Source organism: Muntiacus reevesi, chromosome 2 (assembly GCF_963930625.1).
Source record: "Muntiacus reevesi chromosome 2, mMunRee1.1, whole genome shotgun sequence".
NCBI lineage: Eukaryota > Metazoa > Chordata > Mammalia > Artiodactyla > Cervidae > Muntiacus > Muntiacus reevesi.
Genome location: NC_089250.1, coordinates 251,931,003 through 251,992,812, shown reverse-complemented (window position 1 = coordinate 251,992,812; position 61,810 = coordinate 251,931,003). Strand labels below are relative to the sequence as shown.

The 61,810-nt window shown below is 48.2% G+C and overlaps 1 protein-coding gene across 1 annotated transcript; it reads left to right on the top strand.

Moving 5' to 3' along the window:
* Window positions 1-24,435: 24,435 nt before the first annotated feature.
* CALB2 (calbindin 2) lies at window positions 24,436-53,053 on the top strand. The gene is made up of 11 exons (XM_065920549.1): window positions 24,436-24,585; window positions 35,343-35,419; window positions 38,218-38,307; window positions 40,963-41,043; window positions 46,184-46,240; window positions 46,831-46,908; window positions 47,406-47,461; window positions 47,773-47,812; window positions 47,957-48,010; window positions 48,761-48,832; window positions 52,461-53,053. The coding sequence occupies exons 1-11, from the start codon at window positions 24,492-24,494 to the stop codon at window positions 52,575-52,577; spliced, it is 816 nt and encodes a 271-aa protein (XP_065776621.1). The 5' UTR covers window positions 24,436-24,491; the 3' UTR covers window positions 52,578-53,053.
* The last annotated feature ends 8,757 nt before the right edge of the window (window positions 53,054-61,810 follow it).

Sequence of the window (61,810 nt, the reverse complement as noted above, 5' to 3'; positions counted from 1 at the left end):
AATACAAACAAGGGAACCTGGGTGTGACAGGATCTGTGATATCATTACAATTTTTCTTTATGTCAAAAACTATGCTAATGTCAAAAGTTTATTAAAAATTAAATTCTTCCACAATAAAATACAGTCCTTGCGATCTCAATAAATGGAAACTCCATTCTTTCAGTTTCTCAGGCCAAGAAGCATCGTTGAGCCCATTCACTTCTTCTCACGTGGTACCCAACATCAAAGCGCACCCCCATATCAGAGCATTCTCGGTTGATAATCCCTCCGCCTGCACAGCACTTCCTGGGACCACAAAGCCTCTTCCTCCATATCCTTCAAGTTTCTGCTCAAACATCAACATCATCAGCGAGGTCTTCCCTGAAGAGACTGTATAATAAGAGCAGAGCCCACCGTGGCATGCCCTGCCCCCCTCAGCCTGCCTTACTTTTCTGCACAGCATCCTTTACCAGGAGGAATATGCGTGTGCCGTCATTGCTCCATTCTGCTGATGAAGAAACTGAGTCTCTAAAAGATGAAGTAATTTTCTCAAGGTCACAGCTAACAGGTGACAGAGGCTGGATTTGGACTCAGGTGTGCTGGATGCGGAAACTCACTGTCTCGATCACCATACTACACCCACCAGAGACAAGGAAACCCGCGTGTGACAAGACAAGAGGTCAGGTCCATGCTCAGTGAGGAGAATGTCAGGAGCACCCAGGGGCTGGTTTCTGGAGCTCACACTTCTCGACGCCTGTATAGCTGATGTGAGTTCTCAGAGTGTCCTGCAGAACTTCATGGCTAAGTCATTCATTTAGCATTGTTTGTATTTTCTTTTTTTTCTTTTCATTGTTCATATTTTCATTCATTCAGTGTTTATTCACTGAATGCTGAGGATGTGCTGCCAAATGATTTACAACTGGAAAATGTTCCCAGTAGGTCTGCTTTGCCATAGAGATTCAGGAGTGGACAAGTTGACTATAACATTCCCTTCCAGCTTTGGGTCTGCTGATCCTAGGTGCTCCTGAAACTGATCAGGTGGTCAGTAAAAGCTTCTGAGTGATTGACAGGACAGATAGGCCCCAGGCTGCAAACGCCTGACTGGTCACAGCGCGCAGTCCTTGACTGAGGCTAAGGAGTCTTGAAGGAGTCCTATGGTGCTCCCTGTAGTGTCTCCAGGAAGTTTTATTATGGTCCAGTTGGCGTATTCTATAAAGATCTCTTAAATCCAGGCCTTCATCCTACAGTCATGACTCTGGGACAGCTGCCCCTACTAGACAGTGGGGAAAGATACTGAAGTCACACTATGGCTGGAATCAGTGAAAAAAGCTGTCAGTTGGGCGCTGGCAGAATGATAACTCCATCTGCTGCCTGCTTGTCCTCAGGGGCCAGTGCAGGGGCCATCCTGGAGGGAGTCACGGTGCTGGAGGACAGCAGCGAGTTCAAGAGCTAGTGCACACAGGGCATGGCAGAGAAAGGCTTCTGCGGTTCTAACCAATTTACTCTTATTGATTTTCAGATCAAAGGGGTTTAGCTCACAAATCAGAAGATGCTTCTTGCTTCCTCCTGCTAAGCCTGCAGCTTCTCCTGGAACCTCCCCAGTCCTCCCCTGGCCTTGATTAGCCTGGATGCCTCTAGGTTAGAGTGGCACAGAGCGGGCAGGAGCCTGAGGATGATCTGGGCCACATCGGTCAGCTTGCCAGGGGTGCTGCTCTGCGGTCCTGGGCAACGACGTCAGCAGCTCAGCAGCCAGTGTTGGGAGCCTGGGTCCTGATGGTGTTCCTACTCACTTGGCTTATAATCTTTTCCAAGTCATTTTAACTCTCTCAGGCCCTCTTTTTCCCAAAGAGGAGAAATGAAGTCACTCAGTCATGTCCAACTCTTTGCGACCACATGGACTGTAGCATACCAGGCTCCTCCGTCCATGGGATTTTCCAGGCAAAGGTACTGGAGTGGGTTGCCATTTCCTTCTCCAGAGGATCTTCCCGACGCAGGGATTGAACCCAGGTCTCCCATATTACAGGCAGACGTTTTACCATCTCTATGCATACCAGGGAAACCAAAGGAGGGTAAGAGCCATTCCAGCCTGATAGTTAAGGAACAAGGGCTTCAAAATTAAACAGAACTGGTTCAAATCCCAGTTCCGTCTTCTGTGACATCAGGCAAGTGAACTCAGCTCTCTAAGCCTTCATTTCTTCATGTGAAAAATGGGCTTCCAGCAGCTGGGACCTCTCATAATGCAGCCCCCCAGAAAAAAAAAAGCATTCTTAGCCCTTGACCACCACCATAGACTTTTTCTATGTGAGAGAATGAGCCCTTATGTTTTAATCTGCAGTTTGTTTCCAGCTTTTAGAAGATACGAAGGAGTCATACTGCCTTGATGTGTTTAAAATTCTGCTCAAAGGTCTAGCATCTGTGTAGGTTATCCCCACCCTGCGCCCTGAGACTCATTTCTAATGGCCTTCAAGTCAGCCGGAAACAAGCCTGGGACCAGTTCACCACCCTTATTGGTGTAGTAACTAAGGTTCTACCTGTGTCCTGGAGCTAAGAGGGAATGGGGGCTTCTCCTCCTGAGGCTTCCATGGCCCAGGAAATCTGCAGGAAGAGGACTGCTCTCTCCTGCCTCAGTTGGGAGTGTTTCACAGAGGAGCAGTCAGGCTAGTTCCCAAAGAATGAGTAGAAATTCAACCAGCAAAAAAGGAGAAGGGGCACCAGACAAAGAGAATGAGGTAAGCCAAGGCACAGGCAGATACTCTGGAGAATGATAGAGCAACATGGGTCACAGGCTGCTTTGGAAGTTATACCAGATTATTCAGGCTTTATTGTACAGAAGTGTCCCTCTGAGAAGTTCAGTGATGGATAATTACTTTTTAAAAAACTGCCTTAAGTCAGAATTGTTAAGAGCACAATCATAATTTTGTAAAAACATTCACTATATGTATATGCATGCAACACACAGGTCATATATAATACACATAAGTTTTTAAAAGACTGGAATGAACTAAAAATAGCTAACATATTGAACATTTATTATTGTCTAGATGTTCTTCATGCATTATTTCATTTGATCCCCATGATATCTTACCAAGATAAGTATTGTTGTTATTGTTATTATTCCCCCTTTGCAGAACTTTAATCATTTTCCCAGTTTTTACCTTTAGTATAAGGCAAGGCCAAAATCTGAATCTGGCTGGATCTGTTTAGCTCTCAAGTCCACTTCCTAACTACCAAGGTCAACTCCTTCTAAAATGACTCCCACCAAAATGTCAACCGTAGTTACTTTCAGAAGGAGTGATCATAAGTGGCCTGTCTTTTTCTATTTTGTACTTCTCCCTATTTTCTGAATTTCCTATTGTATATTGTTTTTATATTTACATTGTAAAATACTACACATCTAGAAAGATATAGATTTGCAACTTAATGAAGAGTAGAATAAGCACCCATGTGACTACTCCCTATGTCTGCACCCCAGAAGCCCACCATGTCCTTTCTGATCCCAGCCCCCTCCTTCCTCACTAAAAATAACCACCCCCCTCACCATCTTATTGTTCACACACTTTTTTTTCCTCTAAATCACCACTTGATCACGTATCTCTAAACAACACAGGTTCATTCTTTTTGAATTTTATATAAATGGAATATCTTCTGTATTCTGTTGTGTCTGACTCCTTTTACAAAACATTACGTTTTTTACATAATGTGCTATTTAATAACATATAATATCAAGAAAATGTTATTTTAAAATAGATAATAAGAACACACTGCATCAAAAAGGGAACTCTACTCAATGCTTTCTGGTGACCTGAATGAGAAGGTCTGCTCTCTCCTGCTCTCTCCTGCCTCCCTTCCAAAAGGAAAGGGCTGATTCATTTTGTTGTGCAGTAAACACCAACACAACATTGTAAAACAACTATACTCCAATAAAAATTAATTAAAAAAAAAAGAATATGTTGTTTTTAAAATCTGAAAAAAAAGCAAATTTGCATTACAAAGTATTTTAAAGCTGGAATCACACAGTGTCTCCAGAGCCTGACTCAGGTGAGCCCTTCCCAGTGATATCTTCTAAGTAGGACCATAGTGCCTTAAAAATAGGATTTGTTCTCTTTAAAAGCCGTGACCACGGAGAAGAGGGACCGTGGCCCAGAGCTGGTCCCGCTCCTCAGTTCCCTCTGCTCACACTCCCGGCTGCCCTCCCGCCAGGCCGGCTCAGCCAGCTGCTCTAAATGGATTATCCAACTCACTGCCATGATTTTCAAATCACTGCCTGGGTCACCAGTCGTGTGCCCCCCCGCCCGGCAGGCACTGGGACCTCTGGGCAGAGGGGAGTGCCTGAGCTGTGTGCAGGTGCCTGGATTTCTCTCTTGGAGGACAACCTAAGAATCCTCTGACTTGGGAGATTTGTGGAATCCCCTCTTCTTTCTTCTCCTACTCCTTCTTTTCAATTTAAAGCAATTTTTTGATGGAAATTTTCAAACATATGTGAAAGTACAGAGAACAGTACAGTGAATGCCCGTGTAACTAATGATCAATGCATGTCCAGTCTTCTTTTTTTTCATGCCTTCCCCTAATTTTCCCCCATTCCTACTGAAATATTTTGAAGCAAACCCAAGAGTTGTCTTTTGTGAATACTTCAGTATATACCTTTAAATGATAAAGTCTCTTTTTAAAAGCATAGCCAAAACACAGATACTATCATAATTGACTTAATTTCATCAAATATCAAACAGGTCTTCAAATTTTCCCAATTATTTCAGAAGTGTTTCCTTATAGTTGTTCTGCTCAAACTAGGATCTAAAGTCCCACATGCTGCATTTGGTTGAAATGGCACCCCTTCTATTGTTGAATGGGATTTGGAGACTAAAAAATGAGTCTGAGCCTTGCACTGCTATGGGATTGGTCATTATTCTAGGCTTCTGAGGCTTACAGATGTAAGAAACACAAACAGTGTGCATGTGTGTGTGTGTGTGTATTTTAAGAGAAAATATATCACAAATCTAAAATATTTCCAATTCAAATTTTAAATTACAGAATATTTCCTTGAAGTCTTACACTTACATTTGTCTCTTTTCTCATGCTGAAAATCTTGGTTTCTAACAACATCATTTTATTTATTTTACTCTGTGCATGACAGAAAGTTTAGAACAATAATTATTTCTGATGATATTTCTACTGAAAACAGTGTAAGATCTATTTTTTTAGTTATTTTGTTTTTAGGATATATTCTACTGGGTATGTACAATTATTGTGTTTTTAAAGTCCTGTGAAATAATTTATCTTGGTGCGCCTCCAACTTGGTACACAATCAGATTCCAGTGTTTCATGTTTCTCTCAATATTCAACTACTGTTATTTTCATTTTTCAGTTACTTCGTGGCTTTTTCCCCATTTCTTCAGTTCATTTTGTTCTCTAATCATGTACAACATTTACACTATTTCCAAGTCAAATGCACAGAAAAGGTACATCCTGAAAAGTTCTGCTTCTGACCCTGTCCCCTCCATCTATTTCTTCTCCCTTTATAGGTCACTAGTTTTACTACTATTATCATCATTTTATTACTTCATCTGTTACTATTAAAGAATGAATTTCTAAGTGCCAAAGAGGTAGTGGTAATCATGGAATGCTTTTTTTTTTAATGAACAGCATTGCTATATATTTCTTTTAAGATCTCTTTTCTGAGGATTTCTGAGTGTTCAGAGTCACTCCCAAGAAGAGAGATTTACCCACTTTTATAAATAACAAAACAAGAAAAAGGATAAGAAATTTTTCCAAAAGCACACAGCAAATTCCACAAAGAAAGATTCTCTCTGGTTACTTTTTAGGCACTAATCCAGCCAACAGAATATAAAGACCAGCCCCATCTGAGACAGTCTGCTTCTCTAAACCTAAAAGCACTTGTGTGTTTTTGCAAGCTCCCTAGGTATTTCTAAGAAACAGCCCTGGTGGATAACTACCGACATAAGCCAGTGACAGCCAATCAGGCTTCTTTTCGTGACTCTTGAAGCAATTTGCTGTTGTAGGAACAAGTCTTGTATCCAAGGTTCAGGCCTGACTGCAAGAAACATTACCTCGTTTTTCTTTAATGCAACTTAATCTCTACTTTGACCTCTCATCCCACCTGAGTAGAGATCTTGGCCAAAATGAGAATCCCAATTCCACTTCCCCACAAACTGGCATCTAAGTTCCCAGCAGTGTCAAGGTCTGGGAGTGGAGGAAGGCCTGACTCTGGCTGTTCCCTGTCCACTCAGGTCATCACCCCAGCCACTTTCATCACTGATACATACAGAAGATGGCCCAGAAAACTGACCCGGCCACGGGATCAGTCAGTTTCAACAACTCCTTGACCAGCTCAGATGCTACGCCCAAAGCACTGAAATCATCCCACTGCCCCCACTTTTGAGGGTCCTGCCTGCCTAGAATTACCATGCAGCCCTTTCTTTCCTGGGGCTCCAGAGGGAAATGGAGCACACATCACTGAGGTTCTTCATTCTGCAAACTCACCTGAGGTTCTTGCCACACCCTTCTGCCCTAACTAGGACTTGGCCAGGGAGCTGGGTGAGGGTCCTTTTCCCAGAGAGCCACTAACTTCTATGCACTTGTCTCTTCGGCCTCTGACAGCTGATGGAATCTATCTTTACTTAAACTGAGGCTGAAGAATTCTTGTTGCTAGTTATCCAGCATTCTCTTACCGTTTTTACCTATACTTGGAGTTCATTTTGCTCCCCTAAGGCCAAGGCTTTTGAACGCCAAAGTCCCTGAGGAAGCTCCACTTTCTTTTGCTGTTAAATCCTTTTTAAGGGCTATCGCACTGCGTAATTCAGGGAGCACCATGTGAACTTATGCACAACCTCAACAGCTGTATGCATACCACAGCTGTGCATGTTTCAAAATATTGACCAGTCTGAATGGGGAGGAGAAAAAATGCCACAGGGAAATAACATTAGTTAATGTTTCAAAAATACTGTCCTGCCACTTAAGAAAGCTCCCAAAAGAGGAACCCATGAGCCTAGATTGTTACTGGGAAGTTTGATTGGAACAGAATATGAAAGGTGTGTGTGACGTCATCCCCCTGTTTTACCATATCTCTTCCCCAGTCTTGCCACCTCGGTGTACCAAGGAAAATCTAAGTCTGCCTCGTCTGGGCCCCAAACAACCTGGGATCCAGGAGGTCAAGATGATGAGGCCACAAACAGTGAAAGTCCTTAAAGATCCCTTCCCAAAGTCAGTTCTCACTGGTAAGCGTCCAAACACCAGCACGATTCAAAAAGAGCCCCTTAAAAGTTATCTGATCTCTTGTCTGCTCTAGTCCCCAAGTTCCAAGATTCACCCAGTTACCATGGCAGCTGCTGCCTGATTCAAATGTTCACATTTATAGAAACTGGCTAAAGCATTTGAATCTAATAGGACTCGCACACCAAGCAGAGAATGTCGCTCCTCCAGACACACAAGGATGCTTTATCCATAAACCGTGGAAGTACCAGCCTTGAAACCAAGCTGGACCCTTCAGGATCCTCTCTGGTATACATGCCCTCCAAGTCCCCTGTCTCTTTAAGTAGCCAATTTCTATAAATGTGAAGGCTTTCAGGCTCACCCTGAATCTCATAAGTCTGAATTAATGATTTGGAAAGTGTGAACATGTTGTAACAAGTATAGCTATTGGGCCAGGAAGCTGGTAATAATTTAAACAATAGATCAGCCATATAGCAGTCACACGACCTTTAGTTCCTCCCTGACAGACACAGATAACAACATTTGATTCATATTCCTAGGTTGTTTTACAGAAACCAGACTCCCACCAAGTGAAAACTGCTGACCACAAGCACAGAGGCCACAGACCAGCTGGGACCAGAAAGTTGATGATGCTGATTCCTCAAACATCACCTTTGCTATCTCAGCACCAACCAATCAGAAGAATGTCCATAAGCTGGTCAGACACCCTGAAACCCACACCTCTATGTTGCTTTTAAAAACCCTTCCCTGAAAGCTGCTGGGGAGTCAGGTCTTTTGAGCACTAGCTGCTCATTCTCCTAGCTTGGCACCCTGCAGTAACCACTGTACTTTCTTTCATCACAACTTGGTGTCAGAAGACTGGCTTTGCTTCACATCAGGCAGTAACAGCCTGGGGGAAGAGCCTGAGGCTCCAGGTCCTGGCATCAACTAACCACGTGACATCCCCACCCAAGAGCTGTCCCCTGCTGACACATAATGGTGCCTATTTTATTAGTAACCCACTCACTCAACAGTACTGAACGCCTTCTCTGCGTTGAGCAAGGCACTGAGGGTAAATGGTGAGCTTTGCTGTCCCAATAAGAACACAGTTACAGCGCAGCGCGAGAAAAGCAAGAACAGAAGCGTGGGGGCAGGGAGGCACCAGCCTAGGGGAAGGGGTGCTGGGTACTTTCCAGGCGAAACCTAAGCTGAGTCTCGAAGGGTGGGCAAAAGTTAGCTGTGATGGAGGGAGCAAACGGACAGAATGAATGAGAGGTGCTCCCGGCAGAGTGAGCAGCACATCCAAAAACCCAGGGATGGGAGAGAGCATTCGCGGTGCAGGAAGCAGTTCAGTGCAGCTGTATGTAGCATGGAGAATGAGGGTGAAAGAGAGGAGGAGAAATGTAGCTCAAGAAGAAATCAAGGGACATAAGGGCAAGTCCCTTGGTTCTCCATGGGCTTCCAGCTACTCAACTGCCCCTTAAAACCAAACAGCAAAAGAAGAGATTAGTTGAGAGGTGGCTCTGCATCTGGGCAAGGAGGGCCAGTGTCCCTGAGAAGAAGGGCCCTGACAGGACAGAGCAGGCTAAGATGGTCACACCTTCCAGATGCCCATCACCCCAGCCAGCCCCAACTCCCATTCCACCAAGGGCTGCCTGTCACCAGGATATTCCTCCTCCCTCCTGTCTCCCGTCTCCTCAGAGCATCACCACTGCTTTGATGGCTGGAGCATACCTTTTCAACTTCTCGTCCATTCCATTCAGCTCTCCTAAGAGATAAGTAACAATTTACTGTACATCAGTTTGGGCTTGGCACTGTACTCAGTACTTGAAAATGCAAAATTCAGTCATCCCAAAAATTATGTTTGAGCACCTTCTATAATGTAAACAATGTACTTCAGATACTTGGGACATGGCCATGAACTAAGAAACTCCTAGCCCTCCAGGAACTTATATTCTCAGGATGGGGGAAGAGAGAGACGAAAGAAAATAGACATGTCATATGGCAAGAAGACATAGTGGTCTAAGAAACATACACAGTAAAGCGAGAGAGAGTGATGGACAGTGGATGGTCAGAAGGGAGCATGAAAAAAGAGGAACTGAATCACCTCATTAAAACTGCACTTAGAAAATAAACAGTTCATACTCTTCTCATCTGAACCAAGGCCTGAGAGAACTGAGGCAGTGCGGGGACCAGGCCAGATCAATGAAAGAGAATCCGATCATTGTAACTGTGACACGGAAAAGTCCAGCACTCTTGTTCAAACAATACAGACAGAGAAACTGAGGTTAAGTAATATACACACAGGGTCTCAAACCTTTTCCAGACAGAGCTGGGCATCAAACCCAGCTGTTCAATCTAAAACACAAGCCCCAACTGCTCCCTTAGAATGTCTTGTCAAGAAACTGCAGGTAATTAAGAACAGATTAATAAGACTCCAGCCTCCCCCATGTTACCCAGAGCCCCAGTGATTCCACACCTAAAACTATAAGGGGGTCATCAAAGATGAACAAAGACTTAGCTACTTTATTTATACAAGCAAACTAACTGGAAACAATACCTTTTCCCTAATAAACAGGAGTTGGTAAATAAAGTTAGGATGCATGCACGCAAAGTGTCTCATGCATGGCCATTTTAAAAGACATTGTGGAAGAATGTGCAATGACATGGAAAAATGGTCAGACTATGTCTTTGAAACAAAGCCGTTTGAACAGTAGGATCCCATTTTTGTAATAAATAAATAACGTGTATAAGTATAAGCAAAAGACTGGAAAGAATTAAACCAAAATGTTGATAAATCACTAACCCAGGGGATAGGATTGTGGGTGGTTTCTCTTTTTGTGTAGCAGCATTTACTACAATGAATATAAAATATTCTTGCTCAGGCAAAGTTTACATATACACAAACACACAGAAAGCTGGCCGGAAAGCTTCCTGGGCTGGTCGTCACTGGGTGGGGCCAACCTGGGCTCCTCAAGCCTCCACGCTGCTCCCTGGAGTGTATAGAAAGCAAGAATCTGCCACACCCCCATCAGAATCACATTCAGGTTGGAGGCTCTCATGTGATGCAGCTCCCTGACCTGACTATAAACCTCAGGACACAGTGACAGACTCACATCACTCCCCAACAAAGACTTCAGGATTCAAAGCTGGGGGAGAGCTCCAAGCCCGCAGGCAGACAGTGGTGGCAGCACTCGGGCCAGGGTGCTGGATCGACAGGGTAATTAATACTTCACTTGTCAAAAGACCTGGTGCTATTTTTACAATCTTTCCACCTCCTGGTTTCACGAAGGATTCCATGAGTCGTGCTGAGTGCACCCAGCGCGTTAGGGAGGCAAATGAAACGATTAATGATTTAGTAGAAATCGCCCAGGACTTTACAGCAGACACATCACCCCACCCCCACCCTGGAGATATGTTTGCTACTGCTCCTTCTGGAGATGGAGGGGGTTAAGCGAAACAGAACTTTCTCCCATCCAAGTACTAACCAGGCCCGACCCTGCTTAGCTTCCGAGATCAGACGAGATCGGGCGCGTGCAGGGTGGTATGACTGTAGACAAAACAGAACTTTCTCACCTGCACCCGTCTCCTGCACCCTGGAAGGCACTTGCCTTGCCCCCACCAATCCCCCAGTTTCAGGGAGCAGTTTCGCATACAGGCTTCAGAGCCAGGCTGTGGGTCCTGCCACTCCCCAGCATGTAACCTTGGGCAGGCTACTTAACTTCTCTGCACCTCAGTTTTTTTGTCCATAAAAATGAGGATGTGGGGACTTCCCTGGTGGTCTAGGGCTTAAGACTCTGTGCTTCCAATGCAGGGGGTGTGGGTTTGATCACTGGCCGGGGAACTAAGATTCTACAAGCTGAGCGGCACAGCCAAAAAAATAAAAATAAACTCTCTCTGGGAATAAAAAATGAGGATGTGACAGAGCACCAAGCTTCCAAGGCTGTTGTCTTCAGTCTAAGGTCAGCAAACCATGGCCCCCAGACTAAATACAGCCCACGTGCTATTTCTTTAAATAAAGTTTTATTGGCACACAACCAGCCACATTCATTCACGGAACGCCTATGGGTACTTCTGAACTAGGACGGCAGAGGTGAGTGACTATGACAGGTTATACGGCCCACAAAGTTCAGAACACGTATTATTTATTATCTCACCCTTTATGGAAAAAGTTTTCTGACCCCACCTTACATTAGAATCTCCCAGAAGTGGGACAAAGATTTGGGGGAAGTGATTTATCAAGGGAATGCTGCCAGGAGGAACCAGTACAGAGGTAAGAGGAGCAGGACAGGGAAGGGAAGGAGCCAAGCCAGGGCGTGACTGCAGGTAAAGCCCCAGCCGGGCGTGAGCACTCCCCTTGAACCTGGTGTGGTTCCGTGGTCCCTGAGGAAGGGGGCAGGTGTGAGCTGAAGCAAAGCCCACAGAAGCAGTCCCAGACACAGGGCACTCTTTCAAGCACTCTGGGTACATTTCAATGCTGATGCCTTGCTGCAGTGGTAGGAGGTGTAAATACACGATGCTCATGTCATAGCTGAGAGTTAGATGATGTCATCCATCTGGGATGCTCAGTCCATCACCCGCCACGGAGGGAGCGCTCACCAAGAGGTGCTACTCTATCCCAGGTCTGGTCGTGTGCTGAGTTCTGGGGCCACCGAGATGAACGAAACTAGTCTAGGAGAAACATGATGGGTCGCCAGGGGATCTAGCATATAACTTCCACCAGAGCCCTGCAGACTGGTCCCATCACAGAGGTGGGAGGAGGTGACCCTGGGAAGGACTCTTGAAGGAGAGATGGGAGTTGCCAGGCTGGGGAACAAGCTTCCCGACACAGAACACAACACACGCAAGGGCTTGGCCTACAGGGAACAACACACTGGCAACTGCAAGGACTTTGGTGGGGGAGGATGAAGGCTGAGTTGGGGGCGGTGGAAGATGAGCCTGGGGCCCAGAAGCCACACGGAGAGCAGATCTGAGACAGTGGACAGCCAATGCAGATCTCAAACAGGGAGCTCTGCAGTTCAACTGGGGTGTTGGTTTTGCAGGGATGCCATGAGAAAACCCCACAGAAAACCCACTGTGTCCTCACATGGTCTATCCCCTGAACATCCTCAGTCTTTCTCTCTCTGTCCAAATTTTCTCTTCTTAGAAAGACACCAGGCTAGATTAGAGCCCACTCCAAGGGCCTCGTTTTAACTTAATCACCTCTTCAAAGGTCCTATCCCCACATACAGACCCAGTCTAAGGTGCTGGGGGTTCAAATATCAACATGTGATTTGGAGTGTGGGGACACAACTGAGCCCATAGCAGTAAGCATTTCAGAAATCTCTCCCTGGCTCTGGCAGGAGAAACCAGAGGTGACAGGCTGGGTGAAACCAGCCACTTAGAGCCTGAGTCAGGGTGACTGAGTCCGCAGTCTGCAGGATAGCGGAGCAGCGGTAGCCAAGCTGCACTGACCCTGCCCTCTGCCTGCAACTGACCTTCAGATCCAGGCTGCAGAGAGAAGAGGGGAACAAAAGTATGCATCTGCATAAAGGCAAGCATCTGGTACCCAGGGCACCAGAGCCCGCAGAGCAAGTGTCCAGGCCAACACATGCACAGAGCCAGCTGTCACCTGTCCCCTGGCCACGCCGCAGGGGTCTGACCTCCTGGGCAGCACCTGAGGGGAGGGGGCGCCCCCACTGCCCTGACTTGTTCACAGACTCCCAGTACCACCCGGTCATCAAAGACACCTGGTACCATCTGGGCTGAATGATCACATCAGAAGCATTGCACCTTCTCTAACCCACCCTCAGAAGTTCTGGGGGCTACTAATGGGGGCTCTCACTGCTCATTCCTAGGTGGGTCCTTCCCAAGAAATTTACTGATCTATTATACCCTTATGGGCAGCGTTCTACAGCTGTCATCCTCTGTCATCACTCATCTCTCTCACTCTCCCCCTCTCTCTTACTCTCCCCTCCTCTTTCCCTGACTCCTTCTCTCTCCCCGTCTCTCTCTCTCTCTCTCTCTCTCACACACACACACACACACACACACACACATACACAGGGTCAACAGTTCCCAAATTCTACCACTCAAAGACGCACTCCTTCAGTTCAATCTCCTGGGAGAAGGAGGGTGCAATACATTAAGTCACCAACACCTTAGTGTGAATTTATTAATCAGATTCTTCCTTCTGCCTTAGCTGGGCATTAAGAAAATACCAAGCATTTGAAGGGAAAGGTTATTGAAAAGAGATGGAATCATGGAGGGAAAACAAATGTAAGCAAGAGTGAAGCATCATTCTCTTCTATCCAGCCTGGTGCTCTGAGTCAGAAGTCAGCCAACTTTTTCTGAAAAGGACCAGACAGTAAATGTTTTCAGCTTTTCTGGCCACAGAGTCTCTGCTGTGATCACTGGACTCTGCCATGGCAGCATGAAGGCAGCCACAGACATTATTTAAGTGAGTGCAGTGGCAGGCATGGCTGCGTCCCAGTAAAACCTTACTTACAGACACTGAAATTTGAACTTCCTATCATTTTCATAAAATATTCTTTAACTTTTCCCCATCACTTACAATGTAAAAACCATTCTCAGCCTGCAGGCCAGGCAAACATGGGAGATGGCTGGCTTCTGCCTGAGAGCTGTAGCTCGCTGCCCCGTGTCCTTCGTGGAAGACAGAATTTGCACTTTTTCCATCTTGTCAAACTGTCCTCTCCGCAAGGACGAGCCCGTGGTCATTCTTTGCTGCTTGCCATCTTTGCCTCCCTTCTCCAGCCCTCGAGAAAAAAAAATCAGCTCCTTGTTTGGCATGCTTTGTCTGTGATCCCTGGGGATCTGCTTTCAAGTGTGGAGGGGATGACAGGGTGACAAATGGGCTGGCATGTCGGCAAGCCACCGGCGGCAGGCTGCTGACGAACAGTGGCCTCAGGTTCATGCCAGCTGATGGGGGTGGGCTCCATCTGCCTTTCAGGCCACCTCCGATGTTGTCAAGGCCTGAGGGTTCCATCTGCCACACTATGGGCCACTCTTTAGGTGCCTCTCCCAAACTACCAAAGGTATCTGTCGTTGTTATCGCATCTGACTTTAGACATACCACCCCCATTACTAAAACAGCAATCAATACTCACTGTGTCCTGGGTACTCGGTCTGGGCAGGTGCCATATAAACCTTCTATGGCTAATATTCCCTGGATGGACCAGGCTCTGTTGTAAGTGCTTGGCAAGTACTTAGGGCTCTCAGGAACCTGTGACTTTAGGACTTTAGGACTTTTATCTTATGGATAAGAAAATGGAGAAGAGTGGTGTTAACAGCACACCCAAGGCATGGAGCTGGTCGGGGCAGGGGGTGGTTCTATCTGACTCTAAAGCCGGTTTCTCTGTCACCAGCTCCCCTGACCCTCTCTGTCTCACAGCCACACTCCAAGATTGTGTCATGATCCCAATTCCTCAGATGTAGAAATATAAACCATGAGAAGTTCAGTCTTGATTCAAGTTCATGCAGCTGATGAATGGCAGTGGCAAAACCCTTTGTTAGAACCTCTGACATGTTGGAAATATCCTGCTCTCTTGTGAAAACACGCATTTCTAGATAGTGTCAGAAACCGGGGTCCTAAAGAGTGGGACCTGTCAACGAGTGGTGAGAGAGGAATCTTGGTCATCTTAGTCTGAGAGTGTGTCTGAGGTCTGACCTAAAAGCAGAGCCTGCAACAGGGATTCTGTGCAAGTGAGTTATTGAGGGAGGCACCCAGGAGGAACCCTGAGGAACAAGGGGGGAAGGTATAGGTTCAGCTGAAGTCTGGCCTCATTCTGATCTCTGGGGAGCTCTGGAGCTCCCCAGTGGAGCTGGGATGGACCACAGAGTTCTCTCATCTTGAGGCAAGGGCCAGACTGGGATACCCTGTATCTGTCAGTCATTGATCATGGGTTGTCCCTTGGTGGGGATGAGGGAACATCTCTGGGCGAGGTGGCAGTTCTCCAGAGAACAGAGCAGCTTTGAGCCCTAGCAGTCAACGCTCACAGCAGCCAGAGAGCACAGTACCCGAGTCAGAAGGGTCCTCAGCGGGACACAACTGTCATGTACTCTGGGCAAGAGACCCTGGAGGCCCCGACCTATCCGTCTCTGTGACTCCTGGAAAACCACATTTCCTTCCCTCCCCTCCCCTTTCTCCTCCTTTTCCTCCCTTCCTCTTGGACCTTCTCCTTTGTCACCATCCAGCACTGGCTGGGCTGCGCTTGGCCCGGGCTCTGGCTCCTGTATGAGACCATCAGGAATCACAGCCGGAGCTGAAGTTTCCAAGAAGCGCCCAATGAGATCCTTCCGGCCTGAGCCTTCTCGCCAGAGCCCCATCCTGTGTTCTGCCTGTAAGGGGATCCCCACTGCCGTGATGGATGGGGAAGGCAGGGGACAAGAGCAGGCGGCTCCTCCTCCCCAGACGGTGCTTCAGCCCCTAGCAGGGTGAGCAGCTGCCCTGGAGGGTGGCCTGCTGAGGCCTGCTGCCTGGCATTTGACCAGCAGGAGCTGCACTGGCCACGCTGGTACAAGGGGTCATTTCTAGGGCTTTCAGAGGGTTGTGAGTCTCTAAGTAGACAGACCTCCTCCTCCCTGCTGCCTTTCATGCATTCATTCATTCATCTGCTCAGCAATTATTCATTGAGCGTATATGGGCCACACACTGCTAAGCGCTGCAGAAAAGTGATGAACAAAATAGACAGGGTCGTCACCTCCATGCTAGTGGGGTGACAAGGAAGCACTGTGTGTGGTAAGGCCACAAATCACTCAGATAGACACGCAAGGAAGAAATAGTTTCTCTATACCCCATAACTGGTTCAGTCTTCCTCAAATGCCTTTGCTCTGCCTGGCAGTGGGAGCAGGAATGGGGGAGCACACTTCAAAATTGCCAGTTTATGGAACTACCCTGATGTTTTGCTCAGAAGGGTGCTTTTAAGGAGTTGGTTTCTTTTGGAGAACGTTCAGTCTTTTCCATCCTCTCCTCACCTCCATCTCCAGGGCAGTGTCTGAGTGTGAGGGAAGGCAGTGATACCTGGATAACTAATGGTGAGGGGTGGACATCACTTGGAGGAACACTGGGTCCTCCCTCCTGGCTGCTGTTTCTGAGTGGCTGGCCTGGTCTGCTACTGCCTAGACGGCTCTGATACGCCTGTCCTGTCGGGGGTGCAGCAGCCGCTGCTGGGTCCCCATTCACCCCCTTCAGTAACCAGGGCTCCCATCTCACAGCTGCTAACCTGTCACACCAGGACCCTTCTCCAGGGATCGCCCTTGAGGGAAGGGAGGCGCCCATCTCCCCTGGAGAGGGACCCTGGCCAATGCCTACCTCTCCAGGGTCTTCCCCACCACACACCCCACACCCCCTATGCTCCGAATCTACTTCTTACAGTTCCTCCACCACGGAACATGGGGTTCAAGTCCCAGGAATGCTCCCCACCTCCCTTCTCAGCTAACTCCCTCTCAGAATGACTTCTCTTAAACACTAGATATTTGGGGGACTGTTCTGATACAGTTTGCACTTCTACATTCCATTGTGTGGTTTGATCAATATTTGTCTCTCCCATTCAACTTGACACTCCTGAGAGGCGGGACAATTTCTGTTTTTCTAACCAGTGAATCCCTAGGGCCTACTACAGTGCCTGCCACAAAGCTGGGGCTTACTAAATATATTTTTGAGAGCATGAACAATTCTGATTTTAAATGAGCTTATGAATGAATGGAAGTCATCCCTTAGCTTTCAGCATTTCACTCCAACTCCCTGCTATATCCTGGAAAATCCTGGAAGTGGGACTCTGCTCCCCTAGGCACTCTTTACCGATCCTTAGAGAAAGGATCCAAACTCACGGTCATCAGGAAGTCCCCTTCTGGCAGGAAAAGGGGAGCAGGTCTATTTGCAAATCGAGCCCAGAGCTCCCTGCCAGGTCCCCAAACAAAGGCCAAACCAGCCTCAGCCGGAGGCCCTGCAGCTTCAGATTCATGTGCAGCTACATTTCCCTCTGCACTCCTCCCGAGGCTTGTCTTTCTCCATCTCCTTCACCCCGGTCCTTTAGTGATCTGTAATCTTCTGGAGGGAGGCATTATCAGGTCAGAGAAGATGAAGAGACTCTTGTAGATTCATAAAGCAAACTAGTAGATCTAGAATCCAGTTATGGCACTTTCTCAGTGGTCCAGGGGTTAAGAATCTGTCTGCCAATTCACACAGGTTGGGTCCCTGGTCCGGGAAGAGTCCACATGCCGCTGAGAACTAAGCCCATGTGCCCCAGCTACTGAAGCCTGCAAACTTAGGGCCATGTTCCGCATCAAGAGAAGTCCCTGCAACGAGAAGCCTGAGCACCGCAACTGGAGAGTAGCGCAACTAGAGAAAAGCCCTCTCGCAGCAACGAAGACCCACAGGCAATAAATAAACAGAATCCAGTTATTCTGAGATCCCACCCAGTGATAAAGAGAATAAATGCAGCCAATATCTATCTACTCTGTCCCAAACACTGTGCAGAGTAATTTACATGCATCATTTTACTGAACCATTACTATTTTTCCCTGGAGAGTCTATTAGTGTTCCTATTTCATCACAGAAGAAACTGGGGCTTTAAGAAGTTAGAGAGAGTCTAGGATTCATCCATTCAGGAATCAGCAATCTATGTCCCACAGGCCACATCTGGCCCAGGGCATGTTTTTGTAAATAAAGTTTTATTGAAATGGAGCCATGTTTGTTTACATATCATCCTTGGCTGCTTTTGTGCAGAGTAGCTGAGACAGATACTCTGTGGCCTGCAAAGCCAAAAATATTGCTATATGGCCCTTTACCAAAAAAGTTTTCCAACCCCTGTTCTAGATGACACCCCCCCTCTCTGGGCTTTTTTACATTTGGACTCATTGGTCAGAGTGTTTTATACATAGGTTTACTGCAAACACATCCCACTACGTATTTGAGTTTTCCACATTGAGCACCCAAGCCTAGAAGTGTTCATTAATTCCACTGTGCCCACAACTCCCTCTAAGAGCAATAGCTCTTTCTCTGCACTGCTTCATGCCTCAACTCCCCTCACCCTCTTCTGACTGGATCCATAGCTAATGGGATCAAGGGGTGGGTGTCATTCACAGCTGGGCAGTAACCTATGATACAAATGGCTTGATTTAAAAAAGTGAACTAGACCAATCAGAACTAGACCAATCTCTTGGGCATTTAGGAAAGGGGAACTGAGATACCCAGGCCACTAAGGGGAATGGAAGATGTGACTCTTGTGGACAAGTGGAGATCCGGTGGGTATGATACACAAGGAAAGGCAAAGCCACGAGGACGTGTGCTGTGGGAGAGAAGAAGACGGAGGAACTGTGCTGACTGTGTAGACAGAACCCTGGCAGGAGCAGCTTGCTGCCAAAAGATAAAATGAGAGAGAGGGGTCTCGGTCCCTGAAGGTTTCCCAAGCCCAGGTCTCATGAGAAAAACTGTCCTCTTCTTGGATTATCAGCTAAGCTTTTTTTGGTTACAAAGGAAAGAAAATCTCATATAGATGGGTTTAAGCATCAATAGGTATATAGCAATTAATATAACTGAAAAGGCCAAGATGTTTCCGGTTCAGCTTAATCCAGCAGCTCAAATGATGTTACATTCAATCCAATTTCTTGCAGTTTCTCTGCCTTGCCTTTTGTGATTGGACTTCACCCCCACTCCATGCCCTTCCGCACCTTGGGCCACGCTAGACTCTTAGCTCATGGTGTCAAAATGGCTGCAGCAATTCCAGACCTCAGAGCTGCATACCAGTCTGCCATAGAGAGGGGATCCCTTCCAGTAACTCCTTCCCATTCTGGAATGCGATCTCTTACTGCCTATTTTTGATTGCACTTTGGCCAAGCAGTGGGCTGCACTGACTCGATGAAACCCCCCTAGCATCTGCTTTCAGGTTTCTCGCCTATAATAACAACATTGGAGTCTTCCTTATGTCCCAGGCCCTACATCACTCTTTACATGCATTCCAATTCTTAATGTTCAGAAAGGTCAATGAGGAAGTTATTAGAATTATCCTTATTTTACCAATGAGGAAAGGAAAGTGCAGAGAGGTTAGAAGCCTTGCCCAGGGGCACATGGCCATCACGTGCCAGAGCTGCTGATTAGCAGCAAAACCAAGAGCTAAAAGGGGCCTGGGGATCTTGGAGCCAGAGCTCTCAGCCTCTTCTGTGTCTCTGCCTGTTGGGGGAGGGTGTCACTCAACAGCCCCAGTTACTGTCATTGCACTTCGTATTGCTATCCTGGTGACCCAAATCCTTGGTTTAGAGGGAAGTATTTTGTCCACAGATTCTCTGGCTTCAGACCAAATTTACTCAAAAGTCCTGCTCCCACCTCTGGGTTCCTCTGGACTCTTTTCTCCCTCCACCTGATCCGTTTCCATGGAAACTGCTGGGCTCCTGCATCCCTTTCATCCTTCTTTCTGGGAAGCAAGGCCAGCTCTCGGGCACCCCAGTAGCCAGGCCTAACCATTATAAAGACCAAAGAGGTAATATCTGGAAGAAATATTTCCAGGCAGAAGGAAGAACCAAACAGGCTTTCTGATTTTTTCCTTTGATGTTCTCCAAAATAACACCAGGTGCTCTGAGCAGCTCTGCCAATTACCTCGGCCAAGCGGATACTGTCTGGAACGCCGTTTGTCATCTGTTCCCCTGCATCTCACCATTTCAGTCAGCAGGCCTCCCTCCCTTCTTGGGGGTGCAAGTCTGGGGTGTGAGGCAGAGGGCAAGACTTCTTTCCAACCTTTGGTACTGGACTGGAGCACTCACGGTGCAGCTGGGGCCCTGGGGGAGCAAAAGGGAGGATGTACCCAGCTTGCCCCTTCTGGAGAAGGAGGAAGCAACCATCAGCTGAGCGCCTGGGCATCTTAGGAACAGCAGACATGGCCCCTTGCCACTAGGAGGCGCCCTGCAGCTCCGGAGGTCAGAAAATGGCAAGTATTTTGGACGTACTGTCTTCCCCAGTGGCTTCCCCGACGGCTCAGCAGGTAAAGAATCCGTGTGCAGTGCAGGAGACACAAGAGACATGGGGTCAATCCCTGGGTCAGACAGATCCCCTGGAGAAGGAGATGGTAACCCACTCCAGTATTCTTGCCTGGGAAATCCCAAGGAGAGAGGAGCCTGGCAGGCGACAGTCCATGGGGTTTGCAAAGAGTCAGACATGACTGACTAAGCACATCAGGGCCTTGGCACCTGGTCCACACCGTCTCCATATACCAGAGAAGCCAGAATGCTCCCTATATCCCACTCCTGCCAGGTCATGGTTGGGTGTTAATCTCTCTGAGCTTTGGTTTCCTTATCTTTAAAATGGGCCCAATTCTTGCACTGATAAGATAGCTGCGAAGACTTAACCAAGTAAGACACAGTAAAGCCCTCTTTTTAAAGTCATCTCAAGGTATCCTTGTGGTCCTCATCATCATCGTTATAAATCGTGTGGGGAGATTCTGGAAGAGTAGCAGAACTTCAGATGCCCAAAAATAATCACAAGACTCAATTTAGATATAAACATAAAAAGAATTTTGTTTCTATAGTCACTGCTTTCAAATATGCTCATTGAATCTCTTTCTTATTCCTGAGTAATTTCTGGATCCATGCCCTTCTTCTCACGTTCAGGTATTTAAACTTGGCCAGGACCAGCTTAAAACTCCAGTCTCGCTCTTATTCAAAGCTCTCCTCCTCCCCCATTGCAATCTGGATGAGAGACATGAGAGTCTTGGGTAGGGGCTGATCATGGAGAGGAGGGGTGGGTTGGCTTGGAGACGTTGCCTCCCTCAGTGAGTAGGGGGCCCAGGGCCAGGAGGAGATCTTAGTTCTCTGGTCAACTTGGGTTGCAGGAACAGTGGGCTGGCCTCTAGGGAGTTTGAGGGCCCCTTGCACAGTAGAATGAAGGGTTTATTGGAGTTGTTTTCCGCTCTACCCTAGCTTCCTTCAACACCAAGAATTAACCAGGAGTATCTGGCTTCTGCTTCTCCTTTTCAACTCCATGCACCTTTCCCAGAAACCACAGTGACCTCCAGGGGCTGCAGAGAACAGAAACCGGGTAGGGTGTGATCACTCCCATCTTCCTTCCAGGCCCCGGACAGGACAGCCTGAGCCTTCAGACAGCTCTGAGTCAGACAAAAGCACCAGTTCTGTCTTCATGTGCAGACTCCAGAATTCTGCTCAGGGAACAGGCGGGCCCGCCAGTGTACCCTTACAGAAGGCACCCCTCCTGACCTGGAGAAGTTTTCTAGAGTCTCCTCAACAGGGTGTGGCTTCAGAGAAACCACACATGCTGCACTCCCTGAAGACTAAGGTTCCTCCCTCTCCCCCAGGCAGCTTCTCCTTTCACAGCCCATGGCTTTGGTTGGAAGCAGAGGCCAGCCCAGCAGACAGAACACAAGACGCCTGGCTCCGGGGGAGGAGCTTTGCCAGTGGGGTACTCAGCCCCTTGTGTGCTATTATTTCAGAACAACAAGAAAAAAATTCTAACATTCTATATTTATAATAATATCTACTTTTTAAGTAGTGGGCTTCCCTGGTGGCTCAGAGGTTAAAGCGTCTGCCTGGAATGTGGGAGATCCCGGTTCAATCGCTGAGTTGGGACGATCCCCTGAAGAAGGAAATGGCAACCCACTCCAGTACTCTTGCCTGGAGAATCTCACGGAGGGAGGAGCCTGGTAGGCTACAGTCCATGGGGTCACAAAGAGTCGGACACGACTGAGCTTACTTTTTAAGTAAGCATTTATTGCTGCTAGGATTCTTGCTAACTAACTCCTTGAGTACATCATTTTTAGACCTTACACTAACTTTGCACCACCAGTATTATTATGACTTGTATTTCTACTAAGGACCAGAGAGGTTAAACAGCTGTAATGGAGGTTAAATAGCTGTAATGGAGGTTAAATAGCTAAGATCTCCTGGAGGAGGAAATGGAAACCCACTCCAGTATTCTTGCCTGGAAAACTCCACGGACAGAGAAGCCTGGTGGGCTACAGTTCATGGGGTCACAGAGTCAGGCATGACTGAGCACAGGTCTCAAAGTAGGTTTTGCACCCACATCTCTCCAATCCCAGAGCAGGGACTTGTAACTACTAAACGTGACTGTTTCTGCAGGACTCAGCTTGGAGACAAAGGGACTCACTTGGGCTTTGCCACCCCTCCAGGGCTTGTATCTGGGAGTGAGGGATGTGCCTCCCAGAAAGAGACTCCAAGCATGCACGAAAATGAACAACGCAGGGCTGTCCCAACGCTGCGTTTGGAGGTCACTGTGGAACGCTGCAGTCATACTCAGAACCTCTCCTAGTCAGGCCAACATCTTCCCCCATCTCAGCAGTTCTGAAAAGCAGGAAGTATGAGTTCCACTCTCTTTCTCACCAGGAAGACCGAAGCAGCAAAGAGGTACTGGTTTGGATCTTTAGAGAACCGGAGATGAGATCTCTCGCCCCTGTTGGGCCAGGGGAGGGCACAGGAGGTGAGCCGAGGAGCCCAGATGACAGTGGCAGAGCCGAAAGGGGCCGGCAGCACCGTATCACGTTAAGAGTCTGGTTCAGCATTTCCTCCGTCTCACTCTGGGGTCAGCCCCTCTAGAAGCTATGAGCCCCCTCAGGGAGGGATGCTGGCCAAGAAATTTCTTGCCAAGCCAACTGCCGCTGATATCCGTCTCCACAAAGGGGAGCTGGAGTGTGAGCTCATTTAATCCTTGAAACAATTCTTGCGAAGTAGATACCCACATTCCCATGTTTTAAAAGAGAATAACTGATGCACAGATAGGTTACATAATTTGCCCAAGGTCACACAGCTTATTCTGGAGTTCAGATCCAAGCAGCCTGATTATAGAGTGCCTGCTTTTAACCATTGAACAATCCTACCTCCCTAGACCCAGCGGCTTTGGTGAATTCCTCAGCCCTGGACCAGACAGCATGGGGGCAGAGGGTGCATACAGGCCTGGAAAGCTGGCTTTTTATGACAACTTCTCTCTCTTACTCTGTTTCTGCAAGTAACTGGAAACACTTTTGTGCTAGGCAAAAAAACCAAAACAAGTGGTTTTGGAATCTTCATTGTGTTGCCTCTTTCAGGCTCACTCAGGGCTCATCCCTCCCCTGAAGGGCAGCCTGCTCAGCAGGCTCCTCCCGGTGCTCCTCTCTCCCCTGGTGACCTGCTTTTCCTTCTCACCTCCCCTCTTCTGCTCTCCCTTCAGAAGGCAGTTCAGCTAACACTCATTAGCACATGCTAATAAGCATCAATTCATTTCTCAGTCACTCAGCGGGAGAGCCGAGAAAGGTGGGGACAAGCTGCCACTCTGGGGGTGATGGTCCACAAGGACAGGGCAGCCCCCCTGGCTCAGGCCCCCGGCAGAACGGGAGGGAGCCCAGTTCCCAGCTGGGGAGACCTGTCAATATTCTTGGGCTGTACCCTCAGCAGCTGCCTCCATCTTCTCTGAGATCTGCATTTTCAGATCATTCCTAGGTCAGTTTGGGACCCTCTGGGCCCACCAGCCTCAGCAAATCCCCATGATGCCCATAGGTGGATGTTGGCTAAGACCTGGGACAGGAGGATCTAGTTCATGGACAAGGGCCTGTCCCTGGGGCTAGCGGGCATCAGAAGGAGGAGGGAGGTACCCAGGTGAGGGCAATCAGTGGAAGTCCCTCCTCCACTCCCTGGGGGTCGCTGGACCCTCCCTGGGGGTCGCTGATTCCAGCCAACCCCAGTAAAGCCTAGAGAACCTCGGCTTCTCCCCAAGCTTCGGCCATTAAGGGACCATGATAGCAAAGAAAGAAAGCTGGGCAGGGCGAGTCATTTGAAGCCTCAAGTTCCCCCATCAGAAAAGCGGTTCCTGGTCTTCCTGCTGCGGAAGGGTCAGAAGTGACAACGCATGACAAAGTCCTAGAGAACTCCGAAGTGCCAGGGCTAAAGATCTGTCAAACTTTTATTACTACTACTGCTGGTGGTGGTGGTGTTACTCCAGTTATTTATTATTGCCGCTGCTAGTGAGGAAGGGTGGTGGCTGTTCTCAAGATGATCAGAGAGAGGGAGAGGGGAGGCAAAGGCAACCTCTCCTTTGCACTTGAGAGCCTTCTCCCTGTCCAGGTCCAGAGTGGTCTCGGCACAGACAGGCATCCCCACCCAGAAAATCCCTGCAGAACCCCTGGGCGGCCGCCGCCCCGCTGAGACGCAGGCCGATTCTCTGAGCGCGCGCGCCCTCTGCTGGCTGCGGGGCGCGGGCGCAGCCTCTGGATTGTATATAAAGGCAGCGTGGCGCGCAAGACCTGGCGAGTGCCGGAGCGGAGCCGGCGCGCAGGGAGAGCGCGGTGCTGCCTGAGGTCTCTGAGCGGCTCGCCATGGCTGGCCCACAGCAGCAGCCACCTTACCTGCACCTGGCCGAGCTGACGGCGACCCAGTTCCTGGAGATCTGGAAGCACTTCGATGCAGACGGTCAGTAAAGCTCCAACTTGTGTGCCCGCTCGCCCCCAGGGAACCGGCAGTGGAGGGAAGGGGTCAGTGATGATGTGGGCAGGTGTTAGATTGCACCCAGGGCATGTTTTGGCCACAGAACCTGCTGAGGTCGGGGTCCTGAGTTTGGAAGACACGTCGCTGCCCGGTAACAACTGTCAGGAACTTTTTTTCCCCTGACAGAGCCCACCGGCTTTTGCAGCCTCATTCTGGGCAAGTTGGGGCTTTCCCAGACTGGACGCCTGTGCTGGCAAGGCTCCCCAAGACTCCCCCTGCCATTTTGTCTTCCCCCACCTTCCCCTTCAAGGTAACAGCCTGCCTTCAAAGGCTGCAGCCACAGGTCTCAGAAGCCCACTCATTTCTTCCCCCAAGTTCCCCATTTGTTGAATACCAGGTTAGCCAAGTAGGTGTCCAGGAGGCTGGGGCAAGCTGGGGGCTGCTGAAGGGACACCCTTGGCCTCCCCAGCCTGTTTGGTATGAGGAGGAATGGAGAGGACAGCCGGGCAGTGAGCATCCCCTGGGCTTCCTCTGCCATTTTCCATCCCTCACCAGCATGCAGGTCCCACTCACAGCAGCAGTGGGTGTGGTGGGGGGCAAGCTTGGGGTGCCAGCCTGACGCGTTCTTTCAGGGTACTATTCCTGGGTGCTTTGGATGGCTCCTTCCTTCTCTGGGTCAGGGGAGGCACCATCTTAAATGCCTCAGTGACTGACTCTCTGGTCTGTGTGGTCTTGATACTGACTAACCACAAACCAAGGGCTGGACTGAATGACCTTTGGAAGTTGGCTCTAGGGATTCCAAGGGTCTAGGATGGTCTGACTCAGGCATAAAGGGAGGTCCCCTTTTAGAGGCTTCAGATATCACTAGAGGCTTTTTTCTCTACCACTCCCCTGGAGAAGGAAATGGCAACCCACTCCAGTATTCTCGCCCGGAGAATCTCATGGGCAGAGGAGCCTGACGGGCTACAGTCCATGGGGTTGCAAGAATCAGACACGACGTAGCAACTTAACCACCACCACCACCACCACCCCAACTTAAGTGATCCTATTTCCTTCTCAGAAGTCCTCCCTGGGGTGGGCATCTGAAATGTTCTGATATCTCACACCACTGGCAGGATGGTGGTCCAGGGTGTTTATCCTGGGACTGAGAGCAAAGGGGGTGGGAACCAGAAGGAGGATCAGGTGGAGGGTCCCTCCATTCTTCTCTCTTCCCTTCCTTACCTCAGCAGGGTGGATGGAAAGGTGGCTAAACACGTACCTTGCACCAGAGTGCTGTAGAGAGGCAGGGGTTAATGGGTATGATGATGAGTGAAGTTCTGTTCCCTAGGAGCCAACAAGAAATCTGGGGGTGAGAGGCCGTGTGATCTGCCTATGAATTACTGAAGGAGGAGGGTAGATTGTTAAATCTGTAAAATGGGGCTAAGGAGGGGTTGTGTCTCCAGTCCATGGCTGGTGCCATAAAACTCCCTCGGGGGCAAGGGCTATGAGAAGATTGTCTCATATTCCAGGTGACATGACAGTCCCTAAGGCTTCTCCTGCCAGTTTATCTGCACCAGAGACTTGCATGATTCAAGGAAAGTTACCAAGTGGCCAAGGTTATACGACCGGCCTCCTGCCAGATGAGTCAGCTATAAACAGAGGGCTCCACAGTTCTCCTCTCCCCCTGTTCTCACAGGGACAACCAATAGCACTTTCGATAATCAGGCAAACCCTCACACTTGTCTGAGACTGTGTACTTTTCAAAACACAATCACACCTTCTTGAGTTCCACACAGAGAGGCTCTGGGCAGATCATGACTCTCCTCATGCAGATGAGGGAACAGACATGAAGTGTGACTTTTCTAAGGTCATGGAGCAAAGTGGCCCCTGGCCAGTGCTTATATCCCCACTCTGATTTCTGGACACCTGCTTCCCCTTCCATTCACTCACAGAAGAGCCCCTGACCCAGCCTTGGAGGCGATAGGCAGTTCCTTTAACACTAGAAAGGGGTCCTTCGCATGGCTGAGCATAGTTAAGCTAGCATGAGGCCAAAAAGTCATTAAAGACTCCCAAACCATTGTGCCCCTGGCTCCCTTCTGCTCCTCCATGAAAGGGAGCTAGATTGCTTCTTGGTTCGTCGTCCCACTTGGCATCCCATTGCCCTCTCTGATTACTGCTTTGGGGAAGTTCCAAGGGGGGACCATGGACCTCACAGAGGAGGACGGCACAGGAGATTAAAATGCCAGAGATGGTAGAAAATGATGCTACAGCCAAACTGAAATTCCCCTAAAGGACCCAGAATTATCCTGTGGGTCACCTTGCTCTGGATCTTCGCTATCTGTCCCCTCCTGAACTGTCAAGGCTGCCAGTGAGCCTTCCTCTCACCCATAAGGTGCTCCCTGCCCTGGCCGCGCCTCCTCTTACTAACCCTGGCTTCTGTTTTTATCTTGGGGTTCTTCCCGACTCTCCTGCCACTCAGAGTTAAAGACCTCTGGGCAGACTCAGCTCACCAGGTCCCTGGAGTGAGCTCACTGGAGCCCAATTAGTCCCAGCCACTAGGGAGCATCGACCCACCCCTGCTGGACTCTAGTAAACAGAGACCAGGAGTCTGGAGGAGAAGCTGGACTCTGAGGAGAGTGAGGACGAGGCAGGGGATCTAACCCTAACTCGGCCCATTTCTAACAAGGAGGAAAAGCCACCATCCTGGTGACTTTGCACAAAGAGAGTATCTTTAAGACTATCATCAGCCTGGTGGTGGAGAAAGGAAGGAACAGGTGTCTGGAGAGGGGGAAACTGGGACTCAAAGAGGCACCATTCTTTTCACAATACCACATCACAAAGTGAGAGGGTGGGGGACCCAGGAATCCTCTCCTAGTTCCCCTCCCCACTCCTCCTCAGTGGCCAACCAAGGTCATGCACTTGGAAGGGTTCGGGTGTCATCTCTCAAAGGCAGAGGTAAAGAAGACAGCAGCCAAGCGCACTCTGTGAGCCTGGCTGAGCAACCTTTACGTGCCCTACATGACTGAGTCCAGAAACTGTTTCCTGGTCACTTCTTTGTCAGAACCTTTCTCGCTGTGCAAGATTCAGGCTTCAGAGAGATGCCCAATTCCAAGCTGATGCTGGCCTGTCTGTGGTTCTGACCACCTGGCCAGCAGGCTCCTATTCTGCTGACCATCAGGAGGGGGTCTGTGAGGAGCCAAGATCTGCCCTTGGCCTTTGCTACTCTTTGGAAGCCGATGCAAGTGTGGGGATACTTTCTCTCCCAGAGGCCATCAGACATTCACAGGTCAACGCAGGGAATCCCACTCATCCCAAGAAGCATCCTACAAGGATATACTCATGCATATGCTTAAAGCTATATGAACACACGGGTCTATTACCAAGTTCTTTGGGATACTGAACTTTTGAGAAAGAATGTGCTTCCCTAGGGAAGAGGAAAATAAATCCTCTAATCTATACAGTGGAATATTATACGACCAATGGGACTGAGATGGGGCTTTTATACTGACATGGAAAAACATCCAAGATGTATTACCGACATTTTTTTTTTAATTGCAGCATGACACTATTATAGTATGAGCCCATTTTCACTATTAATGAAACAAGTATGATGGAAAATATTAGAATGAACATAACAACAGTGGTCTTCTCTGCAGAGCAGGTGATGTCAAAGTAAAAGGCATTTTCTTTAACTTTTGATGTTAATTTCCATAGTGTTTTACAAGAGCCTGTGTTTCTTGTATAATTAGCAAAGTAATAAAAAGAGTCAAGAAGAAAATAATTTTATGGGCACTGCCCCCCAAAAGAAATACATCTCTCTCTCCAGGTGCGGGCCTCTGTCCAGAGTTTTCTAGGCCTCTGTCTGCCTCCAGATGGCCCTGATGATGCGGGAGGCTCTCAAAGCCTCGCACAGGGCCTGAGCCTTGTTTCATATGGTGTGGCCACAAGGACTGAAAATTGCTGACAGGGAGGACCTCCAAGAACTAAGGAAGGCCCTGCCTGGTCTTCTCACCTCTCTCCACAGGGGTAGGAACAGAAGCATCCTCCCAGCCCACCCCCTACGGGGAACACTGGCCGACCGGCCAGCCGGAGAGGGGCCAGGCCAGCTCTCGGTCACCGAAGAGCGTGTGTCCCTGATGGGGAAGCTGAGGAAAGCTGAAGAGCAGTGCCTCTCAGAGGCGGAGAGGGGCCTGGGCAGCTTGCACTGGGATTCTCAATGAAGAAGGCTTTTGAAATACTGAAAAGAAGACCTCTGTGCATAAAATAGGGCTTCCCAGGTGGCTCAGACAGTAAAGAATCTGCCTGCATAGCAGGTGGCCTAGGTTCTATCCCTGGGTTGGGGAGATCCCCTTGAGCAGAGCATGGCAACCCACTCCAGTGATCTTGCCTGGAGAATCCCCGTGGACAGAGGAGCCTGGCAGGCTGGAGTCCACGGGGTCACAAAGTGTCGGACACGACTGAGCAACTAAACGCAGCACAGTGTATAGAAGAGATAGCTAATGAGAACCTACTGTCGATCACAGGGGATTTTACCCAATGCTCTGCGGTAACCTCAGTGGGAAGGAAATCTAAAAACGGGTGGATGTATGTGTAACTGATGCACTTTGCCGCACAGCAGACGGTAATACAACAATGTAAAGCAACTATACTCCAATGAAACTCGATAAAAAGGAAAAGAAGACTTGCCCAGAAAGGGTTGCAGAGTATCCTGTCCCTAGGCGTTTACACAAACACGACGGCTGCTACAGTGCCACACGACTGTGCTATTCACGAGCTGATCGTAGGATTTATAAAAATGACTGCTTCTTTTTTTTTTTTAATTTTATTTTATTAGTTGGAGGCCAATTACTTCACAACATTTCAGTGGGTTTTGACATACATTGACACGAATCAGCCATAGAGTTATACGTAGTCCCCATCCCGATTCCCCCTCCCCCCTCCCCCTCCACCCGACTCCTCTGGGTCCTCCCAGAGGTCCTCCTCAGGCCCGAGCACTCGTCTCATGCATCTCACCTGGGCTAGTGATCTCTTTCACCATAGATAATATACATGCTGATCTTTTGAAACATCCCACCCTCACCTTCTCCCACAGAGTTCAAAAGTCTGTTCTGTACTTCTGTGTTTCTTTTTCTGTTTTGCATATAGGGTTATCGTTACCATCTTTCTAAATTCCATATATATGTGTTAGTATGCTGTAATGTTCTTTATCTTTCTGGCTTACTTCACTCTGTATAATGGGCTCGCAGATGACATGATCCTCTACATAGAAAACCCTAAAGACTCTTCCAGAAAATTACTAGAGCTAATCAATGAATATAGTAAAGTTGCAGGATATAAAATTGACTGCTTCTTGGAATGTTAAGTCAGAGGGGTCTGATACCAGCAGGGAGCCAGCACTGTCTGAAGGTGGTTTTCTTTTAACCCTGTTGTCATTTCTCTGTGGGGTCCACGTGTCCCATTTGTGCCTGAGGTCAGGATTTGAGGTTCTTTGGGAGCAGTGTCCTGCCCCACCTGAGCAAGCCCTAAGAATAAGGCCCCCACCCCAGCTCCGCTTTCACCCCCAAGTCCCCCGTTTGTTTTGCCTACAGCGCCCTTTGGTGTGGATGTCCACAGCGTGCCAACCCCGCACAGGATGCCCTTTGTGTGGACTCGTGCCCCGTGGCCCAACCTCTCCCAAGGTGATGGTGCCAGCCGAGTGGGGAGGCAGCTGTGTCTGAGAAGAGCCAGGGCTCCCCAGGGAGGCAGCTATGGGGACGTTTGCACAAACAAGACACTTCAGCCTGCCCCGCCTCACCAGGGCAGCCATCAGCGATCCCGCATCCCTGCCCTGCTCGCCTTGTTTATCTCCCTCTAGACTTGAGTCGTTTCAGTAGCTGAGCCCCTGGGGGAGGTTTCCAGGGCCAAGGAGGCCTCTCGGGGAAATCTCTTCTAGTACCCAGGGAGCCAGAATTAATAGAGCAGGCGAGCGGCTCTTCAAGAACGGAGCCTCTCCAGCTCTGACCCACGGGGCTGTCCTGGCGGATTGCATCAGACCCCACCTCTGCCCAGCCAGTCCCAGCCGGGGCCTCTGGCTTCGGCCCTCTGCCTCCCCTCCTCTCTCGCCCAATCTGTCCCATCCTTCTGGCCTCCACCCCTGGGAGCTGGCCCAGTATTAGGCTGCCAGATGTCCACAGGTTTGGGGGACCCGACTCCAGAGCCAGTGTTCCAGAAGCAGCTCAGCACAGAAATACAGATAAAGTCAAGTGTCGGAATATTCACCCAGAAGCTGTGCACACTGGGTTCTTCCCCCAGGAGCCTGTGGGAGATGTGTGTCTGTGTCTGTCTGTCTGCGTAAGACTGACAGAGAGAGAAACCAAAACAAAACAGAGATATGGACAGAGGTTGTCCCTGGAGCAAGTCAAAGGGAAACAGGCTGTAAGCTGTGGTTCAGTCTCTTTCCCCTCAAACCCCCTCTCTCTAACATGAGGTCCACAGCACCTGTCTGCTTACCTGGCAGGGTCCTGAAGACCAGATGGGACAGGAATTGGAGAGCTCTTTAAATGGTGTACACCGTGCAAAGGCGTATTATTAATACTGGGGCATAGCCAGAGAAAGCCCATTTCCTGCCACAAAGGGTGAGATGTGTCCCAAAGAAAACCGGGGCTGAGGGTAGAGGGTTACTTGCCCTTTCATAAATTTGAGCTCCTGACAGGGAGCCAGGAGGCATGGCCTTCTGGATGCTTTCTTGGGCAGCTAACTTGAAACTGCCTAACTGTCCTCCTTGATTTCCTTGAACAGAAGGAACACAGAATAATACAGATTGGTGAGCACTCACCGCCACGGCCCCAGGTCCATGCTTCTCAAACCGGAGCAGACAGGAGGGCTGGTTCAAGAGCACATTTTCGGGCCTCACTGCCAACAATCCTGATTCAGCCAGTCTGGGGTTGGTTAGAAATCTGCATGTCTAATAAGCTCCCAGGTGATACTGACATCATCAGGCCCTGATCACTCTCTGAATAGTGCTGGTCAAGGCCACTCTTGTCAAAAGAGGCGCTGTCACTTAAAATGAAACCCTGGCTACCACCTCGGGGTTCACGCCAGCCCTCCACCTCAACTTCAAAGGTGAACCAAAGGCCTGAACCTCACCCAAAGGCATGGCCTCTCTAGGGAGAAGGGCTCACATTCAAACGCAGTGGTTCTCAAATGTTCGCGCTCCTGTGTTGTTAAAATGCAGATTCTGATCAGCAGGTCTGGGGTGGGGCCTGGGATTCTGCGTTTCTAACAAGCTCACATAATTCCAGTGTTCCATTCCATAGACCACACTTTAACGTCAAGCTCTCATACTCCAGATCTGCCAAATTAGAACTTCCATTCTAACAAGCTCCCTGGGTAATTCTTACATACTTTAAAATTTGAGACAGGCCGCTCTAAAGCAGTCCTTAATCCTGACTACACCTCACAGTTGCCCAGAGAGCTTTGAAAACATGCCAACAAGACACCCCCACCCCATTAAATCAGGAGCTCTGGGGGGTGGGGTCCAGGCAATGGTGCTGGTTTAATAGCTCTCTGGGTGATTCTAATACCTAGCCTCAGCTGAGAACCAGGATTCTGAAGCTGAGCAGTAATGCTGCAACTCTTTGGGCCAAAGGGTATATAGCCATGGATTGGTTGGAAGACCTTAAGAGCACAGAGCATAAAATAATGCTTTTAATTTATGTGAGATTTTATGTTTTCCAGAATGCTGTCACAGCTTTGTGTTGTATGGGTGTCACAATGACTCTATAAAGTTAAAAAAAAAAGCATAAGTAGTTTTGAGCATAAACAGTTACAGCCGTTTTAGAGATCAAGAAAGATCAAGAGTTCAGAGAGACTGACTGGCTCAACATCACAGAAATGGTGATGGACTTAGATGGACTTAAAGCTCTTACTCAGGCTCCTCTTACCCTTCAACTCTCAGAAAATCTGTATACACAAATGTCAGTGAGAAACAAACCTCTTTCCACCGTGGGCAGGGCATTCTTCAGTCAAGGTTTTCCAAGTGTCCTGGTCAGATTAACTGTAAAGAAGTGCTGACTCGCTTCAAAATTTGGGGAAACCGAGGTAGGGTGGTGATGATCAATGGTAGCCACGCTAGAATGAGGAAGGAGGCAGGGTCCCTGGCTCCACCCAGCCCCCTTGTCCACAGGGTGTGGCCTGATATGGAGATTAGAAGGGATGGTTGTTGTGTTAACCACATCCTTATCAATGCCAATCCACAAGATCTGTGGGGTGGCCAGCCAGTCCACCCCCATATAAGATGGTCATAGGAAAAGCAAACCCCCTGCCTAGTGCCGAAGTCCTCTCTGGAAGCTGGTAGGCCAACCTGTCCCCTCCTCCCGCCTTGGATAACCGGTGCCTCCTGCCTGATGGGCAAGGAGTCGCTCTGAGGGAAGCCAGGGTAGCGGAGGTCCTCCCCCGCGCCCCCACCCCGATGATGGAAGATGCCTCATCTGCCCCCTGCAGCCTACCTAACCTCCGCTCCTCACCCTCTGCCTTCAGCTGGTAGATACCTCTGTTCTTGTGTGGCTCCCTCACCCCAGGAGACCGTTAAATGCTCTTGGGGAACAGGCCTATATCCAAACTTGGCTATAGTTCCCACAATGCTGGACTTGTTATTCAGTTTAAAAAAACACAAAGGCTGTGGAACTGAACCACATTTCGGTCCCTCTGCTCAGAATGAGGTGCTGGTGGCAAGAGGGGTCGTGCAGCCCCCTGCCAGCCAGGTTGCACAAGTCAGACTCAAGGAGGAGTTTCCTTCCACGGGGGCGCTGGCCGGCTCCCGGCCCCCTCCTGCCTCTGCCAGTAGCCGGGGTTTCTCAGCGAGGCCTTCCCGCCCGCGCTGTCAAAGCAGCCCCACAGTTACTTCAGCCTCCTCCTAGTACACTCATGAAACAGACTCACAGGCAGACTCGCACGTCCATCCAGCCCTGGGCCAGCCCACCTCTGAGGCCTCTGCCACATTGAACCCCAGTGCACGCTCACTGCGAGCTCCACACACACCACCACCACCCCACTCCAGCCTCAGCCTCGGGCTTCTCCTGGACCCAGAGGTGAGCTCAGCTTCCTGCCTGAGAAACGTAAGAACAGCCAGATCACGGCAGGGAGCGACCCAGGGAGACAAAAAGTACTGGTTCCTCCAACTCGGAGTCACTGTCCACTGGGTACTGCCTTTTTGTCTAGAAAGCCCTTGGCCCGCCCCCTTTCCACCGCCCCACTCCAGCCGGCCTCGCTGGCAGTAGGCACGCACTCGTGAAATTCCAGCTCTCCTAAGAAGCTTTGCAGAACATCCTAGAAGAAAGATGACCACTCTAGCCTAAGGGAAAAAGGTGAACTCAAATCTTTCCCCACCACGCACTACCCCCCCGCCCACAGTTACAATCATATCTTTTCCCTGTAGATAAAAATACATAATTTATCTCACATGAAGCCCTCCATACACTCTCCATATTGTGGCATTTTTCCTACTAGAGGGCGCCAGTAAGGTTACTTATTATCATGGGGCACTGGAGGGGAGGCTGGGAAGATCATACACTCCCACCCTGACATCTCCCTCCACCCTCCCAAAAGCCCCCACCAAGGTCAGGGTAAATATGTCTTCTTTATTCTCTTTGTTTAGTTTGCAACTCCATAGGCCCTTGACACAAGCTACCACCTCCCTTTCCTTTTCAAGTTGAATACTCTCTATGAGAAACTTCCTCAACTGCTTTAGTTCAGATTTGGAACTTGACCTTTAGCCAGTGGTTTCCAAATCTTGCTATAGGCATGAAAATCACTTGGGGAGCTTTTTAAAGCATCGGGTGCCCCCATCCCATGGGATAGACACCCTGCCTTTCTCCTTCCACTCTTCCCTCTGCATCAGTTTCCTGGAGCTGCCATAACAAAGTACAGCAAACTGGGTGGCTTAAAACAGCAGAAATCTCTTCTCTGACAGTTCTGGAGGCTCAAAGCCCAAAACCAAGGTGTAGGCAGGGTTGGGTCCAGGCTCTGAGGGGTAACATGTTCCATGTCCCTCTCCTGGCTTCTGGTAGTGGCTAGCAACCCACAGCACCCCTGAGTTTGGAGATGTACCACTCTGATCTCTGCCTCTCTTCACGTGGCCTCCTTTCCTGAGTATCTCTTTGTGTATTCACATGGACTTCTTTTAAGGACACCAGTCACTGGATGATCTAGTCCTAGTCGCTAGTATGATCTCATCTTAACTAATTATGTATGCAAAGACACTATTTCCAAATAAGGTCACATTCTGAGTTCCAGGTGGACAATCTTCAATTCAGCATAGCCTCCAACTTGAGTATACCAGAGACTCAAGTTCTGCCTCTGACCCAATCCACCTTGGTGACCAGGGCTTGCCATCCGCCCACAAACCTTGAGGCTGATGACCTGTTGTCCCCTGTTAGAGCTCCAGCTCCTGCTGCTTGCCCAGCTGGCTACGGATGGACAGCTGCCAGCCCCTGCTCCCTCTGCCGGCGTGGTCCTGACGCTGGCCCCTCCCAGTGTTTTCTGACTACTAAACCTATACTCTAAAGATAACACCGTTATTAATCCTGGATTTCTATGGTTGCGAATGCCTGGAGGACAGGACCCGCATCCCTAACAGTCCAGGGTTGGCCCAGACACCTGCTTGATGACCAGTGAGGAGAACAAATTCTCCATGAAGCCCCCGACTTCCCCACCCCACCCACTGTAAATCTTACTATTTAGCTTGGAGATTCATTGAGGTTTTTTTTTCTTTGCTATCTTTGCAGGAAATGGATATATTGAAGGTAAAGAGTTAGAAAACTTTTTCCAAGAATTGGAGAAAGCAAGAAAAGGCTCTGGCATGGTAAGCCGTCCCCTCTCCCATTGCTTGGAATTTCCTGTCATCCTGACCATGACTTTGAGCATTATCTGTCCCAGGGCATGCATGCCATCAGCAGCCTGACATCTCTCGTCTTGACCCTTAGAGTTTTTCTTTTATTTGAAAAGATTTTTAAAATTGATATACTCCCTAAAAAGGGTACCTTACCTCACTATCCTTGAGTATCTGGAATTGAGGGGTGTTCATGGGTACCATAGGTTGATAAATACCCCCAAAACTGCAAAATTTTGTGTGTCTATAAACATTATTTTTTCCCAGGGAAGAGTCCATAGCCTACCTAATATACTTAGAGGGGTCATGACTCAAGATTGGATGCCTAGGGGGTTTCCAGTGCCTTTATTCAAGACTAGAGTTTCTCAGCCTGAGCACTACTAATATTTGGGGTATACGACTCTTTATCATGAGGGGCTGTCCTGGACATTGTAGGATGATTAGCAGCATCCCTGGCCTCTACCCATGTGATCCTGGTAGCACCCCTCCAAACTGTGACAATCAAGTGTCTCCAGACACTGCTAATATCCCCTTCAGGGGATGCAGAATTGTCCCCACTTAAGAACCACTGTTCTAGACCAACCAAGGCTGGAACCTCAGCAGGACTTAGAGGAGAATGGAGGATTGCTCCAAAGCAGTATCTGAGCTGGATCGCACTGGCTCATTTGTGCAGGTGTCAGACTGCCCTTCATGGCCTGGCGTGACTCCAAATCACACCCCAGCGCCTTAATGGCAGGTACCTTGTTCCTCCTGGTGCCAGCCTGGCACTACTGACCACTAAAGCCTTCTAGGGGGCGTCCAACAGATTGAAAAGGTAAGGTGACTGGAGCTAGTCCATTGTGACTCTTACATCTGGTTCTCAAATATATGGAGTCAGACCAACTTCCTCCCACCAGCTCCTGTGGGTCTTTTCACGGGAGGGTCTCTCCATTCTCCCCTTATGCATGTCTGCTGGCTAATCTACTGCTTATTAGCAAGTCTTCATGGAACCTTTGGGAGATGAGTTACAAGCCCACTGGTGAGCACTCGGTTCTGAGCTCGGCAGTGGGCCCCAGTGAGGACGATGTCCAAGAGATGGGCTTAAGTGGTGGAGGTGATTCATGGGTTTGTTTATCAACAGTCCTCTATCACTCCTCATTACTAGGATAATGAAGCCCAGATCATGGAAAACACAGGCTTCTCAGCTGGTCCTGGGATCATGAGGTAGATGGAGGAATGTGATTTTATGAAGTGCTTCAAATCTGAAATCCTTCTCTTAGTCATTCCCTTCCTCAGATGGCATCAGGGGTGATTTTCAAGTCTGTCAACAACACTCTCAATTAACATCATCCTGGACTGGTTCTCAGAGCAGCTGTTACATGGCAGGAAAAATGCTGGTCTTGGAAACGGGAATAATGAGTTCACATTCTGGCTATACTAACTGGTGACCTCAGGAGAAGCCACTGCATCTCAGCCTCCATTTGTGTGTAAAACAGACAGGTTACTAGCTTCATGGGGATTGCTGTGAAATGCAAATAGGGTAAATAGACCCTTACTTGTGATAAGGGTCTAGCATCATTCCATGCACATCTGTAAATGTAAAGCAATAAATATTGATAAACACATATTGGCAAATTGAGACCAGTCCCAAAGGTTAAAGGGAAAAAAAAAAAAAAAAGACAATAGAAGGGATTCAGAAAAAACTGTAAGAATTGGTAGAATTCTTACAGGCCTAATCCTAGGAAACACACATCCACTAGAAAACCTTCAGTGAAACAAAGTAAAGGCATCAAATGCCTAAACAAGTCATTGTTGATTAAGGATAAGGAAGAGCTTGTTAACGCAAATAATCAATCAGCAGAACCCCAAACCAAGAGAAGCTCTGAGAACTTCAAGAAGGGCTTAAATTTAAGTTAGGTGATGATGGCCCAACAGAACTTTTGAAGTGCTATGCTTTTTAGTAGTCACACTCATCTAGTGGACTATTTAAATGACCCCTCAGCTAATATAGACTTTCTCTTCACATTCTTCCTGGCCTAAAATCACAGTAAAAAGCATTGCAGAATTGCCAGTTAGTCTTTAAAGAAGAAAACAAGCAATTCCCCTTGCTCTGGTGGAGTACCTAGAACCTACTGGTGGGGCTTGCAATAAGCTGGGCTTATTAGAAGCTGCCTCAGTAAAATGTTGGGACCTGAGTTCTCACATCTGCAATGGGAATAAATCCTCACCCTTCTGACAGACTTATCGTTTACTCCATTCCAAAGGCAGAGGTGTGTTTACCTATGTGGTGCACAGAATCTCCACATGTCCTGTTCCCCTTTGAAAATTCTGTGACTGAGCCTCAAAGAGGGCTTCCCAGGTGGCACAGGCAGGTAAAGAACCTGCCTGCCAAGGCAGGAGATAGAAGAGACGCGGGTTCAATCCCCTGGTCAGGAAGATCCCCTGGAGGAGGGCACGGCAACCCACTCCAGTATTCTTGCCTGGAGAATCCCATGGATAGAGGAGCCTGGCGGGCTACGGTCCACAGGGTCACAAAGAGTCAGACACAGCTGAAGCACCTTAGCAGGCATGCACAAGCCTCAAAGAAGAGAACACTGAAAAGGAAGGACCCTGAAAAGGAAAGAATACAGCCTTGATTACTCAGACCACTGGGTCAGCCCAGTTGCACACAGGTTCAACCTGCATATCTGGGGTGCAAAATAACTCCCCATCATTGCCTCACCAAAAGGGTGAGAGATCCCTGGTTTGAAGGGGACCTAGTGGCAAAATCAGTCCCCTTTGTCTTTCTGCAGGTATCAAAGAGTGACAACTTAGGGGAGAAGATGAAGGAATTCATGCAGAAATATGACAAGAACTCAGATGGGAAAATTGAAATGGCGGAGGTGAGTCCTAATGTCTAAGCTGCTTATAGTTATCAGACCTGAGTCCTAGCTGCTAAGAGCTACGTGGGAAGGGTCATCAGTTGCTTGTATCTTTCCCATGCACCAGCATCCTTCCAGGAGTCTGATGAGGTGGTGGTCTTAAAGCCCCTAGCACTCAGGCTGATCAAAGAGAACAGATGGAACTTTTTCTTTGTCTCCCAAAGAAAGAGGAACAAACATTGGCCTAGGACAGGGATAAAGAACTTTAATGCTCTCAGGGTCCAACAGGCACTGTAAATGTGTGATGAACTTAAGACAGAAAACAGGGTGAGGACTGCAGAGTAGGACAGTTCATGCCCCACCTGAAGGCATCCAAAGGAGGGTGTGTGTGTATATAATTTACATATGTAGTATGTATAACATAATATATTTATATATATTTACACACACATTTATATATGCATATTGATATGCATAGATATACATATTGCTAAAAGATAAACTGAGGCATATTAAAATTTTTAAGAGTTTCTTTAAGCAAAAATCAATTCAAATGGGGCAGGACCAACCTGAAATAGTTAGGAACACTCTACCAACAGAAGCTAAGGGAGACTTCTATAAAGAAGAGACAGTAGCAAACAAAGAAGTTCTTTGACTGGTTATAGCCTAAGTGGCTCCATTACTTGGGGAAGCCTAGTTGGCTATTTTGGTTGGTTGATTAGATTTTGGTTTGCTTATGTAGGCTACTAAGGCATTAAGGCCACCTCAGTCTTCCTGTTTAACGATGGCAGAGGAGCCTGGAGGGCTACAGTCCATGGGGCCGCAAAGAGTCGGACACAACTGAGCCAGTGGCACTTTCACTTTTCATATGCACACTTAGACACACACATACACGTGTGCACACGTGTGCAGGCCTAACCAAACTCTTCAGGAAGTCAGTTTGCAACCCGTGGTCAAGTGATCCAGAGTGACAGCTGGGCACACAGAGGACAGAGTTCTTCTGGGGTGGACTGGTTACCATGGTGCCTCAGGTCAGTGCCCCAGAAGCAGATACTGAGACAGAGATTCAAGTGGGCAGGACTTCAAGAGCAGGGAAGACAGCGCAGCAGGAAGGGGCAGAGGAAGAAGCCAAGCAAGGGTGTGGTCTCAGCTGATCGCATGGGGGGCTCTGGAGGGCGGACTGTGCCACCGAGCTGGTCCTACCTTGAAGTGAGGGGTAGTAGGGTGGTCCTGTGAACCCCTATGTCAGTCAGGTATTGGATGCAGGCTGCCCCCTCCAGGATGGGGGTTGGAGGGGAGGATGGCTGGGGCAGCCCGTTTGGTGAAGGGCAGTTCTCCTGCAGGGGGCAGCTATGAGCCCCTAGCTCACAGCCTTCTCAGCCGCTGAGGGATGGCCCGCCAGCCTAGTTAAAGGTGGTCTGCCAAAGGCACGGAGACCATCCACTACAGATGCCTAAAGTGCAGGTGTCGGAACATCGTGACTCAAGTGGGCTTAAACCAGGGGTCAGCAGGCTTCTTCTGTAAAGACACAGACTGTGGTCAATGTTTCAGAGTTTGCAGCCTGTACAGTCTCTGTCATGACTCCTCGGCTCTGCCACTGTGGCACAGAAACCACCCAAGCAGTATGTAAATAAATGGGCCCTGCTGTGCTCCAACACAAGTTTCTTTACAGAAAGAGGTAAAGCAATTTGAGATGAGTGGTTACTAGTACACAGAGGACTCTTTTGGGGGTGATGGAGAGCCAGATTTGGCTCATGGGCTGTAATATACAGACTCCTGGCTTAAACTGTGAGAGACTCCTAAGGAGAAAGTCCATGAGAAGGGCTGGTGGGTGGTGAAAGAGGCCAGGTCTCCAGCCTGGCTTCTCTGCAGTTCTCCTGGTTCTGTTCTCTGGCTCACAACAGCTTCATCCCCAGGCTGGACAGGAAAGCTAGCTACAGCAGTTCCAGGCATCACATCCAGATGCAGAAAGGGCCCACCTCACTGGTCCCTGATAAAAGCAAGGAAACCTTTCCCAGCAGTGCCCTCCGCAGACCTCCCCTCACATTTCATTGGCCAGGACTAGGTCACTCCTACCCAAAAGCCAATCACTGGCCAGGGAAATGAGATTATTACATTTAACTGAGATTGATTAGGATTTGCCTGTGACTCCTGAATACTGGGAGCAGAGAAGGTGAGGGGTGGGGGGGCACAACCTGCATTTTTTAAAAAACCAGATTTGTGTGCAGTATAATTTATATACAGTAAGCCACATCAATTTGAACTGTAAAATTCCATGAGCTTAGACAGCTGTATACAGCTGCAATCAAAATACAGCATCTCCATCACCCCCAAAAGGGTCCTCTGAGCACCAGCAAATTACCCATCTCAGATTGCTTTGCATTTTCTAGAATTGTGTATCTATGGAATCACTAAGTATTCCTTTGAGTCCTAATACATGCATTTTAAAGTGGCACCACTTTTGATCCCTCTAGCTACTCATACCCAGAGGGTTGGGGTCACTCAGAAGCGCTTCTTAGAAAATCCTCCTTCCCCTTTAAAGGGCTGCCAGCCCCTATTCTCAAGGAAAGCAGCAAAAATGGAACAACATGTGGCCCCCACGCTGCCTTGCACTGGCTGCTCTCCGACCTTCCCTGGCGGGGCTGTAATGTCACTGTCCCTCTCTGATCCCCGCAGCTGGCACAGATCCTGCCGACCGAGGAGAACTTCCTTCTGTGCTTCAGGCAGCACGTGGGCTCCAGCACTGAGTTTATGGAGGTGAGACCAAGGCGCTGCCTTCTCTCTTGCACACTGGGGCCTGCCTTTCTCTCATGTTCAGAGGCAGGCCCCCCCAATGCCTAGTGATGGTCTCTGGAAGACACCAAACCCCTTCTGAGTAGCTCAGCTACTCAAGGTGTGGTCTGTGGACCAGGAGCATCAGTGTCGCCATGACCTGGGTGCTTGTTAGAAATGCAGAGTCCTGACCCACTGAATCAGAATCTACATTTTAACAAAATCCCCAGGTGATGTGCGTGCACACTAAAGTGTGGAGGATATGGTGAGAAGTAAGCTTGGGTAAAGTACCTTTTTGCTTCCCTTGTGTGGTTCAGCTGGTAAAGAATCCACCTGCAATGCAGGAGACCTGGGTTCGATCCCCAGGTTAGGAAGATCCCCTGGAGAAGGGAAAGGCTAACCCACTCCAGTACTCTGACCTGGAGAATTTCATGTACTGTATAGTCCATGGGGTCTCAAAGAGTCGGACACGACTGAGCGACTTTCACTTCACTTCACTTCAAAGTACGTTTGGGAAATCATGTGTACACACTGCTTCCCATTTGGGTATTTGCCATAGATATTTGCATATTACAGGCTCTGAGAAATCCTGCAGTAAACAGCCTGGGTTATTCAGTTTGCTTCTAGAATCCTTCATGTTTTCTTCTCACTCGATAGCATTAGTGTTCCTGGAATTCAGAGTTCCAAGAAGCATTCTTGGAAAGGATGGATTCAGCCACCATTCTAAAACTGAAAAAGGCCAGTGAGAATTCCAGTTTCCAGTATCTTCCAGGCTTGATCTTTGACTGTGGTCATGGCTTCACTGTCCATCTTCAAAGTGGACATGGTCATCTCTGCAGTAGGGATTCTTTGAGAACCTCATGTGAACAAGACAACGAAACTCAAGTGTCTTCTGAGTAATATTCAACCAATAGATTGAACCATGAGAAACTGCTCATATTTAATCATTCTTTATTTACAAAAATTGGAAATTCCTTATATTTTAACCAAATATATTACTAATCCAACAAACTACCAAATATTTTCTGCTATTTTTCTGGGGCTCTGCACCCTAGCCACTCAACGTATGTGTCCATCAGGGTGAGATTCAACTCGTCCCCTCATCATCCCAACACACACACACACACTCTCTGCCTGCTGTGATAACTAACTGACTGGCCTTCAACACAACTGCAGTTGCCATTTGTCATGTCAAATCCATTTCCAGCCACCGGTAATCTCCTGTCTGTGATTCACTGCTTAAAAATGACTGGAGAGCCAGTCCAGAGACACACATGGCAGAGAGATCCCCACACGGATGGAAAGTCAGTTAGAAATCATGGATTCTCAGGGTAGAAGACTCATTTTTTTAAGTGGCAGCATGCCCAAGCATTAGATATGGGTTTAAAGGATTAGATATGGTGCTTTAAAGGATTTTCTCCATTTTTTTTCAAGATGGCAAAATTCCATAAGCTAGTAATTTGACATGCTGGATTCTGTTCTTAGCCCCCGCCTTGCCTGTCTAGAAGGAGAAGTCGCATATACATAGAACTTGTGGGGGGGGGGGCTACTTTTGTGAGTGGCAATTTTCTGTCTATAGAAAAGGGGCTCCCCTAGTGGTCTAGTGGTTAAGACTCTGGTTCCACCGAAGGGGCACAGGTTCCATCCCTGGTCAGAGAGTTAAGATCCCACCTGTCACACCGTGTGGCCAAAAAAGAGAAAAGAAAAGGGAGCATTTATACCTGATTGTTCCTTTCTTGATAGGGAGGCAGCCAGAGATTGGCTCTGTTCCACTTATATGATCAGGAAAATGGGGATGATAGCTTACAGGGTATGGAGACGCTTAAAGAGGAGCAAAACAAAACCCACCCCCCCCCCCTACTGCCCCTAAATCATCAGTGGTTTCTTTCTGTGTAGTTGACATGGTTCCATGTTTTACCTGTCTTTGTCCTTTAAGCTAAGCCCAGCATAACAACTGATCCCCACCCTATCCCACAAGTTTCCTGGAACCCCACTGCCTTACAGGACCATCCCCTCCTGGGGCTGTCCATTGGTTCCATCTTTGTCAGCAGGAAACCTGAAATGGCCCCTCTGTGGCCCCGAAAGCCTTGTGCTCTCAGATGGTTTCCATCCCACTGCTCAGAACAACATTTTAATTTCTGATTTTAGTGACACCTCAGGATTTCTTTGAGATTTCACGAAGCCCAGGTCTCTTGAACTCTTCTCCTTGAATGGGAAGAGAATAATGACCCACTGATGGCAGAGCACAAAGAGCTGGAAGGGAAGAGAAGTCCGGCATGGGGTCACGGGGCTGGGGCGGGTCCAGGGAGCGGAGGCAGACCTGCTGGACGCTCTCACTCTGAAGGCAGCTGAATATTTTGCTTTCTGTGAGAACTGGGGTCCCTTCAGGTTATCCTCTCCTCAGGTTATCCCCTCCAGGCAATTTGTGGGGGCATCTGTCTTTTCTCCCAGTCAAGACTCAACCTAGAAACCAAATTCTAATGCACTCAATGCATGCAGGTGGTTGGTGAAGTCATATTTGAAAATCTGCACATATTTCTTTGTGCTTAACTCAAGGGTGGGCTTTCTGAGCATGAGACGGAATATTTTGATGAAACTGGGCATTTTTTCCCCAAAGAAAGTTCTCTTCTCAAGTCAAAAGCTATCTATCCAAGTTTTACATAGAATAAGTCTACGAGCAACATAACTTCCTAAAAAACCAGGATGAAATTTTTTGAGCCACTACTATACCAAAGAGTTGGACACAATTGAGCAACTGAACAAGACAAGACTATACCATGAGAGTCACAGCCTAGTTTGGTAGTATGGAAGAAAGATCCTCACACACCTCACAATAAGAGGGGGACATGCCATAGACAGATGCATGTGTGGTACATACATACAATGGAATATCACTCAGCCATAAAACAAAAAGAAATTATGCCCTTTGCAGCTACATGGATGGAGAAAGAGATTATCATACTAACTGAAGTCAGTCAGAAAGACAAATACCATATGATATCACTTACACGTGGAATATAAAATATGACACAAATGAACTTATCTATGAAAGGGAAACAGACTCACAGACTCAGAAAACAGACTTGCGGTCACCAAGGAGGAGGTGAGGGGGGCAAGCATGGATTGGGATTAGCAGATGCAAACTGTTATATACAGAATAGGTAAACCATACAACATTAGTCCTGCTATATAGCACAGGGAACTGTATTTATTATCCTCTGATAAAACCATAATAGAAAAAAACATGAGAAAGAATATATATATATACACACATATGTATAACTGAATCACGATGCTGTACACCAAAACTAACACAACATTTTAAATAAACTATAATGAAAAAAAATTTTTTTAAGTGGAAGGCATGATGTGGAGGACTTACGGATGCAGGAGATCAAATCTGGGAAAAGAATGAGTCCCTGCTGACTCTCAGAAAATCAAGTGTTACTGATGTCTAGGTGTGCTATTTGGGGCTAGAGGAGAGGGGAATGAAAATTAAGGGAAGAAAACTTGAAAGAAAATCTAAGAACTATGGTCAGGCACCAAAACAGACCAAAGTTTAGGGAAATAGAGTTCTCTTGGCCTTTTGTCACAGATACACCCACTTCCACCACCACCACCCCTCATCATGGTATTCCCTCCTCCCCACCAGATGGCTTGAGTTTCAGGACAGTTGCACTCAGGACCAGATTCTTTCAGGACCACTGTATTAGTTACCTATTGCTATGTTAACAAATTACCCCCCAAAATTTACCACCCTAAGGCAACAAACATTTTATCATCTCTCAGTTTCTGGGGAAATTTGGTAAAGCTCAGCCAGGTGGCTCTGGCTCAGAGTCAGGATGTCAGCAGGGCAGCAGACATCTGAAGGCCTGACTGGGGCTGGAAGATGCGCCTCCGGGATGGCAGTCCCGTGCGGCTGCTGGCAAGAGGCCTCAGGTCCTCACTACATGCATCTTTCTACGGGGCTGCTTGAGTGTCCTTACAACATGGCACCTGGCTTCCTCCAGGGCAAGAACAAGAAGGCAGCCTCGCTGTCTTTGTGACTTAGTCTTGGAAGCCACAACTGCCACATCTGCCACCTTCTATTCACTACAAGTGGGTCACTGAGTTCAGTCCACTTTCAAGGAGACGGGAATTAGGGAGGTGAAGAATTTATGGACATTTTAAAACCATTCCAACTGTTCTTCCTTGTTTCTCCTGTGTACTGTCTGCTGCTGCTCAGATGGACAGAACAGAGAGGAGAGAGGTGGTCAGACCCCTATCACCTGCTGAAGCTCTGTTTCCCTTTGATCCTCCAGATGCTGTGGTCAGCAGGCAGTTCTCTGGTTTCTCACAGGGACCCAACGCATGTACCGAATAACTGGGACTCAGATCAGAGCCCAGAACCAGTAATGGAGCAAAATCTGGGGAGGGACTGACTGTCCAGGCCTAGGTCATATGTCTACCTCTGAAGATTGGTCCGCCCTTCTTGAACCACGTGTACTGAGCATGAGAGAGGGGTAGTTTCCTAAAAAACAAAGGAGGGGGGATGATTTTTATCAGAAAGTTGGGGGAGTGGCCTTGGGATAGTCTAAACAAACTGATTACACTACCAATTCTGTTCCATCCTCAGATGTGGCTGTCACAGGCATCGTGATGAGGGGTAGAGGACATAGTACAGCGAAGAGTAACCAAAATCTGTTTCTGCCCCTTCCAGAGGGGTCTTAGCCTTGCCCCCAGTGCCCATGCAGAGAATGAAAGGCTTCCAGAACAGTCAAAGGACACTCAATATACCCCCAACAAAAATAGGATCCACAGATCCTAGTGCTAGTCCTGGTAAAATCTGCCTGGCTGGTATCTAAGAAAACCATAACCCTGGTTACAAGATGATCATGAAGCCAGTTAGAGTAGGGAGACCCTGTCCCAGCAGGTTTTTTTTCCTCCTCTATGTGACCTTGGCCAAGACACTTGCCCTTGTTTCTTCATCTGCAACATGGAAGGCACTGGGCTAAACCATCTCAATGTCCCCATCCCAGTGATATTCTTGAATATCAAGACCCAGCCTGTCTTGTTAAAGGGAGATGGAGGGAAGCTTATAGGTGTGGATAAATCTTTGTGAATAGGTTGACAATTCCCGTTGCAGGCTTGGCGGAAGTATGACACAGACAGAAGCGGCTACATTGAAGCCAATGAGCTCAAGGTAGGATGGGCCTTGTCAGGGAGGGTGTGGAAAGGTGGAGCATGGGCCTGAGGCCCAAGTGGTGGTGGGCTTAAGGAACCTGGGGAGGGAGGAGATGTTGGGTGAGGAAGTTGCGTGTGTGGCCTGATCAGGAACACTCAGGCCTGACTCTGAATGGCTGCACATATTCAGCCATGTGAAATCGGCAACAGGGTCACAGAGTACAACCAGCTCACGCTCCTCAGCACATCGGCGCCCAGAACAGGCATCGTCAAAGCACTCCAGCAGTTTGGCCTTCTGGCTTGTACGTCTGCCAAACTCCTCTAGACCCAGGGATCTCCAGGCATGACTTAGCATGTGTTCTGGGCTCTCCAAGGAGCCAGAGCCAGTTTCTACCACCTGTCCAATGGGATGAGGTTGCATTTAGCAGCTCCTGCGTCCTTTGGGGCTACTCCACAAGCATTAAGGGGTGAGGGAATTATGAGGGCTGCAAGCTATGCAAATGATGGGCTTCAGAAAACAAGATCGAGTGACTGTCTGAAGGAACAAGTGAGTGAGTCAGGGGCAAAGAGACTGAGTCAGGAGCTCTGAAGAGGCCTTTCATATTCCAGGGATTCCTGTCTGATCTGCTGAAGAAGGCGAACCGACGATATGATGAACCCAAGCTCCAAGAGTACACCCAAACCATAGTGAGTGGCCAGAGCACAGGACATGGGACCCAAATCGGTGGGATCTGGGGTTTGCGGGGTCATTAGTTGGCTGATTCTTCAGGCCAGGGAGAAGTGACTCCCAGCGGCAGCTGGCAAAAGGGATGTCAGTTCATGGCCCCAGCACCTTCTCTATGAGGTTCCCACTCAGCCAGATGCTCCTGGGCCAGAGTAGGACCAGAGCATCTGTCTGTGTGACAGCCTCCACAGCTCCAGGAGAGGGTAAACCTGGAGAGGGGGGCCTTCAGTGTTGGCCTGTGTCCTCTGCAGCCCTGTCCCTCCGAAAGGGGAGAGGAGAGCCATGACCACGTCCCTGCTGATTTAGCCCACGCTGCCCCCTGCCTCCAGGCGACCGCAGAGGACGCATGAGCATGCTCGGCCATGCTCCCCCCTCTCCAGTACAGGGGATGGCGGGTCAAGGCCTCACATGAGCGAAGGTCAAAGCAAATAATCCAAGCACCACTTTCTGTCCCCAACAGCTACGGATGTTTGACTTGAACGGGGATGGCAAGCTGGGCCTCTCGGAGATGTCCCGGTAAGTGCCTGTCCTCACTCCCCCCAGCATCACTTTTCACAAGACCCTGGCAGATAGCCCCTGTGCTACCGTTCCATCGCCAAGATCAACCAGTGGGGAAAGTGACAGGTCAGGTGTCCCGAAGCTCAAAGTTAGATCAAATAGTGATCATCATCACCTCAACGTTCCGTCTCCCTCTTTTTTGAACCTTCCTCTGAAGTGCTCAGAAATCATTTCTGTAACTACAGATGCTACTTCTGCATCCCCCCAGGTCCTAGTTGTTCCTATCTCTGCTCTGTCTCCTAATTACTGCTCTAACATTATCTTTCCAGACTCTTGCCTGTACAGGAAAACTTCCTGCTTAAATTTCAGGTAAAAGAGTGACTTTGCTTTTCTTCGATTACGCCCTTCCCCTCGTCCCACTGAGCTCACCCTTCCTCAAAACACACACACACACACACACACACACACACTGCAGGGCTTTGGCTTCTGTCTTTAATACCTTGGGCCTTCTAGGGCATGAAGCTGACCTCGGAGGAGTTCAACGCGATCTTCACATTTTATGACAAGGTAAGATAGAGGACAGTGTGGATGGAAAAGCAGGAGGCCCATCCCAGTCACCCCACCACCACCAGAATGCTCACCTTGGTCCTCAGAAGTAAACAAGCTGTGCGAGCAGTGGTCTGGGCCATGCAGTTCCTTCCTGTCCCTTTGGATTCCCTGCAGCATATTCCCTGAGAAGATTAATGTCCTTAACAACGTGTGGCTTGTGGGACCCAAGGTTTTGGTTCCTTCAAAGTACAGGAGAGAATAGCTTGTGGACGGGAAGAGGGTCAGGCCCAGGTCTAGGATGCGATTACACTGTTGGGGCCCAGAGGCAGGAGGTGATCAGTACTGCTCCCCCGGTGCCACCTTGCTGTTCTTCTAGGAAGTGGGGAGTGAGAGGCCCTCTGTACCATTCTCACCCCCTCAGCTGCCCTTGCCTGGGTGACTCCAGTGGTTTTCCTTAGAACTCCAGGTCTGGGGTAAATAGCCCCATGTTACCCTGACATATTATTGTGGGATTCAACACCCAGCAAGTTAGCAAAATGCTTCTTGAATCTCATATACATTTTCAACGCAAATGTAAAATACCGGAAGGGAAGGTTACCAACAGTTTGCCCTGGGCCCTCACATTGCTGCAGTGACTGGCAAAGTCAGAAGTGACATGTTATTTGGGCACCTCTTTTGCTCAGAGTAAAGACCCTCAGCAAGGCTAGACTCTGGTCAGGGGTTGGCATGAGTTTTGAGGCTCTGTACTGACCCTTGGCTCCCTTCCAGGACGGAAGTGGCTACATTGATGAGAACGAACTGGATGCCCTCCTGAAGGATCTGTATGAGAAAAACAAGAAGGTGAGGGGCTGAGCCCAGAGGTGGGGTGCTGTCATGGAGGTGGTGTGGAAGTGGGAAGGCCGGCCAAGGGGCACCTGCTCCCCTCTGATCACCCCTAACAAGGCAAAAGCAGTTTTTTGGGTTCTTTTCATGGTTGATTTTTTTTTTAAGTACACACACCAAAGTGTGCTGCCATAACCACTTTTAAGTGTTCAGTTCAGAGGCATCGAGTACACTCAGCGTTCTGCAACCATCCCCACCATCCAGCACTCTTTTTGTCTTCCCAGAATTTAAGTCTGTACCCAGTAAATGATAACTCCCCCTTGCTGCCTCCCCCCCCAGCCCCTGGCACCATTCTATATTCCGTCTCTGTGAATCTCACCGCTCTAGATACTTCATACAAGTGGGGTTATGCAGCATTTGTCTTTCCATGTCTGGCTTATTTCACTTCATGTAACTTCCTCAAGGTTCATCCATGTTGTAGTATGTGTCACAATTTCCCTCCTTTTTAAGACTGAGTAACGTGGTGTGACTATCCCACATTTTATCTGTTTGTCCACAGACAGACACGTGGATTGCCCCCACCTACTGACTGATGTAAACAATGTGGCTATGAGGCCATGGCAGTTTTGATGTGGCACACTTCTTGGAAGTGTCAGTCCCGCGGCAATAAAAATAAAAAAAAAAACACAGACTTTTTACACTAGGAGAGATTTGGAAGAGCAAGGCCAGTGGGAGTTGAGAGTATTCTGAATTGACTCTAGAATCTTGAGCTGGGGAAAGGGCTAACAGAAGTCCCTGACAAATGTGTCCCCTGGAAAGAAAGGCTGGGAACTGAACTCCATTACTTTGCCGGGTCATGTTGCCTCTTGAGCAGTCCCCAGGGGCTCATCTTGGTGCCCAGGATGGGTGAACACATGCAGAAGAGGAACCAGGAGACAAGTCTTGGCAGCGTCTTCCTCCACCTCCTGGAAAATGTCTTTCTCTGAGCAAATAGCTTTTTTGCTGCTTTCTTTAATTAGATGATGAGTGATCTATAATTCCCTGCGTTGTCTAACTGCCTGGGCAGTCAGGCAAGAACTAAATTTAACTCCTAATTTTGGGGAAAAAAATTCATCGTGGCTGCTGAGTCTATCTGTCTCCCTTTCCAATTGTCTTCTGACCTCTTTATCTCTATCCTGAATATCATCCTTCATTTCTTTCACCCTGTTTATTTTTTTTAATGTTACCTATAATTGCTTTTTGAAAGAGGCAAAAAATAAATTATGTGCAAATACTTCCTAGGAAGAAGGAACCACTCATCACGTGCTTGAACTTGGCAAACTTTTTTCTGCTACCAAACTCTAGGAGAAAATTGTTTGGGTATCCTTATGTGTTCAAGGGATGTTGGGCATCATAATGAAAAATATGCTTAACTGTAATTGGAATAATGAGGCAAAGTTTTTCTCCATATGACCCTACTTTATGCCTGAGGCTGATAGGCCTTGAGGGCAGGCATTAAATCTTGGGAGAGACCTGAATTTCCTGGTCATCATCTAACTAGGGTCTTCCTTGATTCCCACAAAGACAACAATGTGGCTACACAGCTTGACTTTCTGAGATGTGCAAACAAACAAACAAAAAAAGTCAGGTGTTGTGGTTAAAAAAAACTCTGAAGGTTACAGAACAAGGATATTAATAAAGTTGTTTACCTGGGAACCTTCCACCAGTACTAAGCTCCAGACTTAGCACATGGAGATCAAGAGAAGGAATCAGTAGAGAGAGCTATATGCCTGTAAATAACCTGAGTTGGGAAGGAAACGACCATTTTTAGGTGAACCCTCATGGCAGATGCGCATGTCATTTTGATGGTGCCTACATGGGCGGCCAATCGGTTTCTGAGCAGATTAATGTCTGAGGCTCCTGCAGGACAGGCTGATGGGCTCAAACGCTGACATGTTCTTAGTTAGCATTCCTGAGACAACTGCAACCTGCTAAAGCCTTCCCCAGCTTCACACAATGCTTCTAGACATAGAAAGGAAGCAGCCTCCTCCCTCCATTCTGCTGGAACTCCTCAGGCCATGCTGAATCAGAGGATTTTCTCAGGCTCATGGCTGATATAGGGGGTCCCTTCCTTGGCTCCTGATTGAGGGATAGGTCGCTCAGGCACACCTCAGTGTTATGGACTAGGTGACATTTCCAGGAACTTCACAACTTTAGGGAAGTTAGAGATGTTTGCAAAGTGCCTTGGGACTGGGTGGTAGCACAAACCCAGAAATCAGTCGTGTGAGGAGATGTCACCAAAGAATGCAATAAAAGACTGACCCTCAAGCACTGAGTACAGGTGAGCCAGGTAAAGAATTACACAGCCTTCAGGACTCAGAGGACTAAGACTGTTCATGGCTGTAGGGTTGGTTCCAGCCTTTAGCCAGTCCCTTAGTCTTCACACCTCAGTTTTCTCGTGGGGATAATGACCCATTAGCCTAGAACTATTAAAAAAAAAAAAAAGATCTGTCAACAGGTTCAATACAAGAGGAAGTGGAGGAGAAAGGAAGGAAGGAAGGAGGGGAGGAGGAAGAAAAGTGTAGAAGGGAAGAAGGAGGGAAGGAAAAAGAAAACTGCTTAAGTGATTTTCCAATGATGATGACCGTGCTGTATTTCAGTACTACTGGCTATTTGCATCCAAAGTCACACAAGGCTTATCAGCCGCTGGTGTTCTGTTTAGTGCTGGCGTCCAAAGTCCCATGGACAGAGGGGCCTGGCAGGCTACAGTCCATGGGGCCTCAGAGGGCCGGACACGACTGGAGGACTATCACTTTCAGTTTTCCATTTTGTATGAGACCGTGGGTCACCTGTCTTAGAGCCTCTGAAGGCCTCAAGGTGCCAGGGAGCGAGAAGTAGGCTGGCAGGCTTTGCCACTGGAGGAGAGGGGAATTAGAATTCCTTGTCCCGCTGGGTGCAGCTTAGGGCAAAGGCAAAACCATGGCGTTTCCCTGGCATTCTCTTTCTCAGCCAACAGGACCCAGCGGACTGAGTGAACGGAGGCCCAGTGAGGTAGAGGAATTTAGCGAAGCTGTATGTAGATAATGACCAGTGTCAACAGCTGCTGTGTGGAGCACATGCTGAGTGTCAGGGACTGTGCTCGATGCTGTTTACATTCATTTCTCATCTAATCATTGTAACTCCTCAGCGAGGCAGACTTATTCCTGGACCGATTTTACAGATAAGGCAGCTGAGACTTAGAAAAGGCTGAATACTGTCCCCAACGCAATGCAGCTAGTAAGTGAAATGGACAGCATTCTAACCCAGGGCTTGGGCTTCCCTGGTGGCTCAGAGGTTAAAGCATCTGCCCGCAATGCGGGAGACCTGGGTTCGATCCCTGAATCAGGAAGATCCCCTGGAGAAGGAAATGGCAACCCACTCCAGTGTTCTTGCCTGGAGAATCCCATGGACAGAGGTGCCTGGTGGGCTACAGTCCATGGGGTCGCAAAGAGTTGGACTTCACTTTCTGACCCAAAGCCCATGCTCGGTATGCCTCTTGGCTACTTGCACTGAGATGGGATAAGGGAAAGGTTTTGGCGAATGAACATTTTGGGGAGAGGGGTGGTGGCTGGGGGGGGGGGGGCGCCTTCCCCTATACCTGCTCTTACCCTCTCCCTCTGTCTCCTAGGAAATGAACATCCAACAGCTCACCAGCTACAGAAAGAGCGTCATGTCCTTGGCTGAGGCGGGGAAGCTCTACCGCAAGGACCTGGAGATTGTCCTCTGCAGTGAGCCCCCCCTGTAAAACAGGGGATGGGGGCTGCTTCACCACCTCCCCCTCAAACCTGCCCCTGCTGCCCTGCCACTGCCTCCCAGACCCAGAGATCCTGAGCGTCCCCGTGACTGTCCCTGCCACCTGCACACACCAGCCAGCAGAGCAGGAGAAAATGGAGAAATGGAGAAGGGGCTGCTGCCGGGCCCCCTGGAGCCCCCCGCAGCCCCACCCCGGCTGAGCGGGCACAGCTGTGTGTGCAGGCGGGCACCAACCTCGTGGGAGGTGGGCGGGGGCACGGGCGGGGGGTCCCTGGTTCTCCTTGCTGTGATGCATGAGCTCATTCGCTGTATCATTTAGACGTCCATGTCCAACAGAGTGGGCCCTCTTCTCTGCCTCTCCCCCATGCCGCCAGCCACCCCCACGCCCCAGGCCCACTGCCCCACCTCGCTAATGGTGTAGCTGCCTCTCAGAGCTCCTTCCTTGTTCGTGGTGGGTGTCAGCCTCGTCCTTTTCCTGATGCAGCGTGCTCCTTGTCCCTTTGGGTTTCTTGTTTACCAAAGAAGAGTTTACAGACAATAAAATGTTCTCCTGTGGAAGCTCTCCCAGTTCTCGCCAAGTGGTCAACTTTCTCTCTACAGCCAACTCTTGACAAAGAGAGAGCCTGTTCTCAAGTGAGTGGGGAGGCTGGAGGGAACCGCCCAGCTGGGGTGTAAGCACTGGAAGCAAAGACCCCAGGACTCTGGGCTTGCCCTTGCCACGCACCACCTGCTCTCCATCAACCTCTTGTTTTTCTGCTCCGTGTTTGTTCCCAGGTTTCTGAGATCATAACAGCCGTTATCAGCTCACTGCAAATTTACTAAATGCCAGGTACTGTGCAAAACAGTTCACCTGCAGTATCTCTCAGTCCCTGGAGAGGGGTGCTGTGACTATCTCCACTGAACAGATAAGGAAAACTCAAGCTTAAAGAGGTTAAGTAACGAGCCCCATGTCTCAAGGCCAGTTGGCAGCGCAGAGCCAGGGTATGACTCCTGAGCATCGGATCCACATTTTTTTTAATAGGCCATGCTGCATGTCTTGCAGGATCTTAGTTCCTTGACTGGGGATTGAATTCATGTCCCTGTCAGTGGAGCATGGAGTTCTGACCACTGGACCACCAGGGAAGTCTCTTCACAATAGGGCTACCATAGTCTGTGGGAACAGTGGGACTAGGTGACCCCTGAGTAGGGGTGAGCTCCACCCAGGAGTTCCAGACACCAAAAACTTAACTTCTCCCCATAAAATGCAATTTACCCCACAACAGCACATCAGGTGCCCCAGGGTCAGCATGGCCTTTGGGTGCAGAGAACTCTTTGGGATCTCAGAATAGAGAGGTGTGTGTGTGTGTGTGTGTGTGTGTGTGTGTGACATCAGGTGCCCCAGGGTCAGCATGGCCTTTGGGTGCAGAGAACTCTTTGGGATCTCAGAATAGAGAGGTGTGTGTGTGTGTGTGTGTGTGTGTGTGTGTGTGTGTGTGTGTGTGTGTGTGTGTGTGTGTGTGTGTGTGTGTGTGTGTGTGTGTGTGTTTGTGTGTTTAATGCTATCAGGTGTGACTGTCTACAAGATGAATTTTGACATTACCTCATTTCATGTCTTGCAATGAATACTGTTTCAGGTGAAGAAACTAAAATTCAAAGACATTAAGTAACTTTGGAAGTGTCCGCTTGATAACCAGGAACCTAGCTGGAGCAACAGAGCCCCCAGAGTGGATATACCTGGGTCAGATATACGCGTCTATTTTAGGTTCTCTGAAAAGAGAATCTATTTAGGATCTCAGAGAAGTGAATGAAGTGAGAGGAGTGGGCCATGCAGCCATCGTGGGGGAGTCTAGATGGAGGAAACAGCAAGTGCAAAGGCCCTAGAGTGGAAGAGTTCCTGGCGTGCTCAGAAATGTGGTCACTGGGGCTGGAGCAGAATAACGGACGGGGGTGAACAGTGAATAGGGCTGGGGGAAAGGGTAAGGCCAGGTGGAGGCCAGGACAAAAAGGACTGTGTCAAGGGAAGCCACAGAGAGGGGGACATCAGAGAAGTGACGTGATTTCAAAGGTCACTCGGACTCCTGTGTCAACAATAAACTTAGGAGCAGAGACATCAGTTAAGGGCCAATGCACTAGGGCCGCTGAGAAATGCTGATGACTTGGACCGAGGAAGTGATGGGAGGTGACAGCAAATATCAGATTCTGGACCTATTTCTGATTGAATCAAAAGGGCTTACTGAAGACTGGGTAAGTCATATGGGAGAAAAACGAGTCAGGAATGGCTCCAAGGCTATTAACTGGAGCAACTGGGTGCACGGTGCACGGTGGACACCAGTAACCAAGCAGGCAGAGAGCATCTTTGGGGATGGGGGAGGGCTAACAGGGATATGACTGTGGTTTTAGTACAGGGCTTGTCAAAGCTTCCTGATGGGAGGGACTTGTTGTGGGTGAATCTGGGTCTTGCTCTGATGGGCAGGGCCATGCTCAGTAAATCTTTAATCCAATCTTCTGTTGACTGTATTCCCTCCCTGTAGTTTCGCTTGAGGCCAAACTATGGTAAGGGTAATGGTGGTCACCAAAGGGCTTACACCAGCACACCAGCACACCGCAGCCTCCCAGGACTGTTGTATTCAGCACCCCCGACCCCGTGGCAGGCCACTGTTGACCCACGCCTGCGTGGGAGACTCCTGGACACTCATGGGCAAGTCTGGCTCAGTCCTTGTGGGGGTCACTGCTCCTTTCTCCTGGGTCCTGGCACAGCAAGGTTTTGTCCGTGCCCTCCAAGAGGCTATTTCCCCAGTCCTGTGGAAGTTCTGTAATCAAAACCCACTGGCCTTCAAAGTCAAATGCCCTGGAGGTTCTCAGTCCCTTTGCTGGATCCCCAGGTTGGGATATCTGTTGTGGGCCCTAGAACTTTTGCAACAGTGCAAAAACTTCTTTGGTGTAATTGTTCTTCAGTTTGTGGGTCAATGCTCAGCGGCTCTATGGTGGGGCTAACGGCAACCTCCTCCAAGAAGAATTATGCCACACGCTGCACCTCCCAGGTCTGCTGCAGCCAGAGCCCCTGTCCTTATTACAAAATTCAGACTTAAATTGAAGAAAGTAGAGAAAACCACTGACCATTCAGGTGTGACCCAAATCAAATCCCTTATGATTATACAATGGAAGTGACAAACATTCAAGGGATGTTTGATAGAGTACCTGAAGAACTATGGACAGAGATTCGAAACATTGTACAAGAGGAGGCGATCAAAACCATTCCCAAGGAAAAGAAGTGCAAAAAGGCAAAATGGTTGTCTGAGGAGGACTTACAAATAGCTGAGGAAAGAAGAGAAGCAAAAGGCAAAGGAGAAAAGAAAAGATACATCAATCAGAACGCAGAATGTCAAAGAATAGCCAGGAGAGATAAGATAGCCTTCCTCAGTGATCAGTGCAAAGAAATAGAGGAAAACAACAGAATGGGAACCTAATCTATAGAGATCTCTTCAAGAAAATTAGAGATACCAAGGGAACATTTCATGCACAGATGGGCACAATAAAGGACAGAAACAGTACAGACCTAACAGAAGCAGAAGATATTAAGAGGAGGTGGCAAGAATACACAGAAGAGCTATACAAAAAAGATCTTAACGACCCAGATAACCACGATGGTGTAATCACTCACCTGAACCAGACATCCAGAGTGCAAAGTCAAGAGGGCCTTAGGAAGTATCACCACAAACAAAGCCAGTGGAGGTGATGGAATTCCAGTTGAGCTATTTCAAATCCTAAATGATGATGCTGTGAAAAAGCGGCACTCAAATGCCAGCAAATTTGGAAAACTCAGCAGCGGCCACAGGACTGGACAAGGTCAGTTTTCATTCCAATCCCAAAGAAAGGCAATGCCAAAGAATGTTCAAACTACCGCACAATTGTTCTCATCTCACACGCTAGTAAAGTAATGCTCAAAATTCTCCAAGCCAGGCTTCAGCAATATGTGAACCATGAACTTCCAGATGTTCAAGCTGGATTTAGAAAACGCAGAGAAACTAGAGACCAAATTGCCAATATCCACTGGATCATAGGAAAAGCAAGAGAATTCCAGAAAAACATCTGCTTCATTGCCTACACTAAAGTCTTTGACTGTGTGCATCACAACAAACTGTGGAAAATTCTTAAAAGAGATGGGAATAGCAGACCACCTGACCTGCCTCCTGAGAAATCTGTATGCAGGTTAAGAAGCAACAGTTTGAACTGGACACGGAACAATGGACTGGTTCCAAATTGGGAAAGGAGTATGTCAAGGCTGTATATTGTCACCCTGCTTTTTAAACTTATATCCAGAGTACATCATGTACATCCAGTACAAAATGCTGGGCTGGATGAAGCACAGGCTGGAATCAAGATTGCAGGGAGAAATATCAATAACCTCAGATATGCAGATGACACTACCCTTATGGTAGAAAGAAAAGAGGAACTAAGGAGCTTCTTGATGAAAGTAAAAGAGGAGAGTGAAATAGCTGGCTTAAAACTCAACATTCAGAAAATGAAGGTCACGGCCCCGGTTCCATCATTTCATGGCAAATAGATGGGGAAACAATAGAAACAGTGGCTGACTTTATTTTTCTGGACTCCAAAATCACTGCAGATGGTGACTTGCAGCCATGAAATTAAAAGACCCTTGCTCCTTGGAAGAAAAGCTATGGCCAACTTAGACAGCACATTAAAAAACAGAGACATTACTTTGCCAACAAAGGTCCGTCTAGTCAAAGCTATGGTTGTTCCAGTGGTCATGTATGGATGTGAGAGTTGGACCATAAAGAAAGCTGAGTGTTGAAGAATTGATGCTTTTGAACTGTGGTGTTGGAGAAGACTCTTGAGAGTCCTTTGGACTGCAAGGAGATCAAACCAGTCAATCCTAAAGGAAATCAGTCCTGAATATTCATTGGAAGGACTGATGCTGAAGCTGAAATGCCAATACTCTGGCCACATGCTGAGAAGACCTGACTCATTGGAAAACACCCTGATCCTGGGAAAGATTGAAGTCAGGAGGAGAAGGGGACGACAGAGGATGAGATGGTTGGATGGCATCACTGACTCAATGGACATGAGTTTGAGCAAACTCTGGGAGATGGTGAAGGACAGGGAGGCCTGGCATGCTGCAGTCCATGGGTTGCAAAAAGTCGGACACAACTGAGTGACTGAACTGACTGAACCAGGATGTGGGACATGCTGCCTGGTATCAGGTGTGTTAGGACACCAACAGAAAACAGGTTCACGTTATTTGCTTTTGACAAACATCTGCAAGAAAGACAAACGCTAGGTGCTGGGGACACAGGAGCGAACAGACCAGTTCCTGGCTGCTGAGAGTTTAAAGGCTCCCAGGCCTGAGAGATGAGGAAACTAGCAATTCAGCCTGGTAAGTGGTGGGTCAGAAAAAAGCAGGGAAGAGGCCCCTAAGGGTGGAGAAATTCCTTGGTGAGAATGCCTGGCAGACACCAGAGCCAGGCTCAGTGGGGTGGAGGGTGGGGAATGCTAGTTCCTTGAGAGCTGAAGCTGAGAAGGAAGAAGCCAGAGAATAAAGCTCAAAGACCAGACAGCACCAGCTCCTCAGGGCCCCGCCGCCCTGAAGGCTTGGTCATCAATCTCACCCAAGGCTGCTTTGAAGTTTCTCTTTTCCTTCTGGTCTTGCTGAGGAGCCACCTTGAGGAGGTGACTCAACGGTCACCTCCTCAATGAGGCCCACCCTGATGAAACTGCAACCCACTCACCCACAGCCCGTACCCCATAACCCCTTCCCCAGGAACATTTTTCTCCACAGCGCATGACCACATGCCCTGATGTGCGTTCAGGTGCTCCCCCAGCTAGAAGGCAAGTCCTCCAGGGCAATCTTCTCTCTCCCTATCCCCCACACCTGCTCAACCCACACACATGGGGCACCACTCCTTCCAGCCTCCCCCTCACCTGTGTCCCTCAGCTTCCCAGAAGAGTGGCCCCAAAGATGTCTGAGTCTTAACCCCCAGATGTATAGTGAATATATTATCTCATGTGGCAAAGGGGAATTACTTGTAGACGGAATTAAGTTGCTAATCAGCTGACTTTGGGGAGGTTATCTTGGATGATCCAAGTGCACTTGAAGTCATCACAAAGGTCCTTGGATATGAAAGATGGAGGCCAAACCCAGAATCAAAATGATGCATAAGTGAGAAGCATCTAGAAACTAGAAAAACCAGGAGAATATTCTTCCTTAGAGCCGCCCCACAGGTCTGCCGATACCTTGATTTTAACACAACTTGGACTTCTGACCTCCAGATCTGTAAGGTATTAAATCTGTGTTGTTTTAAGCAGCCAAGTCTGTAGTAACTGGAAGTGAATACACAGCAGCAACATGAAGTTTAACTCAGGCAGAAACACAGACCCACCTGTTCCATATTTGTATTCCTGGCACATTACGAGATAGGGGTAAGGATGTATCTTCCTCCACATGTTTTTGTGAGGATCCAGATAATCCTGGCTACACACACTTTGCACGGCGCCCAGCATGGAGTCTCTCTAGCTGGCAGCTGTGGGGATGACGTCTGCTGTGGTTGGCGGGCAGGAGGCTTCTCTTCTTCATGCTGTGTGACTGGGGCTGCCCCAGGACTCACGGGGACCCAGCTGGTTCCAGATTTGGGAAGTCTCACCTTTCAGAGCAGGCGTCCGCCCCGTGGTGTACCACCTCCTCCTTCGGGGATGGGAGTCTTCTGAGCCCGGCAGACACTCCAAGGGGATGGATCTGTCCGCTCTGGCCCAGCAGCTGACCTCATACACCAGGTCCATGAGGGTCCCAGAAACTGCCCAGAAGTCTGGCTCAGGGTGCTCAGTCTTCCTCATGCCAGTCCATTGCATCCACTCAGAGATCACGGTCAACCAAGAAAACCCAGCCAGACAGCCCTGGTTTCGCTCTCAAGTCCCCCATGTGTAGAATGGGAAGCCTGCAGTGGGCAGCGTGCCAGGTTCCTTCAAAATCTTACCCCCTGACATTTCACGGATAGTATTTATAAATGCAAATAAACACACTGAAGATGACTGACGTCATCAGCCATTAGGGAAATGCCACTGTGAAAAACTGAGTATCATTTTTAAGTGTCTTATTCCCACTTACAAAAGCAAAACCTACTGAATTGTTGTGGATGACAGGGAGCTGAAGAAGAAAAAAGGCTTTCTCACAGAGCCAATAAGCAGAGTGTTATAAAACAACATTGCCAAAAATTAAAAAAAAAGAAACACAATTAAATTCCCACATCCCTCCATGCAGTGCTCTGTAACTCATTCTTACCTGCTTCTGGACCAAAAAAGTCCTGGAAATCCCAACTCAATCCATGGGGATAGTCTGAGAGCTGCCTAACTGAAGTCAACTCAGAAGCCCGAGAGTCTATTCTTCATATAAAGTATGGACAGTTTGAAGTACCTGGTACATACAGTCTGTTATTACGAGGCTCTAAGACCATCCTCTTTAACTGAAGACTCAAGCACTCTGCGGCTCAGGGCAGGGCCTTCAGGCAAACACCAGACTAAAAAAAACATCTCCAAGATGACAGAGATGTCATGGCTGCGGTTACCGTATTACTCTAACCAATAAGATCAGAACAGAGGAGAGTACACTTCTCTCTCAGACTACAGTACAGAACAATTTCATGAGACTTTAGATGAACCTCGCCCCTAAGGGTAAAAATATATGGGCAGTGAGGCACTGACAAGTCGCCAGGAGCTTCCACAAACCATATAATTTCTAAGACACTTACATTAACACTTCATCCATATAAGCATAACCACAAGAAGGCCAAAAACATTCTCTGATCTGACAATTCTTATGCAAGTCTTAAAATAGTAACACATTAAATAAACCTAATTCGTTCTGGAACCTCTCTTTTAATAAGATGCAAAAGTAAATCTTTGTGATTTTCCAGGGCTGCTCTGAGAAATAAATCTCAAAGAACACAGTACACGTAAAAGATATCCTGAAAGTTTCCTTCTTTTACTACGTTTATTATTTGAAAAAACAAAATCTACAAAGAGTTATCAGAAGAGATATAGACACTTGATTAATATATGATTATGGGTGCCTGAGAAACAATCCCTGGTTACCCATTTAAATGACATTTAAAAGTACACAGACCCAAAAGCATTGAAGGCACGTTGTTCGTTTTTGTTCAGTCGCCCAGTCGTGTCCAACTCTGTGACTCCATGGACTGCAGCACGCCAGGCCACCAAGTCCCTCGCCATCTCCCGAAGTTTGCCCAAGTTCATGTCCATTGCATCAGTGATGCCATCCAGCCATCTCATCCTCTGAAACCCTCTTCTCCTTCTTCCTTCAATCTTTCTCAGCATCAGGGACTTTTCCAATGAGTCAGCGATTCACATCAAGCAACCAAAACACTGGCATACTGAATAGTGAAGGCATAGTCCACATAAATGTTTGCACACAAATGTTCACAGCAGCATTGCTCATAATAGCCAAAAAGTGGAAACAAACCAAAATGCCCATCAACTGATGAATGGATAAATAAAATGTGGTATTTCCATACACTGGAATATTTATCACTCATAAAATGGAATGAAGTACTGATACGGGCGACAACATGCGTTAACCTCAAAAACACTACACAAAGAAGTTACACACAAAAGGCCACATACTATATAGTTTCATTCATATGAACTGTCCAGAACAGACAAATCCACTGATACCAAAAGTAGACTAATGGTTGTCAGGGGCTGGGGCAGTGTTGGGGACAAGGAAGGGTATTGGGGAGTGAATGCTACCTGGTATGGGGTTTCACTGTGAAAATGTTCTGGAATGAGGCAGAATGACATAGTAGTGACAGTGTTGATGGTCGCACATCCTAATAATAAAAATCACTTACCAAATAAGGAGTTTGTATTTTTTGTGTTATAAAATGGTCTATTCTAGGACATAACAAATAAATTCAACATAAAGCACCAAAAAGTTTTCTGGTGGACACAGCATCTCTGCTGTCAAAAATAACCTTCTATGTTGTAGGCAATGGTATTAATCAGTAAATCAAGGGGGCAAGCCCATCCAACCTGAGCAAACTTTGCTAAAATAGAATGTATTACACAGTTTATTTCCAGACAAGGACAGTGTAAAGTAATATAAACAAAAGGCAGACCTTTCACTTCTGGGAACAAACTGACTCTTTACTGTGCAACAGGGAGTCAGTGAGGTCAAAACTATTTTCATAATAGTGATAAAATGTTATTTATGTCAAC

What these genes read in the sequence shown, in the direction of transcription:
- CALB2 (XM_065920549.1), top strand. Translation starts at nt 24,492, where the DNA reads ATGGCTGGCCCACAGCAGCAGCCACCTTACCTGCACCTGGCCGAGCTG. An exon ending in CCAGCACTGAGTTTATGGAG is followed by an intron (nt 41,044 to 46,183) that starts GTGAGACCAAGG and finishes TTCCCGTTGCAG; the next exon opens with GCTTGGCGGAAGTATGACAC. An exon ending in TGTATGAGAAAAACAAGAAG is followed by an intron (nt 48,833 to 52,460) that starts GTGAGGGGCTGA and finishes TCTGTCTCCTAG; the next exon opens with GAAATGAACATCCAACAGCT.